Consider the following 72,089-nt stretch of genomic DNA (forward strand, 5'->3'; position numbering starts at 1 on the left):
GATCTCACAGAAACACCTGTAGATCTGATTCTTACTTGCAATAGAATTGTAAGATGCTTTTCCAAGTCATGGTGTCTGCAATTCACAACTACACCCTGTAATTAAGTAAGAGATTCTGATTTTAGCATTGCATCATGGTAAGAGAATATCTGAAGTACATTAGTTCAATCTCCCTAAATGGTTGTTACCATCTAAATATTTACGCTATAATCAATTTTTAGATTATGCAATAATTATACTCCTAGCTTGCTTAAAACCATGTTACAAATAATTGTTTTAAGTCGATGAACATTATTTTGCAAATCAGCAGCTCTTCCTCATTAAAAAATATAAAGTTGCTTTAAAAGCTATTTTCCATAAATGTTCTACAAATGAGAATTCAATTCAATATAATTGCAACTCAAAAATTGAGAACACGTATTTATAGATAAGAGCCCAACTGACCAGACCTACGGGGTTCCCTGTCACCTGGCGTCCACACCAACAGGGCTAAAGTAAGTAGCAGCTGGAGGGCCGGCCAAGAGAAGGGATGAGCTTGTTCAGATCAAAGGTCACATCCCAGGCGGGAGGAAGGAGACGTGTATGTATAGTATTAGCTAAAGTTGATTTTGACCCTGACTTAAATTATTTTACTTTGTAAAACACTCATTATTTTATTTTTCAAATATTTAAAACAGATCGAGGGGTGAGTACAGAAATAGTGGAGTTTTTTTTTTTTCCTCCTTTCACCAAATGGATAATTTAAAGGCATATTTCTTCACACAAGGAAATTGTAAAAGGAAAGAGCTAAGTGGTAAATACGGCCGATGTCCACAGGGTTGTTCATGGTCAATTGTCCACATCAAGCACGTTGCCTTCATGCCATGTAGGATCCCATGGACAGCATGGATTGGTTCTTTAAAGATTTTCAAGGTCATTCATGTATATGATTGTACACACACATATCATGCTTGTAAAAATCATTGAAATGTCTGCATATTGATCCCAGGGGACGGGTCCTGGGATCGCATGAGGAGGGGGCTTGTCTTTCACAAATTGTTGGCATTTCTGGGTGGAAGCTGACACTCACATCACTCGCATAAATGTCCAAAACTGGGGCCTGTGTCTCTGGACCTGTCAGCCTCACCTTCCCCTGATCGGTTCCTGCTGTTTCGCAAAATTTCTCATCTCTTTACGTTCCCTGTTTTGGATCAAACTGTGAGTCATAGTTGAAAGAGTCTTTCCATCTTCTACATTTCTTCAGAGTTGTCATTTCGATAACAGCTCACGGTCGGGCTGTACTAGCAGCTAATGATAGCCAGAATGATTCAGATGTGAGGACGTCTGACACAAAGGCGCGGGGTCAGGGCACAGGAGGAAGGGCGGTGGCTCCTGCACCTGCTCTGAGCCCGGACATGTCTGGCTTCTAAGGCTGCCAGGCCCCTGGAAGGGTCGTAGCAAAGGCGACCTGTTCTGCGCAGAGTCTGCAGTGGAACGGCGTGCCTGTCTCTCTCCCTCTGCACCTCCCCCCATTCATGCTCTCTCTAATGTGCTCTCTCTGTCTCTCAAATAAACAAAATAGTTTTTAAAAAAGTTTGCTGAGCGGCTTGATCTTATGTCAAGATCTTATGATCTTACGATCTTATGATCGATCTTCCTGGGATGGATAGGAACGAGGTGGGAGAAAACTTTTGGTGGTTAATACACTCACAGCAAAGACTGCGGTGATGGTTTAGGCTTATTTTCAGACTTTTCTGCTTTAGGAAGACATGAAATTCCAAATTCCCCTTTTGGAAGACATGACTCAGGGGCTTTGTGAGAATTCATTGAAATAGCGACACCCCGAGCCTCCTACCTCCTCTTCTTCCTTCCTGGAGTGATTCCGTTCAGTGGGTTGTTAGACCTCCAAGCAGTAGCTGGCGTAAAGGGTAAAGGAAAAACAATGTTTCCCTTCAAGAGTGAGAAAATAAGGGTTAGGAAGGGATTTCAGAAGTTAAATCAATCCAAGTGTAACATAACTACTTTTTCAAGTCTCTGCCAGGCATCCAAAGGGCCCACAGATATTTTTCATTAGCTGAAACTTCTGGTCAAGAAAATAAATAAACAACTTACTACCCGGGTCTATCCTTAAACTGGTAAATATCTCTGAAAATCCACTTACGGCTTGCTACTTGAGTGACATATATATTTCTGGGTTTTCCTTGTCATCTTTTTCCCCCCCCCCCCCCTTAACTTTAGTAAGAGCTACAGGAACAAGGTAGGCAACAAGGATTCCTCACATTAAAAAGATACTGCTGGATGCTGTCACCTCATGGCAAAAACATGGCGAATGCATCATATTTGGGGAGTGAACTGACAAGGAATGAAGTCCAAAGGAAGAAGACGTACAAGTGTAAAATCACCCTGGTGCCGGCCCTGAGCTGGCGGCTCTCCTCACTCCCGCTCCCCTAGTCCAAGGTCAGCGGCATGCCGGTGGCCCTGCCCTGAGACATGCCTTTCCAACAGGCAGACCGCTCGCAGCATGTCTTTCCAGCCCTTCCCCATCTCCAAGGATGACTGATTTCCAGGCTTGGGGCGGGGATGAGAAGTGAACCAGAAGTCAAGGTCTGTGTGCCCAGATGTGAAGGTTGAGGGTTATTCAGTGAATCTTCACTTCACATGTCCCTCGTCTGTCCCTTGATAACTTTTAATACAAATCAATAGAATATGCTCATGTGAGAAAATTGTTTAGGCTAAAGAAATAAATGTCTTTCTTGGAGGAAGTCATGTTTTTAAAAGATATGTATCTCTGAGTAGGTTTGCAAGCTCTAACTTTTTTCCCCAAATGTGATACTTTTCCAATAAATCTGAAAAAGAGTGTTTACGCAAAGGTGGAACACTTCGGGGGTCTGTGTGGAAAACAGAACACTCATCCCATGTGGTTTTAAATGTATTTCAATGGTTGCAGGTCCATGTACTCTGTCTAAGCAAACTGTGCCTTTGTCCCTCCGAGACCAAGAAATGAGTGGAATTGTTTGGGGAAGGAGAGTCTCACCGCTGTGGCATTTAAGACGTGTGGATGAAATAGCCTCATCCTTTCCACTAAAATGGTGTTCCCCTTTAAAAACAGTGCTACAACTCAGTTCATTCTGCTCTGCTCTGAGTGTGTCTAGAGCAGACGTGAGTGTATCACAACAGGGATGGAACAACACACAAAGGCCCACACAGTCTTGTTCTAGTGACTCTGGAGATGGGATTGCAGATACAGGCGGACGCACCCTCCGCACAAATACAGGCCAAGGCAGGCCCCTGGCAGCTGGCCTGTGACCTCACTATGCAGGTATGTTTTCTGCTTTTTTGTTTGCTTTTATTAGTGCATGATTATTACAGTTTTTTGAAGACTCATTCTGCCTCCTTTACAAAAGTGTTATATATGATGTTGTTCATTTGTTCCTGAATGGAAAGGAAAAGGAAAAAACAAAAACAAACAAACAAAAACAAATATGTGCCAGTGTCTCACTAATTAGATAAAATCTGTTGCTACATAAAATTGAACAAACACTAGTGAGTGCCTTGGCATGTTGGGGAGAACTTGTAAGTAGCACCACGTGCTTCCCCCAACCCCTTGCTTTACTGTTTTTAAAGGTGCAGTGTGATTGCCTTTTTCTTCTGCGCTGGGTGGGTTCATCTCAACGCCAGTCTCTGCCAGTGTTTCCCCACCGGGCCGTGTGCTCCTCCTTCACCGTACTTTCTCAGTTCCGCGGTGGCTTCCAGCCGTCCAGTCTTGACTGAGAAATCTGCAACTGTCTCTCTTCAGCATCCCGATTTTACCAGCTCTCCTTTATGCCTGTTACTCATTAAATCTACATTTTCTCTAAATTTACTGCGGCCTAAAACATTTGCAAGGAATTCTCTTCTTCACTTGCATATGCTTCTAGAACGTTCTCACCATGGCCACTTCTCCCTTCTCCCTGCAGGGTGTTCGCCCAGAGCCCCATTTTTCCACCCACCACTGGCTCTCACTGTAACCTGGGAAGTTCCCTCAGGATCTTCCTTTGTTCTGGGGTGTTATGAGTTCTCCTTGCTCCCCCTCAACCTTCCCTGAGGTGAGCTTGTGACCTGCGGCCTGAGCAGGGGGCCAGGGGGAGGGCTGTTTGCAGCCTTGTCCTGCACCTTGTCCTGCGCCTTGTCCTGCGCCTTGTCCTGCACCTTGTCCTGCGCCTTGTCCTGCGCCTTGTCCTGTGACTTGTCCCGTGCCTTGTCTCATGCCCACCACAGGCTCCGTCTGCCTGGTCTGCACCTGCCCACTTCCATGTGCCTTAGCCCAGGGCTCCCCACGGGGGCCAGGCCAGCAGCGGGCACTGCCTTCTCCCGGCAGCCTTATTCTCCCCCAGGCTGGGAAAGGACCTTCTGGGTCGGGGAGCCAACTTCACCCAGGGCCCCGGGTTCCTTTTCCGAGGACTCTGGATAAGTTGAGAAGACCTCTTCTGACACTGCCTTACGTTTGGCTGGACCTTTCTTGTTGGCCAGAGAAATGTGGGACCCGTCTCTCTATGTCTTCTTTCCTTTTTTTCCCCTTTCAGCACAGTTGCCAAAGTATCAGTGCCCTTCTTCTGTCACTGGCTGCCCCCACACATGCTTCTGCTCTGTAGGAAATGGATAAATAAATGTGTCCCTACTGCCCCAGGCTTTCTCCTTTTACCTGTCCCTGTTTTGGTGGAAACCAGTGAGATTTTTCTGGTTTGGTGTTTTCCCTTGCACCCCGCCTTACCCAGAATTTGGGGGGATGGATCTCAGGGGGTGTAAGGATCCCAGTCTCAGTCGTGTGGGGAGTACAGACCTCAGACCCCACACGGCCTTGGCAGAGTCATGGAGGCTGGACAGCCGCCCTTCTCCCCCAGCACTGCTAATGTGGATCCCAGAAGAGCCAGCTGTGGCATCTTCCCCACCTCCATCTGACCTTGAGAGTGTGGAGGAGAGCAGGAGAGCAAGGCGCTGAGGGGTGCATCCTGGAAGCCAGGATGCGGGCAGCACACTCTCGGCAGGTTGCAGACAGGTGGCAAAGCTACAGAGTCAGGCTGAGACCTGCAATGTGCACAGCCCCTTGTCTGTCCCCCACTGTCGGGAGCAGCCTTGGCTAAGTCCCCGCTTCTGCACGTGGGGACTGGGATGGTAGGGCCTGTCTTCCCGCATTCGTGAGAATTGCATGAGATAAATGGGCGGCCGGGCAGGACCCAGTGGCCAAGCCTTCCAGGGATGCCGGTCACTCCTGTCCTTGCTTTCCCATGTCTCCTCCTCGTCAGGCCGGATGAGGCGCACTTCCAGAAAGCAAGACTGGGAGGTGTGTGGCAAGTATGTTCTCAGCCCTCCTTAGCAGAGACCTGTTCCCCCAAGATTTCCTGTAAAGCAGAGGGATCAAAGCTGATGGGGGCTCTGAACCACATCCCAGAGAGAGGCAGCGGCCGCTAGGACCCCCACGGCTCGTGCATACCCCCGGAGCAGGGGCTCCTTCCCTCTGATCACAGGTAACCGAGAGCCAGCCTCAAGCCACAGCCATCCTTCCACCATCAACTCTGTAATCCCTAAAACATCCATCGTGTTGAAGCATTGGACTGAAATATAAGCTGTTAGTTCATGGTCTGAAGCTTTGCACTCAGGGGTCTCACCCTGAAACCCACCCCATCCCTGGCGCTTCTAAAGGTAAATGATCTCATTCAGTCTGTCTTCAGGGAGAGAATTACAACACCCCGTGACTGGGGTTGATTCCCAGGAAGTATTACTGTTTAAAAATAAAGGGTTTCACAGTAGGATATAAGTACTACACAATATAAAGAGCATCACTGCCAATGACTTACGTAAGGGAAGACACGGGTTTTGTCTAGGAAAGAGTTTTCTGGTCTACATCTGGGTGGGTTCTTTAAAGAACTAAATCTGCAATCATTTATTGGGAGGTGATGTGTTCATAATTATTAATCAACAGGACACCAAAAAAACCGATCTCCTAAATAAATGTGTGCCTGGGAAGCGTCAGAAAAGTGCTGTCCCACAGAACTCCCTGTGCGCCTGAGAAGAGCTCTATCCCAACCTCTGGCAGCCACCAGCCGGGTGTGGCCAGGGGGCACCTGGAGTGTGTCTCACGTGATTGAACTTGAATCTGTCCAGTGGCTATGGTATTGGATGCTTTGCTGAGTAAAAACTACTTTTTTCTTTTTGTTTTCCTTTTTATTTTTTTTTTCATGTATATAGTTGATTATAAAAGAAGCTGTAAGTATTGTTGCCACCACTTTGTGACTTGGAAAACCTAGTCGCATACAATTTAGATCCTATGACCTGTCCTTAACCAAAATGGGTAATGGCAGAGTGAGTAAAGACAGCTACAAACAACAAAATTTGGAGACAGAGAAGAACTAATTTTCCCATTGAGGGAAAATAAAAGAAAAAAGCCCAGTTGTACTGTTGATTTTTTTTTTTTTTCACAACTGAAGTTTTCCAGTTTGATTTAATGAATACAATCTTAAAGGAATGTCTCTTTCATCTATAATTAAGAAACCATTAGGTCATATATTTTATAAAATTTGAATTATTTAAATCCAAAAATAATATCAGCTGTTTTTCAACTGACCAGACACCTGCTAAATATTGGAAAACCAAGGCTGTTTCTTTTCTTTCATGTCTCCTCACCTTCACTGCAAGCATGGCTTTTCTGGAGGCTCATTTTGGCTTCAATGTACTTTCTTCTAAGCTGTGAATTCAGTAGAACTCTCACAAGGCTCTTAAGCGGATGCCCAATTTACTATTCTTTTCTGAATATTCTACTTACAGTGGACATGTTTTTCACCAAACCCACTCTTCCGTCAGTCAGTCCATAGTGAGCCTCAGAACCTGGGGTCATCTATGTCTTGAGTCACCGTATAAGACAAAGCACTGATTTTTTAAAATCCATACCCCTACCCACAGGCTGCCAAGGTCCGAGGCCATGCCTTGAGCTGTTGATGAACAGAGCATGCCCTGGGGCTCTGAGAGGCTCGAGCAGGGGCCGGTCTCTCATGAGAGGTACAAGTTCTTGGGATTCTCCTACAGAGCTGCTTCACCTGCCTCCTTGTAGGTGCCCAGTTCGCGAGTCCCCAGGTGTCACCCCATATCGGTGTGGCCTGTGAGACTCTGCCCAGTCCCACCGCTCCCATGACCTTCTCTCTCGGTCACTTACCTCTGCCTGGGGTGACCTTTCTTTCCCGCCTTAATGACACCATGCTTGTTCCCGCCTCTGGGCGTTTAGACTTACCCTTCATTCTGGCTTATAAAGCTCTCCCCAGATGCTCCCTGGCTGCCTCCTTTCACTGTTGGGATTTCCACCAAATGACACCTGCTCTGTGTGGCCTTCCCGGATCCCTTAGCTAACTCTCTGTCCCCATCCCCACAGTCATGCCATCACTCCTCACTGCTGTGCTCTCTCCTGTGACCGTGTACTGTATCTGTCTTCATGTCTACTGACCACCCCACCCCCAGCACTGTCTGCTCTCCACTGAACACCAAACCTAGCAGGACAGCTGCCCTGTCGTGGGCATGCAGGAAATACTTAATTAAATTGTAACTGATAGTGCTTTGGTGAGTGCTGTGAAGTGTGTAAACCTGGCGATTCACAGACCTGTACCCCTGGGGATAAAAATATGTTTAAAAAAAAAATTATCAAGGGGGTGGGATTATGGACATTGGGGAGGGTATGTGCTTTGATGAGTGCTGTGAAGTGTGTAAACCTGGTGATTCACAGACCTGTACCCCTGGGGATAAAAACATATGTTTATAAAAAATAAAAAAAATTTAAAAAAAATTATCCAAAATAAATAAATAAATAAATAAATAAAATTAAAAAATTGTAACTGATAATTAGGGCTTATTAAACATAACTGATATTTTCCCAATTAATTTCTCAAATACGTTCTACTTCTCATGTGAAACAACCTCTCACTGGAACTCTGGGTGGTGTGTGTGTGTGTGTGTAGGGCATGGGGGGGTGGATCACAGCACAGAGTTCCTGCTCAGAGGAAAGAAAGAGGTCATGGTCTCCTCCAGCCTGCCCACTGGGGATGACCACGCACCACATCTAAGTACTTAGGATCTGGGGGTTCGAACATGTTTTTCAGGCTCATAGAATTCCTTATTGAAAAATGCAGATGCCTTTTGATGGTAATTCTCCTCAAGCACTGTGCTCAGCTCTGGAAAGTAGATGTTGAAGAAGGTGAGACATGGTGTCTGTTCTTGGGGAGCCTACATTTTAGCCTCGTTGGCTCCTGATTGGGAACAACACACACAGACAGCGTTTTTAAAAACACAGGGAAGAGGAAAAGGGGAAAGGAAGAGAGAAATTGCAAAAGACTAATTTTGCCCACTTTACTATTTTGTCTCAGATTGGTCGTATAGAACATAAAATATGTGTAAAGACTGTGCCAAAGTAAATGGCTCATATACTGAGCATTTCTAAGAGAGTGTTATGGCTCACTCTATCAATTTTATTGTATAACTGCCGGCTTCCGGTACATTTCAGAGACGAATCTGGAGCAAGTAGTGTGATCAGAAGGGCATTTTGATCTATAAGATCTTATCATCCTATAGATCTATAAGATCTACAGTGACATTCCCAAGGTTTCACCATTTCACACTGTTCGTGTTGAGCCTATGAGGCGTCAGATTGATTCAAGGGGGTGTATAATCTCTCTTCTTAGTGCTTCTGCATAAGACTATTTCTCTAAAAAATTGTACAGCTGTGTAAGCAGGAACTCTAAATGAAAACACTGAAATAGCTTTTGCTGTTTTTCAACATTAAATACTCTAAGCAGAGCTGGAGTATTGAAAGATAATTCCTCTGTTGTTCCCTTGTCACCTAAAGAGCTTTTACTCTTCCAAATTTTGAGTTCTGAATTTATCTGAAAAGTCTTAATTATGTTTAAGAAAATGTTTCTTATACACAACCTGAATTAATCTTCAATCAGTCAAAGCCCTGTTTGGAATGCTCATGGAAAGTTATAGGCCATTGACAAGCCTTTCGGCTGTGATTCCTGGCTTCTGGGTAGGATCCATTCCAGGAGTCCTGGGAGCCTGCTCCTGGGGAATCTTATGACTCTTGCACAATCATAGACAAATCCAGGGGCAAAAAGAACCCTCAGACTCTTACCTCCTGTAGCATTCACTGTCTCGTGCGTCCTTCCACGGCCATACCCTGGGCTCTTCCTGCAAAGCCTGGGATGGCTGGGCCAGGAGAACTCCCAGATGGTGAGTTTTTAGGACCTTCTGCCAAATTTTCATTTACTCATATGCTTAAGAAACAGCGCTGGATTCTGTGTGTGGAGAGGTAATTAATAGATTTTATGTTGAAACTTCTAGCTCAGAATTCCTGCCCTGTCACTTGTAAATCTAGAGTGAATTCACTTCCTCTCTTTGAACTTCCATCTCATTGACAATAGAGATAGTGAGGGTTGCTCCAAGTCCTTTACCTAAGAAAACATCTGGGAGTATTCTGTAATTCAACACTCTCAAAGACCAGAAATGATTTCTTCTTCAAATCAATTCAGAATGAGGCAAGGTAGAAAGAAAGATGAACAAGAAGGAAGGAAAATATCTTGCATTATTTTTTGCACTCGAACGGAGGTCCCAGGAGTTTGAAGGTGAAAGGTGCTGGGCGTTTCATGGACAAACCTCCTGTGTGTCCATGGACACCCTCAGCAAAATGGCACCTGCATAAAAGGTCTGTCACCCTTCCCTAATACCAAAAGCAGAACACACCCTTCTCTCCCTGTGGCTTTCTGCACACTAAAAGATGATGTATTTCGAGCTTATGTTGGGCACCATCAAAATGAAAGCGTGTATCTCTCACTCTGAGGAAGGAAAACAAGAATGAGAATGAGGTGATACTGGCAGACAATGGATTTCTTTTTAGTGCCAAATGTAAGGAGTTTAGGAAAGCACGATATTTCCTTAATATCTCTCTAGGTTTCTCTAGATTGTGGAAAGTCACCAGAGAATCTGTTTCCTGGTTATTTGTTCCTGATAGCTCACAATTTCTCTCAATCTTCATCTTTAATTTTATCCCCTATATGAGCCCAGACAGGGTCTTTGATTCACAGGAGTGTTATTTTCCATCAGCTATAGCTTATTGCCATTCAAATTATATTGTGTAAAATGTAATAAAATGAAGACCTTCAACAACAATGCAATTAAGCAAAAGAAAAATATATATTTACAACATATAAAATATGTGTGTACATCCACACACTATACAACTATATGTGTGTGTGTATGTGTATATATATATTTATAGTTGTAATGTGTAAATTATTTGGAAGATACGGTGCAGTGACAGCGACATTTCTATAGTCCCAGATACACAGAATTATGGGAGAAAAGATTGATTTCTAGACAGTGTGGCGCACTTTTTATGGAATTGATTATTCTTGGGAAAATAGAAAACATTAAATAAAACCGTACATGATAGTAAAGGTGTGTGTCTGCTGTATTCTGTAAGATGCCGTCGTCGGGGCCACGGGGACACCGGAGAGCTCGCACCGGGCGCAGAGGGCAGCGCAGGGGCTGGAGCCAGGCTCTCAGGGCTGCGCAGGCTGCGCTGCAGGCGGGAACCAGCACCACCGGATCGGGAGCCCCAGAGCCCGGGGTCCATGGGGAAAGGCAGCAGGTGCGTTCGTCGAAGTCAGGGAGTGCTCCCTGGAGGAGGAGGAGGCGGATGCGGGGTTTTCACCACACGGAGTTTAGACGGAGGCCACCTGCGCAGGGACCACTGGGGCAGGGGACACCTTCAGGGAAGACGCGGAGCCGGAAGGAGGCCGCGGGGGACTGGCAGTCTGCCCCCGGGACACGGGAGGACGTTTAGGACATGGGCTGGCCAGGGGACGGGCCCACAAGCAGGGTCAGGACGCTGCACTTTGAGGGGTCCTGAGTGTCCGAGCCAGGACGGTCCCCAGACAAGGGGCACCCAGGGAGGCTTCAGGGCGCAGACCCACACCTGCTCCTGGGGGACGACCCCACAGGGCCCGGAGTGGGGGAGGGGAATGGGGCTGCTGTGAACGTGGGCCGGGAATCTGTCTCTACAGACTGTACCTGAAATGGAGCTAATTAGTGACCAGGACTGAGTCAAACGGAGGGACACCAGTTCTTGGAAGGTTGCAAGGTGGTTTGCCTCCTGGTGTCCAGCCTGGAGTTCGTTGTTGTCAGGTTTCCCTCCTCCTCCAAGCACCAGCCGTGAAGTCAGCATCCGGCAGAGTTCCAGTGACTAGCCGGGCATGGTGGGGGCCGCAGGAAGCAGGGTCCCCATCTCCTCCTGTGACACGGCTCCCCTAGGGCTCCCAGGGTGGAGGGCCGGCGCCCTGAGAGACTCACGTGGATCCTGAGTCCTTGACCCTCCACAGGCTGAGGTCAGAGAGAGGACTGTCCCTCCTTCCTCTGGAGGGGGTGCCCTGGTGAGGGCCCTGAGAGGGGGTCTCTAGACCTCTCCCTTCTTTGTCAGTGGCCTCCCTGCTGCACTTGTTGGGATCCCTCGGCTGTGAGGATGTGCCCCACAGAAGTGGTCATTTAGTGAGTCCCCAGGATGGCACGGCCTCCCCTGCCCCCGATGACGGTCACATTCAGCTGGCCCTTGGGGAACATCTGATAGGAAACGGGAAGTGCAGGTGCCTGGAAGCAGGCTGGACGAGGGAAGGTCGAAGGGGCTTTGCAGAGCCAGCGACAGAGGCACACAGGACAGCGTCAGAGGTCGGCAGGGACAGGTGAGGAGCCTGTCTGAGTGCTGGTCCCAGCTGGGGTTCCAGCTCTCCGTCAGTGTCACATGCTGCACACAAACCCCCCCTGAAGAGGGAAGGCTGCTTTGGTCACGGGCGTGTTATTACAGTGACTGTCATGGCCTGAGCACCTGTGGGATGGTCCCCGATGGTGTTGTTTCCAGCAGCATCTGGAGAGACGGATACCAGCCCTCAGTGCAGGAAGCACATCTGTGTGCAAGGAGGAGCCTCTCCACTTACATGAGGTCACTTGGTCTCTGTAAAAGTGACCATATCCGTGTGCAGTTTGAAGGTCCTCTTAGGCATTGCACATATCAGGCTGACGGGGTAAAGACCTCTTCTTCCACCAGTGATGGGAACCCACTCACACTGTTTTTAATTTTTAAGATATGAAAAATGCAACAAAACAATACAGAATACTGAAAGGCACCCATTCACCTATTTTGAAGTGAGTTTCTTTTGCAAGAGTGACTTGGAAGATGAAAGAACACGTTTATTACTGTGAAGATCGCCAGTGAAGCCTTGGACTGCCACGTGATGCAGAGAAGAACAGAGTCTCCTGCAGACCTAAGCTGCAGTGCTGACCAGGAGCTCCATCCCAGTCGCCCTGGGGCCGGCTTCCCAGATCCTGCAGCGCATACCAGCTCCTGTTGGTATCAGCCAGTCCGACCCGGAGTCTGCATTCTCACTGGCCTTGCTGCCCTGCCTTCTGGCTCCTTCCCATTCATTAGCTACTAAGATAACATACGGTCCTGATGAGATGTTCCTAGCATCTAGGTCACTCTTGGCTTAGACAGAGGAGGTAGGGCCTTATTTCCAGAAAGCCGCTGTGAGAATATCCCTTATGTTAATAGTGTCCTGATGATTTTCTCTGGTGCTTTCTCATGAGCCCACCAGCCCAGAGCTACCGTCCAGGAGCCGGGCAGCTGGGACCCAGGGTTGGGGTGCAGGAGACAGACAGCCCGCCGCTGACTGCCCACCCCACTCCAGCAGAGCATGCCTTGCTCTTGAGCAGATCCAGCAGGATCTCCCACAGCTGGAAACGCCAGACAATGCCCAAGCAGATACCACAAAGGCACTTAGAAAGAGATAGACACGGAGTCTCTACTCCTCGGTGCAGGTGTTACCTAGAGCATTCCATGCTGGGTCACCTCCACCAGAGGAACTCCCTTTGGGTGAAAATTTTCTTTAAAATATTTTGAATCATAGTTTTAATGGAGAATTTAGCTCAGACGGAAAATAATCCCTTAACACTTGCATCTATAACACCACGTTCTAAAGCAGCTGTAAAGAAGTTCAATGTGTGTGTCCCAAAGCCTAAACCGCAAGAAGTCAGCTCCCCTCAGGGCAGAGGCATCTGGGGTCATGAAAACATAGGGTTTTCACGAAAGCCTAGATGTCACTGTGAGCTTCCTTAAGGAACTGGGGTGCGTGTTCAACGTAAGGATAGGAAGGCTATTGACCCTGTAAGTCATTGATCATTTTGTTCATTATTATTATGGAATGTAAGGATAGAAGAAATGTTGCATAGTAATTCTGCATTGAGTTTGGAGGGTTTTTGTTTTGTTTTGTTTTGTTTTTGACCTCTCTTCTCACAGTTGCTTGTATGAGCCTCTTCCTGTACCTAAATTTTCCCTCTGCAGGAACATTAGTAATCAAAATATTGCTGGAAAGTAGCACGAAAGCTCCCCGAGGATCTCTTCCCGCCACTCAGGATGTTTTTTCCTCTCTAAAAAAAATGATATTGAGTTCGAAGTGCTGAGAGGGAGATAAGTGGGGCAATTTGAGTGGTTACTGGGGGTATTACAGAAGAGAATAGGGAAGACAGAAGTTCAAACCCAAATGAAATTTTCATTTGCACAACACAGATCAAATTAGATTCCTCTGAACTTCTCTTTCTGTTTTACAGACATGAAGCTTTGTCCTGCTATTTTCACGCTATTGTTCTCCTTTTATGCTCACAGCTACTTCTGGGCCATGTCCTGACCCTGGAGTCTTTTCTCAGAATCTAGCCGTTCCATAGTAGCCGGGGGGATTCCCGCACAAACGGCATCTCTGTGTGTTACTGACTACAGGGGACCCACTAAGGAGGACTTAAACCTCTTTGCAAGCTTCTTTTTATTTTCTTCCTTCAAGATATTTAGCAATAACCTTAGCTGTCCATTATTTTATTCTTATTTTCATGGACTATTTGCAGAAGGAAAATATCTTAATATGTGAAATTTTTTAAAATTAACAAAATAAATGAATCTTACTATACATTAGGGAATTAGGGATCGCCAAAAAGGAATATGGTGAACCACAGGAGACTGCCGTTGTACAAGTCAATTTGCTTGGATATCGGTGATCTCACGTGGTTTGACCTAGAGATGACCTTGGATCCCACTTCTTTTATAATCACGAAGAAAAAAAGGAAGTTCATAGACGTGAACTACTGTATTTCACATATGACTTCACGTATGACTTCTTAGGAGTCAACTTGGATTCTTTTTTTTTTCTTTTTAAAGATTTTATTTATTTATTTGACACAGAGAGATATCACAAGTAGGCGGAGAGGCAGGCAGAGAGAGAGAGAGAAGGAAGCAGGCTTTCCACGGAGCAGAGAGCCCGATGTGGGGCTCGATCCCAGGACCCTGGGATCATGACCCGAGCTGAAGGCAGAGGCTTTAGCCCACTGAGCCACCCAGGTGCCCCAGGAGTCAACTTGGGAACAAGGACCAGTAGGCCTTAGACTGTGACTCATCCCAGGAGATGGTCAGAGACACAGGATAAGGACAAGTGTGAGAAACGGTTGAATGAACAGAAGAAGATGGTTATTCATTCTTATATTACCAAGACACTGAACACTGAGAACACGATTTGATGCTCCTACTGATGCAGGTTACACGGGGCTTATCCCTCCAAGTGCTACAAAACTGGAATGACCTACAGCCTGGGGAAGATGCCTGTTCCCTCTTTATATGAAAATGGAAGGGCTGGCCCATGCCCCATCCCTTCCGCTCTAGCAGGCTTGCCTCCCCTCCTCACCTCCCTTTCCCTGGAAACCCAGCAGAGGATGGGGTTAAGATGACTACTGCTTGGTTTCTATAAACTTTTACTGTTTTCAGAGCTCTTATGAATTGATTCATACAGTTTCTGGTGTGTGCATGTATGTGTGTGTGTGTGTATTATATGTAGAAATCAGTCCTTGGGATTTTCTACTTTGCCATTTTGCTGATATCATTACTATATATTTTTTAAAACCTAACAAATGTTTACAGATAAAATATCTCTTTCAATATTTTTTCTGCCCCATTTTAATTACCTTTGATTTGGACTCTAATTGCACACATACTGGGAACTTTGGGTAAGTCCCATGTGTCTCTCCTTTTCTTTTTCTATTATTGGTTTTCTCTGGGTTATACTGTGGACATTTTCTATTGACCAGTTCAGTAACCTTATTCTATCCAATCTATTCTTAAACCCATCCATTCTGTTCTTAATTTCACGTACAGATTTTTCAGTTATAAGCTATGGCTTTTGCTTTTATATAATGTCTAATTCTCTGGTAAAAATTCTCATTAATTTCTATGTCTATCTTTCTCTTTTTTTCTTCAGCATATTAATCACAATTATTATAAGACCTGCTAAGGTTATTTTCTGGATTATCTGTCAGACTTGTTTTTAGAGTTTTATTATCTTGTTTGTTTATTTCTTGTTGGTTTTAGCCATACTGTATTACCTTCTTGCATGTCTTGTAATCTTTAACTGCATGCAACATATTTCAGACAAAAGAATCTTTGAGGGTCCACATGGTGTCTTCCACCACTTGTCCATCTCCCCCATTAGGCAAAAACAGTAAGTGGTTGGTAACATCCATCTAATCACTAAATTTCAGTTTAGGTAAGTTTCAGTTTCCCTCTCCGTCATCCCTCCTTTTCAGGTGGGGCCCTCAATAGCTTCTAACTGAAAGATTCATAGGTCTTCCAACAACATAGCCTTAAAGTGGATATTCTAGAATTAAAAAGTAAAATATCTAAAATTAAAACACAGAAGGTGAGTTTAACAGACCCACTTTTGTCCTCTAAAGATTTTCAGCTCCATCTTTAGTCTACCAGCCAACACCTTCAACATTTGACGAGTGGAGTTCCACCTGAGTTTAGACTAGATATAGAGAGAGCGAGAAAGAGCATCACTCCCATCCTTAAAACAATAAAAAAGTTATAAAGCTGAAAGTTGACTAATTTCTATGCAACCGTGAAAGGACAAAGTCACAGCTACAGAGACAGGTGCCTGCAGGAAGAACAGCCCCAGAGCATTTGCTTCCCTGGGACAGAAGTGGCCAAATGTCATATAAACAGGTAGAAATATCAAATGAGAAAATTTTTTAACAAGTTGTTGAAGCATGGACTTTACTGAGAGTGTGAAGCCCCTGGGGACCACTGCTCTAAAGGAGGGATTTCACCTTCTTGCAGGATTTTCCTCTAGAAACCCCAGCTAACGACCACAGGGAAGATGGGAAGATGCTAAGAAAGGTAATGGCTGAGGAGAAGCAGCCTCGGCCAACACCCCACCCAGACCCATCCCCCCTTACTTTCCCTAAAACACAAAGGCCTTACCTGCAGAAGAGAGACCAATTCAATCATAGTCTGGATCCTGGGAAAAGGAAATGGAGACCACCACTGAGAATGTATCTTCCCCCATATCTTTCCAAGTGGATAAGAGCCCCAACCTGCAGAGGGCACATTGGCAAATCCACAGGCTGGGGGTGCATAATGGAAACCCATTCAATGTGAAGCAGGGAAAAAAGAAACTCTATTTCTGGAAGAAGGGTAGGAACAATAGTGACATCTGTATTCTTAAGACCAAGGTTCAATCTCTTAAAAAAGAAAAAAAAAATCCTTAAAAAAATGTGACTGCCTGTAGCTGAGGTTTAATTAGAAAATCAGAGAATTTAACCATCACCCAAATTTCTCCCCCAGCAGCATGCTAACTAGCCCAGAGTAAAAATATCAATGGATTGTCTCCCTCCCAATCCCATCTTGTTTCATTTATTCTTCTCCTACCCACTTAAGCCCCCATGTTGCATCACCACTTCCTCATATCAGGGAGATCATATGATAGTTGTCTTTCTCTGCTTGACTTATTTCGCTAAGCATGATACGCTCTAGTTCCAAACCATAAGTGACTCTTAATCTCACAAAACAAACTGAGGGTTGCTGGGGGGAGGGGGTTTGGGAGAAGGGGGTGGGATTATGGACATTGGGGAGGGTATGTGCTTTGGTGAGTGCTGTGAAGTGTGTAAACCTGGTGATTCACAGACCTGTACCCCTGGGGATAAAAATATATGTTTATAAAAAATAAAAAATTAATTAAAAAAAATATATCAATGGATGTAGCAGAAAGCACCATAGTATTGGTCTTTCAGGAAGTTCAAATTAAAAACACGATGAGATGCCACGATCAGCGCTGCTAAAATAAAAACAATAAATGTCTTACGTGAACCTTTAGAATTGCCATTCACAGCTGACAAAGAATGTAAACAGCCACGATGTCCTTGAGCAGATGAAGGGACACGCGCTGGACACCTGCGTACTGGGCTGCTGCTCAGAAAAAAGACACGGTGAGCTGCTGAGGCCCAAAACAGCACGGCTGAATTCTACATGCATTTCATTAAGTGTTAAAATCTCTCCCGATTTTTCTGTCCCCCTGCAGACGCTCTCTGGTAAAAGCATGGAATAGTTAGAATAAAACACTCCTGTACTCCTCAGTATCAAATCATCACTCTCTCCAGAACGTCCTCAGGTGTCCTTCCTCTCCTGGTCCTCCTCACCTTCATCGGGCCGGGGGACGTGGGGGAATTCCTGCTTCCTAATGATTATGAGGTTCGTGGACATTTTACTGCCTTTCAGGAGATTTTGGAATATGCCTTTTACTGTCTGGTGTAGAAATCAGCAAACGCTTTCTGGGGTCCCCTATACTCTCCAAATTTATGATTCCAGCTCAAGTGACTACTAAAATTTTTGTTAGTTTTATTTTTTTTCTGCAGCCCAGCCTTTGCTGACAACAGGGGAAATAACAACTGCTTGTTATTCGTTCTTTCCCAAAGTTTGCCGTCCTTGAAGTTTTAGCTTCAGTACTGCTGTTTCTACCTGTATCCCATGCCTTCAAACACGTAACTTTTCATGGTTGATTATACTTTTCCTAGTTGTGATTAGTGAAGTTCTGCCATGAGTAACTCTCTCACCCAGGAATACACATTTCTATCCTAATAATTTTCAAGAAAAGCTAAATTTTAAATCAAAACACAATCTGTGTTTTGATTACAATATTAAGTTTCCACATTTTTCCAGTGATTTGTAGCTATGCTTTCTTTTTACAGATTTATATTGTTAGAGAGAGAGAAAGTGTGTGCACAAGTGGGAGGAGGGGCAGAGGGAGAGGGAGAGACAGAATCATTAAGCAGACTCCATGCTGAGCACGGAGGCCCAGGCGGGGCTCCATGCCAGGACACTGAGACTATGACCTGAGCCAAAATCAAGAGTCAGATGCTCTACCAACTGAGTCACCCAGGTGTCCCTGGAGCTATAATTTTTTTTTTTAATAACTAAGAAAATTCTCCCTCATTATCAAATATTTCTGAGGTTATGCTTAATTTTGACTGTTCCGTATTAAAATGGGTCTCTTGTGCCTTACCTCCTTGGCTTCCCGTGCTTCCCTCACATTTCAGAACTTCTGTCCTGGGCACAGGCAGGAGGAGAGTTTGAGAGTGTCATAGCCAACTCCTCCTGGTCGCGATTTCAATGCCACTGCCCTACCACACCCCTTGGGATCTTTTCAGCCTGAACTTCAGGTTTTATAAGTAAATTATTATTACATTCCCATGACTTGTGAACCACAAAAGCATAGCTGCTTTCATTTTCTTAGAAATACATAGAAATTTTAAAATGTGAAAAGAACTCCCAAATTTATTGAGTTTTCTGTTTGTATTATTTTACTAGAGTAAGTTCAAAGCACCATGGGTAACAGCTTGGAAAAGTTACATATTCAGGGTAGCAAGTTATATACATGTACATGGCTATACATGAAAAAGCAGATTGCACAAAATGCATACTGAAATGTAAAGAAAATTTTTTTTAGTTAATAATAACATTTTTGAAAAGTTGGTTATTCAGCACTACAGTGCCTTAGAATCATCAATCCATTCATTCATACAATTATTCATTGGATGCTTTATTCGGAACCTCACTTGATACCCTACTGTTCAGAAGACCCAACTAATGGAGATTATAGTTGGTGGAAAAAGTGATTGGCAGATATTTATTAATGAATTTTGAAAATAGCATAGAGAGTTCTCTGAACTAGTTAAAGAATCCAAAATTGGGGAGCAGCAGGGCAACTCAGTCGGTTGTATCTGACCCTTGACCTCAGCTCAGGTCTTGATCTCACGGTGGTGAGTTCAAACCCCCTCTTGGGCTCCACCGGGTGTGGAGTCTGCTTAAAAGGAAAAAAAAATTAAAAATTGGACTATCTGAGTCAGGGAAAAAAGAGGATATTAAAAATATAATATGAGCGGCTCACATCTCAAATTATTTCTATTAAAGTCTAATGAAAATAAGCCAAAAACAGTTTATCTACTTAATGTATCATAGACATCGATTAACAAACAACTTCTCGGTGAAAAGTAAATATAAATAACGAGAAGGGGATCAATAATGCCAATACCTTCTCTATAGTCACATATTTTTCTTGCTATGAAGTACAGAAAAAATGTCTGATTTACTGCAAGAAAGACCGTAAACGTTGAGCAAAGCGGCGCACGACGTCTCTCCCGCTCCTCGCCTGCACCTGCGGCAGGTCCCGCTGGCAGGAACGCTCTGGCCGCAGGCGCCGGGGAGCCCAGTGGAGTCTCCGCCGCAGCAAGCGCACAGGAGGCGGCCTGGGTCCCCATGGACTAGTTCCCTGACCCTCTGAGCGCTCCTGTGACACCGGCACCCCCGCCGTGCGCTGTTCCTGGACCTGAACCGCCTGCGGGCCTGGCCCCTGCGCAGGGCGGGTGACGGGGCTGTCCCACCCCCAGCAAGCTCTCCGCACCGACAAGTAAGACATACTCGGGTCAGGACACGAATGTGGACTCGGGAAAACCTATCAAGTGGGATCTGGAATCCGAAGAGGGGGTCCAAGATTCAGCCCTCGGGTGCCCGACGGTGGTTCCTTGGCCACGGTGGAGTCTGGGACCGGTAAACTGTTACACAGAAACACTGAAACGTGCGCCCCGTTCAGTCCCAGGTGGGGACCTGGTCCCATCCATCTGATTCGGCTTTTTGCTAAAAGATCAAGAACTCTGAAGTAATATGGAATTTCCTCATTTATAAGTTTTAAAACTTTGTTTCTGATTTTAAAAGTTCTTCATGATTATAGGAAAATATTTGGGAAGTACGAAATGATTTAGGCAGAAACACATGCCCTTCAAAACACCAACTGCGGTAAATGAGGAGTTAAAGTCTTAGTACCTTAACTTCCAAAATGCTTCAAGTTCATCTCTTTGCCATGTTAGCACAGCTTTCTATGCTTACATACTTGTAATTAACACCACCAAAGTCTGAATGTGACAGCATTGAGAAGTGGGAATGGGGATTCAACTTTGTTCAGGCAAGCCTCTGTGCTAGAAGGAACTAAGGGGGTGCCCAGGGGACCATCTGTCCCCCACCCTCATTTGAGCATCTTGGTCAGGGACAGGCTCTTGAAGCACAGTGAGGACACCTAGCTGTGTCCACAGTGAGCAGGAAAGGGTGTGGTGACACCTCACACCTGCACTCCGGGGTCTCACACTCTGGGTTTCCCTGGGGAGGACGCTTTCTGCCACCCACCTGGAGTTGCTGATTCCCCTGCCTCAGCCGCCTATTGAAGGGAACCCCACTGGGTGGGCCACAGCACATTTTTCTAATTAGATTTCCAGACTGCTCAACAAATGTTGAGTCAACAAGAATAGTATTAAAATTCCTCTTCATAAAAATTGAGGTTGTGACCACTGGTGGTTCTGACCTGTGCATGGCAGAGTCCTTTTTTTTCCTATCTGCTTCCTCACCTCCACCACTGTTCCTGCCACTGACAGGGCTTCCCTCCCCACGGATGCAGCTCCCTGTCCCAGGGATGGCTCCCTCCTCCTAGAAGACCCGCTCTCCATTGTCAACTAACATCCAAGGACACTCAGTGTGGTGTGTCTTAGATGTCTTAAAGGACACATTCAATTTAATATCTTTATCTTAGAAGAAAACATAAAAATATATCTTCATGATTGGGGCAGGCAATGACTTCTTAGGTAGGACACACAAAAGAAGGGAAAAAATAGGTAAATTGGACTTCATCAAAATTAAAAACCTTTGTGCTGCTCTCAAATAATTGGTACTATTAAATAAAGTAGAGACAAGCCACAGAATGGGAGAAAATACTTACAAAGCATATATCTGATAAGAGACTTCTCTCCAGAATATGTAAAGATCTCATACAAGTCAATAATAAGATAACTAAACCAATGGGAAATGGGCAAAGGATGTGTATAGACCTCTCTCCAAGGAAAATATACAAATGGTAACTGGCACACGCACACACACACAAAATGTGCAAAATCGTTAGTCATTAGGGAAATGCAAACCAAAACCATAATGAGATACCACTGGAGACACACTAGGACAGCTAAAATAAAAAGACAAGCAGATGTTGGTGAGGGTATGAAGAGATGGGATCCTTCATACGTTGCAGCAGGAATATAAAGTGACGTATCTGTTTCAGAAAACAGTTTGTTCCTCAGGATGTCAAACATAGATTTATCACAGGATCCAGCAACCCCACTGGTAAACGTGTCCCCAAGAGGAGTGAGAACAGGGGTCTGCAGGAAAACTTGTACACGAATGTTCACATCAGCATTATCTATAAGGGCCTCAAAGTGGAAACAACTCAGTGTCCATCAACTGCTAAAGGCATACAGAAAATACAGTATACTGTCCAGTGAAATATTCGGTGTAAGAAGTACTGATGTATCCTACCACGTGGGCGGGACCTGGAAAATATTATGCCAGGAGAGAGAATCCAGTAAAAAAAAGACCATATGCTCTACAATTCCGCTTGCACTGAGTTTCCAGAAGAGGAAAATGTCTAGAGACAGAAAGTGTGCTAATAATATTACTAATTAGTAATAGTGAGCACGGGATGGGGGAAGGATAGAGGATAGGGCATACCTGCCCATGAGTGTAAATTTCCTTAGGAAAGGAATGAGAAAGTTCTCAAATTAGAGTTTCGTGGCGGTTTTGCACCCTGTAACTGTACTTCAAGAACACCATGTACTTTAAATGGATGAATTTTATGGTATGTGAATTTTATCTATTGCAGTTTTAATCTGGCTTTTAATCTGGGCTTTTTTTCCCACCAGAAACTAATATTTAGAAGAGCTGCCCTTTCCATCTGCTACTTTAGCAAATCAAGTCTCAAGACGTCTGTGGTCCTCAGGGACAATTCATTAAGGAATTACTGCACCCTGCCCCAGCACTGTCGACAGTAAGTTGTCTTCTGGAGAGCCATGCACTTATGGTTAAATCCATAACAATTTAAAGAGATAAAATAAGAAGAATAAAGGGAGATTGGTAGTTCTACAATTATTAGCAGAGCTGCAGCATAATTATATTCCAGACATCTACACCCTCAATGGACTTCTGATACGAAGCTATGGATCAATCGTCCACATTAACTTGGGTTGAGTTGCAGAAGAAAATCTGCATTTATAATTGTGTCACTTTTGCCTGTTTTGCAGAATTCTATTCTAAACTGAAGAGCACCATAAAAAGATACATCTGTAATCAACCACCATTTAGAAGAAACACGAAAGAAATGACCTCATTTACATAACAAGATCAATAACAAAAAAATCAAAAGATATGACAAGAATTTTTTTTAATAAAATTTATTTATTTATTTATTTATTTGACAGATAGAAATCACAAGTGAGCAGAGAGGCAGGCAGAGAGAGAGAGGAGTAAACAGGCTCTCTGCTGAGCAGAGAGCCCGATGTGGGGCTCGATCCCAGGACCTGGGACCATGACCCGAGCCGAAGGCAGAGGCTCAACCCACTGAGCCACCCAGGCGCCCATGAATTTTTTGAAGTAATATACAAACCCTACATGAGGAGAACTTCTATTTGACACAAGGAAAGTCTTCTTCATTCTGTTTATTCAATTTATTTTTAGTAATGATATCTAATGCTTTGACATTTCAAGTGATATTTAATAACTTTGAAAAAAGGATGTACAATTTCCATCTGTAACAAACATGACCTAAGTTAAGATGCACAGCTCTCAAAGTACATTTCAATAAATATATTTCCTTCCTCGACTGTCTTGTAAGGGCCTGCCCCTCCCAGAGGAACTTGCTTGTGGACCCCGGATGTAGGGGTGGGGCAGGCCAGGTGGAGATGTCCAATCAGTGCGGCATGTGTATATCCACTAGGGTGAATTGAGATCCGATCAGCCACCTGTATAGGGGTGGAGCTCAACCAACCGCATAAAGGTTGCTGTGCGAGGCTAGCAGGGGAAGAGGAGAGCTGTGATGGGAGCAGAAGGAAGAGTCGGTGGGAGCGAAAGAGTCCGCGGAGTGGAGGAGCTGTAACAGCTCTTGTAAGAGCTATAACCACTCTGAGCGGTCCCCCGAGCCGCCGCCTGCAGCCTCCAGCGGCCCCGCCTTCAGCAGCCCAGAGCTGTAGCCTCCGGCAGTTGTGCTGATGATGGTCCCGAGACACCGGCGGTCCAGTGGTCAGCAGTCCCAACGCCTGCAGCCCCTAGAGGCCAGCGGTCCTGAGACCCCAGTGGTCCAGCGGCCCAGTGGTCAGCGGTCCCGAGACACCAGCGGTCCAGGGGTCAGTGGTCCCCACGCCTGCAGCCCCTGGACGCCAGCGGTCCCGAGACGCCAGCGGTCCTGAGATGCCAACGGCCCCTAGCCGACAGCAGCCTCACCGCAAAATGCCTCGCCACCCTGAGCCACGAGCGGCCTTGTCCGCAGGGTGGCTTCCTTTGGGTGGCAGCCTTGACAGAGTGGCATCATCTGTGTCATCCGGGTTGTCCTCCTTGTCATCGTCGCTGTCATTGTTGCCTCTTTGTCGTCGGGAGCAGCCTCGTCTGGGAAGCGGTATTGTCCAGAATGGCCTTTTCTTGGGAGCAGCTCTGATCATGGAGCGGCCTCATCTGCGGAGCAGCCTCATCTAGAGCAGCCTCATCTGGGAAGCGGTCTTGTTCAGAATGGCCTCTTCTTGGGAGCGGCCTTGTCTGGGGAGCAACCTTATGGAGCAGCAGCCTCATCTTGGGAGTGGCCTCTTCTTGGGAGCGGCTCCGATCATGGAGCGGCCTCATCTGCGGAGCAGCCTTGTCAGGAGCGGCCTTCTTGGGAGTGACCTTGTTGGGATCATCGTCATCGCCTTTTCGTAAGAGACAGCCTTGACCGGTCAGTTTGATTCTTGATGCTTGGCACGAAATAAAGTTTTGCTTGACCTTCACTTTGTATCAGTCTCATTCCTTTGATCACGGACCCTAACAGTGTACTGTGAGGGACTCACTGAACTTTAGGCCCAAAGTGTATCAGAAGCGACAGTACAATTTAAAAGGCATGCATTACTTAATCGATATTTTATGAAGACTATTTCTTTTCATCTTCATAAGAGCTCTAAAAATAAGACAGTATTTCCACTATGTGAGCAAGAAAGGTACTTCCAAGATTTGGAGGTTCTGCTCCTGGGTGATGAATTCAGATCTACCTGTTCCAAAATCCTTATTCTTCCCACTTTCCACTGTCCATTGGTGCATTAATTTAGTAAATAGTACAGAAAATACAAAAGGGGAGTGCTTTGCTTCTAGGCTTATTAGATCCTGAAGAAGATTTTCTGTTTTCATTGGATTCTTACTACTTAACCTCTCAGATCTGAATTATAAGTGCAGACTTCTTATCTTCACTGTGAAATTACCAATAGTTTTTGAGCAAAGTCAGTAATTCTACATTGTATCTTTTGAAGTACCTAGAACTAGGATGACAAAAGAATAGACTTGACAGATGCACAGAGAGTCTTTCAAGGAATACGGGTAGAAGGGAAAAGGAATCAATAATAATTTGACCAGGAAAATCTGTCTTAAACAACATATTTTGTGTAGATATACTCAGTGTAATTGAAATGCCCGTTATTCCCAAGTAAATATATATATTTAAAGGGATCCTAGTTGAAACACCAACAGGTTTTGATCTCCCGTTTTTGTTTTAGTGAGTGATGAAGTCCTTTAGTCAAGCCAATTTAGAAGTTCCCATGGGGAAATAGACCAAAATTTTTTCTTAAAACAACAGAGAGTGACATTGCTTACCAGGTGGTGAACATTTACTCCCCTGTCCCACCTGCAAAATGCCTTCATACTATCCCAATGTTCCCCAAAGTCCTAACCCATTCCAGCATCACCTGTAAGTTCCATATCTCATCCTCTAAATAATCCATGTCAGGCACGAGTATGACTCTGAGTAGAGGCCACACTCAAAAAGACTCCATCTGTGGACCTGTGAAGAGAGAAAATAGCTATCTTCTTCCAGAATAGCATGGTGAGGCAGGTACGAGATAGACATTCCCACTTCCATAGAGGGAAACTGAAAGCAATAGAGGGGTCACCAAGTGAGTCCAAGCTCAGCAAAGCAAGTTCCATTAAGGCTTGGAAGATCCTCTGAGGCTTGGTGCCCTGTCCCCAGGGCCCTTGGGGTGACCCTGCTGGCCTGGCCCTGAGCCTCTCTGACCTGTCTCCATGTCCACATGTATGTCTTTGGAGTCATTCTTCCTTGTTCCTGAAGGACAGCCCTTGTTTTCCGCAGGTAGCTCTGGAAGCCCACTTCCTGCTTCTAGAATCTCACAGGTTTTGGACAGCCTCCCTTCATTTCTTCCTGTCTCTCTTCTTTCAGGAGAAGCTGGTGGTGTTTCTGCTGATACAACATTCTGTGAAACCGTGATGATCTGTGGTGTACATCATGGGGCACCCATGCCATTAGACCCTTCCGGCCAAACCCCATCTCTGTTCCTGGCTCTGCTGAGATGTTTGAGTGGGTCCATGGGGCCCAGGCTCATGTCTTCAGCATAAGGTTGCCCAGCCTCATTCTTGGCCCTCTCTCCTGAGTGTCCTTCATCAGCCACAGATGGCCTTGTTTTCCCACTCCCAACTGGGATTGGCTTGGGACCTCCCAGTCAAGTGCTAGTCTGTCTTTGCTGAGCAACCCCTCCTCAATTTATCTCCTTCCTCACACATTGTTACGAGCTGAGTGGAGCACTGCTTGGAAATCTCTTCAGTTATGCTCAGGACCTCCTCAGCTAAATCTCAGCTAAACCTCTCCATATTTGCCACTCATAAATTCTGTTTTCCACCGAACAAAAGAACACAGTTCAGTCGAGTTTTCTGCCACTTTGCAACAAAGATGATCTTTTCTCCAATTTCAGATAACATGCTCCTCCTTTCCTTTTAAGACCTCACCAGAAGCACCTTTAACATTTGTATTTCTGCCAAGATTCTGGTCATCAACAACTCGATGCTCAGGATGAGAAACTTTCTCTGCCATGCTTCTTCCTGAGTTGTCACCAGAATCCCTGTTAACATCCATTCTTCCTTCCCGGTTCCGAAGCCACTTTCCTCAGGCGCTGCCATAACAAACGGTCACAAACCTGGTGCCTGAACAGAAGTGTTAAGGTTTTGACAGGGTTAGGGCAGGCTGTTCCTTCTGGAGGCTCTGAGGCAATCATTTTCCCCACACTCTCCTGGTTTCTGAGGGCTGCCAGCAAACCTTGACATTTCTTGAACTGTTGATACATTGCTCCCATCTCTGCCCCTGTCTCCACGTGGCATTCTCTTTTGTGTTTCTGTGTGTCCTTTTCTGCCTCCTACAAGGACAATCTCATCTGATTTAGTGCCCATGCTAATCTAATGGGATCTCATCTTGATTTTTTACTGTACTAATATGTTGCCCAGACCCTACTTCCAATAAAGTCATATTTCAAGGTTCTGAGAGGATAGGAACTTTGAGGGTCACTCTTCAACCCACTAAAGTAAATTAGACTTCAAGCAAACTATTAGTAAAACAATCAAACAACAAACAAACAAACAAAAAACTTGTCCAGAGCTTGCTCATGCAAGATAACACTAGGGCTTGTTTCTCCTGCTGGGATTTTCTGAGCGAGCTCCTCGAGCCTGATTTGGCCCAATGAAAAGTCTTGCTATCCACACAGTGATTTAGACTGATCCTTCCCTTCCGTCAGGTAAATTACAATTTTTGTCTCAGGCTTCCAGCATTGAATTTTCCTTTTGCTTTGGCTGACTTCTGGAGTGATAACACTGCAGAGCTGAACATACAGTTGCTGTTGTGTGCATCAGGCTGTATGGCTCCCCTAAGGGGTTTCTGGGAATCATAGCAGCCAATCTCATTCACGTTTTCACACCATTGTTAGGGTCCATAATCAAAGGAGCGAGACTGATACAAAGCAAAAGTCAAGCAAAGCTTTATTTCAGGCCAACCATCGAGAATCAAACTGACTGGTCAGGGCCATCTCTTGCAAAGAGGCGACCCCTCCTCCCAGCCTCACAGATTAACTTTTATAGAGGTAGTTTAGCCGGGCCATAAACAGGTGGCCAATGAGATTGCAATACACAGAGAACACTGCATAGTCGTGTTAGGTCACACACACAGGCAGCCAATTGACTAACAATTCACCCTAGTAGATATATGCTTGCCCCACTGATTGGGTGTCTCAACCTGGTGTAACCCTGTAGCTGGGCTTTGCAAGTAAGTTCCTCTGGGAGGGGCAGGGTCAATCTAAGTTTAGGCATAGGGTCAATCTAAGTTTACTGCAGAAACAACAAAATGGCTCCCCCTAAGTAGGCCCTTACACCATGTTTACTACTATTGTCTATTTACTACTTCTACTAATTTGCTGCATTTCCATCAACATAGAAAGTCTATTTCTCCCTCTCTTAGTCTCTATGGCATACAGGAAACCTGTATCCTAATCTTCCCTTTTGCAGCACTGATGTGACTGGAAAGTCCCTGAAGCAGACCTCCAGGCCTCCTGCCTCTTCCTCCTCAGATCCACCAGTTATGAAGACGTCCATCTTATGACAGACCTTATAATGAGATCCAGTGCAATACTTGTAGCTTCAGTAAAGCCAGTTTAAAAAGAACTGTAATCTCTCAACATTTTGTGAGATAAGCAGCTGATTGTCTTAAGGATTCTAATACCAAAGGTTGCATCTTACTCCATTGTGCTGTTACTAATGTTAATGTTATTTACAGTGGTGTTTGTTTTCTGATACAAAATCAGTTTTAAGAAACTTATAGTTAGGGGTATAGAAATAATTTTGCGGGCCAACTTCCTTATATCTGTCTTTCCTCAATTCCCTGTACATGTAATATGTATATATCAAAGTGCAGCCACGGGGCGCCCAGGTGGCTCAGTCGGTGAAGTGTCCAACTCTTGATTTCAGGTCAGGTTATGATCTCAGGCTTATGAGAGCGAGCCCTATGCCTAGCCCTGAGCTGGGCATGAAGCCTGCTTAAGATTCTCTCTCCCTTTGCCCCTTCCTCTTTCTCCCTTCCTCTCCTTAAAAAAAAAAAAAATGCAAGCACAAATGTCATATACTGTACTTATCTGCTTCCAGACTCAGAGCTCTGTTCTTTTATCCCAACCAGAGCTGTTTCCATCTTGTCCAGAGCCACATGACTATCAATGCAGCATTTAGGGGGGACTCCCTGAAGATGGTGGGTGCTGCAACCTTCCTTCCGTGAGAGCAGTGTCAGTAGTGTTTGATGCATGAATAAAGTATGTGCGCATTCGGCTTTGATGCAGGTTGAGAGAAGACGTGAGAATGGGTGCTGCACCCATTCAATGGAATGAAACATAACAGTTTAAGGTAACTACTACTACTACTAGAGTCCTGTTCTATAGTAGTTGTGGGTTGAGGACACATATGAGAATTATAGCAAAAATGAGTGGTTTTGGTTTTGAGCTGCTAGAACGATTGTTGGAAAGACTCCTATAATCATATCATGAGCCACCAGTCCCACCGTGTACCGCCCTCCCTTGTCCTTTTATGTGAAAGGGAAAATAAGCTTGTAATAATGAAAAAAAAATAATTGTTTTGGAGCTACTATTTCTTGCAGTAGAATGCAGATCCTAATTAATTCACTGACATTCTTTGCTTCTCTTTCAAGAATAGTTCTTAAGCTTACATAGTAGTTACTGAAAATGTCAATATAATTTCCCTATAATTCTTCCTGAGATGTATATGAATAAAACTAATCAACATTACATTGTATAAGTGTGTGCAATTTCCTTTAAAACAGCCATGCAAAGCCATATATTCTATATTCTCATATAAAACATCAATAAAACAAGTTCCATGTAATTAAAAGACAAAAAAAAATTAAAAACTAAATACATATTCATAAGAGTGTGGGAGGTGGAATAAGTTGGTAAACTGTTCTCATTTTTCAATTTAGATAAATTGAATTTTAAAAAGAAATAAAGGGAAAATTTGCCTTAAAACTGTTTCTACCTATGGGGCGCCTGGGTGGCTCAGATGGTTGGGTGTCTGCCTTTGGATCGGGTCATGGTCCCAGGGTTCTGGGATCGCATCCCACATCAGTCTCCTGGCTCAGTGGGGAGTCTGCTTCTCACTCTCTCTCTGTTCCTGCTGCTTGTGTGCTCGCTCTCTATCTTTCTCTCTCTCAAATAAATAAATAAAAATAAAATCTTAAAAAAAAAAAAAACCTGTTTCTGCCTGTAACTTTTAAATAGCTTTAGTTGGCCTAAATTTGAATAGTAAAAAACTTGGAAATGTCCTGATTAAGTGCTTTTTTGTTTGATTCTAATTAAGTATTCATTTGCTTGTTATTTTCACATATGGGCAGGTGTGTATTTATTAATTGCAAAATCGCTGTTGAACTGGTGCATCTGAAAATGTTCAGGGAAGACCCATGGTTCGAAGAAAGAAGAACTTTTCCAAGCAGTGGGCTTCATTTCATCCTTTCAAGGGACAATCATCCTGCTGTTTTGGGTTTTCTCTCCCTATGTATGTGGTGATGTCACCTCAAGCTAGAAAGATACTACACAATGATGGTGAAAGTATATTCATGTGTGTGTGAATAAAGGGACAGTGCCAGTGGAGCTGGGTCCCACAGCTGAAAGGCTAAGCTGTTTTCTCTCTCTCTCTCTCTCTCTGTGTGGTCGCTGCATGGAGAAGGGCATGTCAGCACATTTGGCCACATATTTCACAATGAAAACACAAACTAAATGCTTTTTAGAATAGTAATATCATTTAAAATATGGACCATAAAAATACAAATAAAAGTAAAATAAAATAAATTTAAAATGGAATACAACAAAGTAAAATGTGGACCAGGACACATGATGACTTGCAGAGGGAACATGCATCAGCTTTAGTGATTACACCCATGAGTGTGAGTGAAGGAGCACAGGGCAGAATTGAGGAGATTAAACCCATATTTATTTTTTTCAGCCTTTCTCACTCCACAACTCCCTCCCCCAGAGAATCCAAAGCAGACTTAATGCACAAAAACCTTCCTATGAATAAAGGTGGTGACTACCTAAAGACAAAATGTCTGATTTACCAGGAAGATCCAACTATGAACATGTCCACACCAAACACAGTCTCAAAATGCATAAAGCAAAAGTTAACAGAGCTAGGCCCAGAAAAGGACAAATAAGGAGACCAACCACCACCACAAAACAGGCAAGAGATAAGCTTCGAATCCTGACAATTTTAACTGAGATATTGTGGAAGAGAAGTGTTCTCAAAAGAGGAAGGGTATGTGAAACAACCCAGAAAGGAGCTTATACACTTATCTGGAGCCCTGATTTTTGAAACTGTCACCAGGGATACCTCCGGATCTCCCAATCTGGAGTCCAACTGGGATTGCAATTGTCACCCCACAAGACTATATATATATTTGCACACTTTAAAAGCTTCTGCCTGAGAGTCTGACTTCCAATCAGCCTAAAACAAAGTGTTAGATTAGATTCCTCTCCTTGGAACACTGACAGGTCTTGAGGATAGATCAGAAATAAATCAGACAGTTTAGACAATCACAAAGTTCCCTTAGGAGACAACTAAGAACCGGGACAAGGGTAAGTGAGAAAGTTCATCTCCCACACATGGCAACTTTTCATCACTGGAAAAAGTAGTTGTTTTGCCAAATATATAAAAACACAGGAAGTCAAGCAAAATGAGGAAATAGAAACATGTTCCAAATAAGAAAATAAGACAAAACTTCAGAAAAACGTTAATGATATGGAGATAGGTAATCTACATGTAATGAACTCAATTTGATAGTCATAAAGATGCCCATGGAACTCGGGGGAAAAATGGAGGAGCACAGGGAGAGCTTCACCAGCAACAGGAAGTGTGTGAAAGAACCAACCAGAAATGACAGGGATGAAGAATACAGTAATTAAACCGAAAACTACACTAAAGGTGTTCAGCTTGAGACCGGATGAAACAGAAGATAGTCTCTGTGGTGGAACACAAAGCTGCCCAAACAGAGCAGCAAAAAGAAAAATGAATTCAAAATGTTAAAGATAAGTTAAAAAACTTAATGTGATATCAAGCAGGATAACACTCAAATTAAAGAGGTCCTAAAGGGAGAGGAGAAACAGAAAGGTGCAGAAAACTTATTTGATAACAAATAGCATGGAGGACAAGGGGATATGGAGAGGAGAAGGGAGTTGAGGGAAATTGGATGGGGAAGTGAACCATGAGAGGCTATGGACTCTGAAAAACAATCTGAGGGTTTTGAAGGGGTGGAGGGTAGGAGGTTGGGGGAACCAGGTGGGAGTAGAGAGATTGCATGGAGCACTGAATGTGGTGCAAAAACAATGAATACTGTTACCTGAAAAAAAAAAAAACTTATTTGAAAAAATCATGGGTGAAAACTTTCCTAACCTGGGGAAGAAGACACCACACTGAGATATTCAAATCAGAAAAACAATAAAAAACACCCCAAATAATAAATAAAATACACCTCAAAGACCCCAATACCAATCCACATTATAATTTGAGTGTCAAAAATTAATGATAAAAAGCAGCAGCAGAACAGCCGTTTATTATGTGCAGGGAAATGTACCTAGTAGGCTACCAGCAGATTATTCAGCACACGTTTCACAGGCCAGAAGAGAGCAGTGTGACATATTCAGAGTGCTGAGGAAGGCACCTCAGTAGCACAATTGGTTAAGTGTCCAACTTTTGGTTTCTGCTCAGGTCATGATCTCAGGGTTGTGGGATCGAGCCCTACCTTGGGCTCCCTGCTTAGTCTGCTTCAGTTTCTCTCTCTTTCATCCCTATTCCAAACAAATTGTTAGGGTCCATGATCAAAGGAATGAGACTGATGCAAAGCCAAAGTCAAGCAAAGCTTTATTTCACGCCAAGCATCGAAAACCAAACCGACCGGTAGGAGCCATCTCTTATGAAGAGGCGACGACAACAACCCCAAGAAGGCCGCTCCTCAGACGAGGCCATTCCCTGGATGACGCTGCTCCCTGGACGACGACCCCGATGAGGTCAACGACTACCCCATCAACTACCCCAACGACTACTACTATTCCCCCCCATCAGGCCTCACAGACTAACCTTTATAGAGGTGGTTGAGACTGGCCCACACACAGGTGGCTAATGAGATTGCCACACACGGGAAAAACAGCACAGTCCTGCTCAGTGGGCAAAAAAGGTGACCAATTGAATTTCAATTCACCACAGTAAGTATATGCGTGCCCCACTGATTGGATGTCTCCATCTGGCCTGGCCCGGCCCTATATCCGGGGTTTGCAAGTAAGTTCCTCTGGCTAATGAGGCCCTCATACAGGCCCTCACATTCCCCCCTTTTCCTTGGAACTTAGTCAAATCCTTGACTTTTCAGCCAGTTCTATGTTCTCCTGTTGTAAGGGGTTATATTGAGCATGTAAGACTAACATTTTTATTGCTCTAATTTTCTTTTGTACAATTAGGGCATTTATGATGCAGGGGCTAAAAAGTAACAGTAGTGCACAGTGGGCTGGTGAGTTAGCCATTCACCGCTTTGTATAACCTTTTCCATTTTTCCTAATTCCGTTCATCTAATTTCCTTCTTATACTTTACATAATCAGGTAACAATAGGAGCAACAATAAACTCACAGTTTTTTTAGTCTTAGCTTTAGTCCACCCACAGTCAGGGGGGGTCCGTCAGCTGTAGCTTCCATCTCTGGGGGGCGTCTTTGTCCTCAACTCATTTGACATGACCAGCGTGAATCCAGGCCCTAATGCCTTCTACTTTTACTGCCATGGGGGTGGTCAGGATGACAGTAAATGGTCCCTTTCAGCGAGTCTCCAAGTTTCCCATTTGACAGCAACATATCCAAATCAAGTCCCCAGGTTGGTGAGGATGTGGTTCCACCTCTGTCTCTGTCCCAGTGTGTGCAGTCTAGATCTCTGCATGGGCTTTTTTTTTTTAAAGACAGACTGTAATGCCTGCAGTGACTGGAGTATAGACGGATCAGTCATTTCTGCTAGGGCAGCCTCTTGAAGCCAAGGACAGAGTGGGGGGCGGGGTGTGTCTTCCGAACATTATTTCAAATGGGGTCACCTTGTTTAAATGGGGGTGTACATTGTGCCCTAAGGAGGGCGAAAGGAAGGAGATCCCCTCATCCACCACCAGTCTCCAGAATTAGTTTTGTCAAGGTCTCTTTAAGAGTCCAGTTTATTCTCTCTACTTGCCTGGAACTCTGGGGCCAGTAGGCACAATGCAGTTTCCAATTAGTGCCCATGGCTTTGGCCAATGCCTGTGAGACTGAACTCACAAATACAGGGCCATTGTTTGACCCAATCACAAGAGGCTGCCCAAATCTAGAAATTATTTCTTCTAGAAGCTTTTTGGCTACCACTCCTGCTGTCTCATGTTTGGCGGAAAAACCCTCTACCCTGCCTGAAAAGGTATCTACAAAATCTAACATATACTTTTCCGGGTTTCATTTCTGTAAAATCTATTTCCCAATAAATTCCTGGTTCCTTACCTCTTTCTCTTTTCCCTCTTCCTATTTTAGTTCTTCCCACATTAACTGCCTGGCATTGAGCACATCTATCAACTACATCCTGAACCATACACCCTAATTTAGAAACCTGGAACTGCGTGTCTATAAGTTCCTTGAGTTTGCGTATCCCCAAATGAGTACCCTGATGTATATGGTCTACTAACTTCTTATCTAGTCTTCGAGAAAGAATTATTTTTCCTGCTTTAGTCTTAGCCCAGTCCCTTTCATAGTCCAATTAAACACATTTTTTTAAATACTTTAAACCTTCTTCTGAATAGTTTAGTTTCTCTGGTAGTACTGGAGACGGGAGTGTAACCAGTTCTTGTACTATTTCTTGGGCTGCTTGCTTTGTGGCTTGATCTGCTAATTGGTTTCCTTTTGACATCAGATCAGTCCCCTTTTGGTGTCCTAGGCAATGCATAACAGCCACCTCTTTTGGGTCCCAAATAGCCTGGAGGAGAGCCAATATTTCTCCTCTGTTTTTAATTCCTTTTTCTTCTGCTGTTAATAGGCTGCTTTCTTTATAAATAGCCCCATGTATATGGAGAGTAGCAAAGGTGTACCTGCTGTCCATATAGATGTTGGTGGTTTTACCTTTGGCCATCTACAGTGCCTTGGTGAGTGCAATCAGCTCTGCTTTTTGTGCTGATGTTCTGTGTGGCAGGGCTGCTGTCCAGAGTTCCTGCTCAGGAGAAACCACCGCAGCCCCCGCCTACCTCTTTCCATCGGCCATGTAGCTACTCCCATCTGTGAACAAAGTCATCTCAGCTTCCAGGAGGGGAATGTCTCTGAGATCTGGCCTTATTCCTGTGACTTGGGTTAGGACCTCCCTGCAGTCGTGTGGGTGGTCAGCCAGCTCCTCTGGCAGCAGCGTGGCTGGATTTAGCACCACTGGGATCCAGAAGGTCACTCTTGGTTCATTGAGGAGGAGGGCCAGATACCCTGTCACTTGGGCGTTCATCATCCATTGGCCTGGTGGAGTCCGGAGAAGGCCCTTGATAGTGTGTGTGGTCATTATGATGAGATTTTGACCCAAAGTCAATTTACTTGCATCGTTGACCAGGGCCGAGGCAGCAATTATGTGGAGGCAAGGGGGGGGGGGAATCCAGCTGCTACTGGATCTAGTTTCTTGCTAATATAGGCCCCTGGCCTTTGCCAAGGCCCCAGAGTCTGAGTCAAAACTCCTTTGGCCACCCCTGCTTTTTCATCCACATACAAGTAGAAGGGCTTGGTAACATCCGGGATGACCAATGCTGGGGCACTCAGTAAGGCTGTTTGTAATTCCCAAAATGCTCCTTCGGCCTCAGCTGTCCACTCTATCATAGTGAGCCTCCCTTTTGCCAGTTCGTAGAGAAGTTGGGCAATCTCTACAAACAGCGGTATCCACAACCTACAGTAACCCACTCTCCCAAGAAACTCCCTCACTTGTCAGGATGTGGTGGAGCGGGGGTATCGGGAGATCACCTGTTTCCTGGACTCAGACAGTGAATGCACTCCTTCATGGAAATCAAAGCCTAGATAAGTGGCATGGCTCTGACAGAGCTGCACTTTCTTTGTTGACACCCAATACCCTTTTTCCTGCAGAGTCTGTAAGAGAGCTCTCGTCCTCCACAAACATGACTCATAGTCCTCAGCGGCTATTAGCAAGTCATCAACACACTGTAACAGAGTGACTCCCGGGTTGGTGGTTCTGTACTCACACAAATCCTCATGTAGGGCCTCATCAAAAATGGTGGGTAAATTCTTGAATCCTTGGGGAAGTCTTGTCCAGGTGAGCTGGCCTTGGAACCCTTCCTGTGGGTTGGACCACTCAAAAGCAAAAAGGGGCTGAAATTCCCTTGCTAAAAATATGCAGAAAAATGCATTCTTGAGATCTAAGATGGCATACTCAGATCTTTCCAGGCCCAGGAGGGAGAGTAGAATATAGGTACCATCGGGTGGATATCTTCAACCCGTTTGTTAAATTCCCGCAAGTCCTGCATGGGTCGGTACTCCCCAGTCTCAGCCTTTTTGATGGGCAGCAAAGGTGTGTTCCATGGAGATTTGCAAGGGACTAGGATCCCATCTCCTCGGAGGCAGTTAATGTGTTTTCTGATCCTTCCTTTCTTCCCTGGGGGAGGGGGTATTACCAAACGTGAACAGCCATAGCCATCACCTTTAATTGCACCACCACTGGAGGTTGTCCCCTGGCCAAACCAGGGGGCTTCCCTTCTGCCCAGACCCCGGGAATCTAGACCTGTAGGGTTTGGAGTAGGCTCCTCCCCGCTTTGTCTCCCCTGGTTTTGAGACTGGCTTGTAAAGGAGGTATTCATCTACTGTTGCCATAAGCACCTGTACAGTGGATTGTCTCAGGGTTACACCCATGTCTCCTTCCAAGAACTGAATGCCAGCTCATAACTTGTGGAGGAGATCTCTTCCCATCAAGTTATATGGGGCATTAGGGAGGACCAAAAATTGATGTTTAATACTCCTGAGGTCAAATTTAAAGTCATTTCTGTTGTCCATTTATGTCTCTCTGTGCCATTTGCTCCTTGTACCCAGACTTCCTCTCCAGATATTTTCCCCATGAGGTTTAAGTAATTATGAAAATTGGGCTTCTGTGTCCACCAAAAAATCAATTGATTTCCCCTCCACTTCAATTTTTACCTGAGGTTCGGAGAGGGTCTCCAAACCATGGCCCCTTCAGTATCTAATGGCGAGCACTGCTGTCTTCCTTTTAGGGGCACTCCCTGGCCCAATGTCCTTTTTCCTTACAGTAAGTGCACTGATTTGAATCTAAGTCTTCCTGCCTGCCTTCTCTGTGCTTAGGCTTTCCTTCCATTTACTATCCCCTACCTGTCTCCCCCCCACCTCATGTAATACAAAAACCTTAACCAGTTTTTTCGTCTGTTTTTCATCCTTTTGTGCATCCCTGTTAAACACCTTTTCTTCTATTCCCACTAATTCAGTCAGATTCTTCCCTTCAAATCCCTCAATTTTCTGAAGTTTCCTCCATATATCTGGGGATGACTGACTGGTAAATGCAAGATTCATTGTCCTCTGATTTTCAGGTGCCTCAGGGTCGATTGGGCTATACATGTTATAGGTTTTGATAAGCCTTTCTAGGAAAGCTCCTGGAGACTCATTCTTACCTTGTCCCACTGTACTAATTTTAGATAAATTTATGGGTCTCCTTGCAGCTGCACAGAGGCCTCCCATTAAAGTCTGGGGGAAGGTGGGACTTGAGCCATGACAGTGGCTCTTCTATCAGATATCGCCAGGCCACAATGTATGGTATTTGGCCTCAATGTAGATTGAAGACCTCACTCAGGGTAGAATAGATCTGAGCCTAGGAAAACGTTCCTTCCAGCAGCCACCTTGTGGAGAAAGTGGGCCACTCTAATTGGCAGAGTGTTTTTAGTTTTCCCAGGTAAACCATGTCACCTGACTGGGTGGCTTTACCTTGAAAATCCTTGAAATGTTCGAGAACAAGACCTAGGGGTGTCACAGGTCCCTTACTCCCCACTTGTCCCATTTCTCCAAATACAACAAACAACACAACAGACAACAAAAAAACAAGGCAAAGACAACCACAGGCCCAGCGATCCCCATCCAGATCCTGCTACTGGTGGGGACTTTCTTGGTCCCCTACAAACCAGACAATGGACAACAGAAAAACAAGGCAAAAACCACTGCAGGCCCAGTGATCCTTACCCAGAACCTGGCACTGGTGGGGACTTTATCTCCTGACTGCCTAGGGGGAACTCAAACCCCCTGACCAACTAGGATAACTTGAACCCCCTGGTGACCACCTAGGGGGACCAGAACCTCCTGACCATCCAGGGTAACTCGAACCCCCTGACCTCCTAGGGGGACACAAACCCTCTGACCATCCAGGGGGACTCAAACCCCCCAGTGAACGCCCAGGGAAATGAACCCCCTGACCATCCAGGGGGACTCAAACCCCCCCGGTGACCATCCAGGAGAACTCAAACCCCCTGGCTGCCCAGGGGACTTGAACCCCCCCCCCCCCCCGCATCGATCTACCAGCAGAGGGATGGGGCATCCCCACATCCACTCCAGCCCTGGGGAGCATGGCTGCATCCAGCTTCCTCCCGGTGTGCTGTACCCTGAGCTCCGCAACCAGTCAGACATACAGGATCCCAAGATCTTACCTCCAGAGGCTTTTCCCAGAAATTCTGTTGCTGGATCAGTTCTTATCATTTGATCCCAGATGAGCCCCCAATGTTAGGGTCCGTGATCAAAGATATGAGACTGATGCAAAGAGAAAATCAAGCAAAGCTTTATTTCGTGCCAAGCATCAAAAACCAAACCGACTGGTAGGGGCCATCTCTTATGAAGAGGCAATGATGACGACCCTGACGAGGCCACTCCCTGGACAAGGGCACTCCCTGGACAACGACCCCGACAAGGCCGATGATTACCCCAACAGCTACCCCAATGACCACTACTACTCCCCACATCAGCCTCACAAACCAACCTTTATAGAGGTGGTTGAGCCTGGCCTACACACAGGGGGCCAATGAGATTCCAACACACAGGGAAAACTGCACAGTCATGCTTGGTGGGCATTACAGGTGACCAATTGAATTTCAATTCACCACAGTAAATATATGCGCACCCCACTGATTGGTTGTCTCCATCTGGTCTGACTGCCCCTATATCTGGGGTTTGCAAGTATGTTCCTCTGGCTAATGAGGCCCTCATACAGGCCCTCACAAAATATTTTTTTAAAAACAAGAAAAAAAATGCTTGCTGACTGCAACCTGCCTTTTTTCCAGAGTGCAAAAAGAAAAACATGCAACCAAGAATTCTCTACCCAGCAAGGTTGTCATTCAGAGTTAATAGGGAGATTAAGAATTATCTAAATAAACAACTAAAGGATTTTATTAACACTAAACCTGCCTTATAAGAAATGTTGAAGGGACTTATTTAAACTAAAAGGAAATGACATAATTAACAAGAAAATACATAAAAATAAAATCTCAAAGGCAAACAACATACAGTGTATGTACAACAGAGGTAGTGGGTAAATCACTTATAAAGCTAAAGTGAAGACTAAAATAGTATGTTTAACTAAAACTACAACAATTAGTTAAAAGATTTATATTTAAAAAAGGTTGTGACATCAAAAACATTAAACATTTGGTTCCCCACAGTATAGAACTTTAACAGTTTACATCAATGAAAAAGTCATCCACACAGAAAGTCAATAAGAAAATATCAGTCTTAAATCAATCATGTATACTGGGGTTAATGGATAAAGATATCACACACATCAATACTATTCAGCCATAAAAAATAATGTAATGGTCATGGTCATGGTAACATGGACAACCTTGAGAATACTATGTTAAATAAAATAAGAGAAAGACAAATACCATATCGTTTTACTTATATGTAGAATTGAAAGAAAAAAAGAAACTCAGATTCATAGATACAGAGAAGAGACTGGTGTCTGTTGAGGGGAGGAACTTGGAGGCCTGGGAGTGTGGAGGGATGGAGCCGCAGGGTGGGGGGAGGAGCTGCTTCTCTTCTGTCCCCCCCCCCAGGAGCCCTTTGTGACCAGACAATAACTCTGTGATGTGGGCATGGGGCTTGTGTCTGCACCTCCACACCCAGGGCTCAGTTGCTTGAGGGCAGCAGTGCGATTGGTCACTAATGTCTGATGAGGAAAGAGATGGAGAATTATCTCTTCCCTCAGGAATTCTTTATTGATGGTTGGCTGAGCTCCAGTCCTACTATCTGGGCAGTTAATTTCATCCTTGCCCTCGTATGTGGAATGGGGCTCTTCATATTCTTACTTTCCTATTTCCATCCTGATCCATCCTCACCACCAGGAAAGAAACACAGGAAGAGCAGGAAGGTAAGGAACCCTCGGCCCAGACCCAGCAAAGTGTGATTCTATCTTCTTTTCTATTATTACTTCCACTTTTCTGAGTCAGTGGAGAGACTCCTGAAATAGGAAAGAATAGAATGGGTATTCTCAGGAGAGAGTAGTAGTCCATCCAGGACAAGCCAGACTCAGCAGGGGTTAGAGGGACACGAGGATTTCTCCCAGAAGATCTCGGGCTGGAGTCCAGGTGTGGTGGAGGGGTCCAGGACAGCATCCCAAACACTGACTGGTGGCCGAGGACCAGAGGCTAAAAGCTGCCTCTCTAGCGGAGGTCAGGCCCCTGAGCACCAGGTCACCAGTTGCTGTCCCAGGACAGGTGTTTCAGGTGAATGTTCCCCTTCTGGGCTGATTGAGGGCAGTACTGAGCCCAGGAGGTCCCAAGCCGCAGCTAGAATGGGGCTCTGGCCTTGGAAAGTGGGGTCCTATGTGAAAAAGTCCAGCTGCACCACCTGGTCTGGGATAGTGTGTGTTTCTTGAGCAGAGGAACAGTGGCAAACTTCTCACATAGAATATCCTTCTGTAAATTCTTCAAAGAAGGAAAACTGGAAATATTTGTATCCATTTTGAAAAGGAAATGAGTAAAACTAAAGAAAATCACAGTTCACCCCCCCCCTTAGTTAAATGTAGGAAGTCACACTACTCATGAACAGTGAGCACCTGCTGCTGGGGCGGGGGTCACAGCCTCCCCGTGTTCTCTTATCTCAGTACCAAGCAGGGACACAGAGAAGGAGCAACAGAAGCCAGAAAAGCCAGACTCTGAAAGGTGAGCATCCACCACGCACCCCTGCATGCTCCAGTTACACTGTGCCCCCTGCTCTGAGGCCAAGCCCCACCGTCTCCAGGACACCAGGACCTAAGCCCATCTCAGGAAACAGAGCCCTGGGGTGGCGGGTTGGTAGCTCCTGGGAGGGAGAGCACAACCCAGAGGCTTCCCAAATTCTGCACCAGAACAAAGCCCTGAGGGACTGGAAACGGGTGTCACCCAGCAGTGTCCCCAGGGCCTGGACTGGGGGCAGGACCTCCTGCTCCCACTGTGGACAAGATGTTCAACTCAGCTCAGATTCCTCTGTGATGCCATGCAGTCCTTCCTCCCCCAGCAAGGTCATGAGTGAGAAAACACTTTGGAAAAGACAAAACAATCCCCAAAATGAACCCTGTAATCACCGTGTGGGCATGTGGCCTTGGACAGTGCTGTTTGGGGCTTCCAAGTCCAATCCCCCAAAGGTCTCCCCTAAAGGGACATTGTACCCAGACTTCTGTAAGACCCCTGGGCCCTGATTTCCTCTGTGACCTGGTCTCCTGTTTCCAGTTTTCAGAGATTGCCTACAGGATCTGGAAGAGGTTCAGGACCTGTTCTCCCTTCTGCAAAGGTAAAGAATCTGCTCCCTTCTCCCCTGGGTGTGCCTCCCCGAGTCTATGGTGTGACCCCCGGGGCTGCAGGGAATGGCCTCTGGGGCTGTTTGGGGGGCTGGAAGGAGCTGTGGGACAGATTGTGACCAAAGCCCCGGGCTAAGGGACAGCAGGAGCATTGTGATGTGGGTGTGGGGCATGAAGGGACATGGGGTACCCTCCCAGCCCCAGGCTGCTGCAGAGACAGCTCACACCTCCTGTCTCCCACAGCCACCTGGCAAGGCTCTCTGACCAGGGGGCCTTTCACCAGTCCTTACAGCAAGAAGTCCCTGGGCAGGTGTGCCGAGGGGCGCCAGCTGGAGCCCGTCAGCCATGCATGGAGTCTGTGGAAGACGCTGCTCCTGCCATGGCCTCATCACCTGCTCATGCTCCGCTGACAGGGCCCCCTCAGCCTCTGGCCTCCACCCTGCCAGCGAGACCTCAAGAAGAGCAAACTAACTTAAAAAAAATCCTATCAGATACAGTGAGAAAGAACTTTCTTCCAGGTAATTCCTACTGGGACTCTCTCATTCCAGTCATCTCAGGCCTTGGCCATGCCAACTACCCCATTTTATCCTTTTCCTGGTGGTGGGAAAGTACCAAGTCCTTGTTCTTGCCGAGCACATTACAGCACAAGTGCCAGCAAGAACATGTGTCCTGCCACCCACAAGATGCCTCGTTCTGGGGTGGCCTTACTAACAGGCAGATAGATACTCATAACCCTTTGTTTGTCAATCCAGATGTCCAGAAGCTCCTTGAACTACTAATCAGCAAAAGGGTAGAACTGAAGAGTTGGAAGGAGAAAGAAAAGGTTGGGTCAGTTTTCAAACAGTGGTGCCCAGACAACCATGTCAGCTTCTGGGGGACTCTGTGGAAACTGCTGGGTGTTGAGCAGAAAACCACCACCCCACCATCCTTCTGGAACGTGAAAAACAAAGCAGAGCCACTGGCCCAACCTCAGCCGTTCTCATCTCCCAAAGTCTTGGAAGACCACTTGCAATGGAAATGCAGCCAGCTCTTCTGGGGTCTCCCCTCTCTGCACAGTGAGTCCCTGGTGGCCACTGCCTTGTTCTCTACTCACTCTCCTCCACTACAGTCTCCATCTGTTTTGTTCAATGGAACCTCTAATTGCTTGTCAGTTCTAAACCAGGATCAAATATCTTCCCAGTTTTCCCATGCTCCACCATTGTTCCACCATAGGATCCAACCCCAACACTCAACACTAACCTTGCCCCAGCCCCAGGTCCCCCTTGCACCCTCTGTCCCAATACGGCCACCTTCTCTCCCATCCCAGGGGAGGACCAGTGGGGTATCTTGTGCTACATCCCAGAATAAGACGCGATCTTTCATCCCAACTAAAATGCAACATCTGGAGTGGCAACAAAGAACAAGGAAGGGGGAAGTGCCAAAGCAACAAGGAAGGGGGAAGACTTTACCCACTATGGATAAAAGATCTCCAAAATTCTTTAGCCAAGTCCCTCCTAAGCTTCTGGAGGACCACCAGGCCTCCTGTGCCCACAGATCAGGTTCCACTTTTCAAGGGGACTTTGTCATCTTTAATATCCAGAAGCCACAGCTTCAGAGGAAGTTCAGCAGGGATAAACAGCAAAGAAGCTTGCCCCACAAGGTTCAGCTGTCTCTGGATCTGAGGTGGCCTCAGGATGAATCCCCGGGGATGAGTCAGGCACAGAGAGAGCAGGGGCTCTCAAGGCCCTTTGTGTTTAAGGGCAAAAGCAGCCAAGCTACATGGAGGACCAGGTCCAGATACCACAGGAAGTATCAAGCAAGATTCCAACTAGAGAATAATTTTGGTAAGGGTCAATGGCAGTGTCTGAAGAGGACACCAACAGGTCTCTCCAGGATCTCAGCTAGGTTCCCAGTCAAGGTTCTGGGAACCAACTCTGAGAAGGAGTTTGGAAGACCTTTGATAAGGGCCTTGGAGGGTGATCCAGGAAAATACTTAGCCAGGGGCCCAGGTAAGAAACATCTAGAAAAAAGTTTAAATGTTCATTTGCACAGGAAATTGGGACAGATCAGTGAGGGTCTGATCCCTGTGACTGTGCGTCGATCCTGGTTTGTGGCCAGCCATGCTTTTCCCAAGTCCCAACTTCACATGGCTATCAGAAATCTAGCACCCTTGAAGGATCGGAAGCCCTGCATAAACACCTCTCATGAGCTGTCCTTCCTTTGCCCTAACACACAGCAGAAGCTGGAAACACACATCGTAAGTTTTCGAGTGAGGTGTAAGTGGGACCTACCTCTCCAAACTTTTGAGCCCATAGATCTCAAACTACGTGAAGGTCAACACTTGCCCTTTCCCCAGTCCCCCTTTCCATGCTCATCCACCTTTGTACCTGGGGCCCCCTCAAAAGCCAAATTTTACAAGTTCTTGGGGAAACCACCTCAGCCTCATCCAGGAGAGAAGGGTATAACTGAAAAGTCTGATCTCACTTCAGGGAGTCCCCTGCCTGTTCCCTCACTCATATGTGAGGAAATTCAGCAGGCCCTGGGAGGGACTTCACCTGGTGATGGCCATCAGTCCTCAGAGATGTCTTTATCAAGACAGGAGGGCAGATCACCTTCTCAGGCCTCCATTCTCAGTCTCCCAAACAGAACCCTGCACAGCAAGACTGTTATGGGGGCCAAGAAACATAACCTGGAACCAAGTCCAAGTTTAGCAATGGCCAGGAATGAGCTAAAAGAGGAGAGTGGGGGTCAGGCCTCACCAGACATGGTAGCAACACTGAAGATGAAGCTCAGGTCCCAAACTCCAAGGTCTGAAAGGGCCACAGAGGTGATGGAGGCCAAGAAGGCCCATTCTTGGAAAGTTGTCTTAAGACCCAGTGGGCTAGCCAACAAACCAGCCATTTATGTGGATCTGAGGAGATCAGGATATCCAGATGCTAGGAAAAGCCCCTCACCATCTACAGTGTTGGTTGCTCAAGATCCAGAGGAGGTAAGCCTTAAAACAAAGGTTAGTAAGGTTGAGCTCCAAGAGAAGATAGAGTCGGAGAACCAGCCTGAAGACCCTACCACTGGTATGCTTCCTCAAGATTCTCCCAGTGACATCCTCCTTCCAGACTTTGCCACTTGTGTGCTTGTTGAAGACAGTGGCACCAATGTGCTTCTGCCAGACTCTCACATGAATGCTGTCCTTGCTGCAGACAGCTTGACCACTCAAGAGTCATCCTCCTGTTCCCAAACGGAACGTGCCAGTGGAGAGACACCAGCTTCCTTGGTGTCACATAATCTTAGTTCAAGTGGATCGAGCAGTGAGGGGCAGCAAGAGCCCCGTGGACCAAAGGTTGAGGAACCAAGTGACAGCCAGAGCAACAGTGAGACCACTGATGAGGGAAAAGACCAGAAGACACCCAAATCAGAAAAGAATGAAGACAGGTGTGTAGAACCGTTGGCAATCAGGGCTTACCAAGCTAGCGAGATAGGCCACCCTCCCCAGGTAGGAGGATCAGGAGAGAGCCTCGGGAGCAAATACCTCTGGCTCATGCCACCAGAAAAGGGACATGTTTTTCCGGAAAGCCACTTTAGACAAAAGATGAATAATTTCCTGCAGTGCCTTAATCCCAGCAAAAAAAGCAAAGGACTGGAAAACCCCCTTCAAAAAGGCACGCCAGCATCGTCTCCTGCCCAGAGCTGGGTGCCAGTCCGAAGCAGATCGGTTATGGACAACAGGGCTGCCGAAACTCAGACGATCGTGACTTCTGTGGGACAAGTCTTGGTGGAAAAATTGGGACTCCACCAAGGAATTCGGGCCTCAGAGATATATCAGCACAAGGAATTGCAGGCCCCAGTACACAGGCATTCTTGCCCGCACAGGGCTTTTGCCTCCACAGACCAGAAGAGAATGATGGGAGGGATAGCCTCCAATCAGCAAGGTACCCCCAAGGGTCATAGCTGCCTTAACAAGAGCCAGCTGACCAGAGACAGGAATGGCGAATGGGAAAGCCTCCCCAGGGACCTGGGGCTCCCAGGCAGACCCAGCCAGCACCAGCTGATGGTGGCAGGTGTCTCAGGTCGAGTTCACCATCATCCTACATGCAGTCTTCGAAAATATGTCTCAACCTATCAGGCACAGAACGCTTCACACATCTTTCCTGGTCAGAAAGATTTCCTTCAAGAAAAAATTGAGTATATGCAAAGAAAACCCATTTTTTCTCACATTAGCACATCCTCTGTGTGCTAATGACTTCCCCATGCCACAATTTTTATTGTTTCTCAAAAATATATGTTTGTTTTTTTTGTCATGAGTGGTGCTGGACTTTGTGTATGCCCTGCTTGGGGGGGTAGGGTCAGGGTTTTCTCTCCCCGAGGGCCTGCTTTGGCTTCCAGAAGGAATGGGTCCTTGGAGGGCCAGTGACCTTGGGGTTCACCCCCACCCCCTTCCTCACACACCTTCCATTTCCATGACAAGTTGAACAAGACCCAGAGTGGGACCTCGCTCTGCCCATCTTCTCCTGCTTTCCCTCCACCTGAAATTTGTGTGGCTGTACGGAGGGTCTGCTGAGGCAGAAACCCTGCTCAGGCTCCAGGAAGACGGAGTCCTAGATCAGAGTGGGGCTCTCAGTTGGGAGACGCAAGGCTGGATTTGAGAGCAGAGGTGAGAAATCCTGCCCCCACCCCCGTCTCCTGTGGGAAGTAGAGGATGGCTACCCCAGGAGCCTTCTCTTCCCAGAGAATCCCATCTTAGCTCCATGCAGCCCCTCTTACACTCGGAGCAGCAAGGGATGAGCTCGTTCCCAACGCTAAGGGTATGTGGGGTGCCACAGAGACCCCCAGGCACCAGCCTGCCTAGCCCCAGGGCACTGAAGGGGCCTCCATCTGGGAGATGGAGGGGGTGTGGCTGTGGGGGGATCCTGTGCTGGGAGTCAGGACCACATCCTGAGGCCAGGAAGGGGGCCAAGTGACAGGGTAAGCCCATGCCTGGTGTGACAACTGAGGGTCCTTGGTGTCCCACTGCCACCTATGGGCCCAGAGGGGAGAAGTTCAAGGCCCTGGGACTGTCCCTACAGGATTTCCACCCCACTCCAGCTGCCAAGTCCAGGGGTAGGGTGGTGGAAGGGGTGGGGTGGGGGTTGTACAGAAGCCACCTGAGCTCCCACATGGAGGGCCAGGTTCCCAGAGGCAGCAAGGCCTTCAGGCAGAGACATTTACTTCTGCACAATTTGATAAGCTTGTAGGACTGCAGGCCCCAGGACAGACTTGTCGTCTGTGACCTTTATGTACACGTGTGGCCCAAGGATAGCTCCCAGGGGACTGATGGGGACTCAGAGGCCAAGAGACTGGCCTGGCTCTTGGTCATGGTTATCCCAGAGCCCAGAAGGGCAGGAGGACAAGATGCAGATTTTCCCACCCCCAGCTGGAAGGGATGTGTCCAGAATGAGGGTGCAGTCCAGGAGGGTCTCCCCCCTACGTGCCCCACTTCCAGCCAAACATCATCCTCCAGGGCTCCTCACACATCACTCACATGGTGGAGAGTCCCACTCCAGGGGGAATCTCCCATCCAGATGGCAGCAAGCATGGCCCTGCCCTCATGTTGCCAGGCTACCCCATGTGGGAATGTATCTGGGGTGGGGGACAAAGCGGGTGCAGTCCTGCTCTGCCGCAGCTTCTCTCTGGAGCCAGGTCCTGCCTCCCAGTCCCCAGGGTGGGCCAGCAGTGGCAGTGTAGTCAGGACCCGGGGGAGGTGGTACAGGGACAGACAGCGCCCCAGGCCCTTGGAAGCTCAGGAGAGGGCGGCCCAGAGCAGAGTCCTGAACCTGGCTGCTGCTAGGTCCTCCCAGTGGCATCAGTTCTGGGAGTTGAGGAGTCGGACGTGCACCCCATGCTTCTGTTGGTAGAAGTGCTGCAGACAGGAGGCTGGTGGAACAGCCAGAAACAGGAAGGAGCAAGTCCCCTTGCCCTTCTCCTGCCAGATGGTACAAGAAGGCCAGAGGGGGAAAGCCCCATGCCGAGAGACCTTGTGCAGAGACCTCTGACAGAGACCCACCAAGACCTCCCACAGAGACTCATACAGAGACCCACACTGAGACTCCCACAGAGACCCACACAAAGCCCACACAGATCCTACACAGAGACCTCTGACAGGGGCCAACATCAAGAGCCCTCATGAACACCATGTCCAGGGATGATCTTCAAGGCCCTCCCACACATACCTTATGCAGAAACTCTCACAGTGGACAATACCAAGAGACTTCACAGAGACCTGTGATAGAGATCCACACAAAGTTCTCTCAGACACACCTCAGAAACTGATCTGAATACCCACATACAGCTCTGCAGAGCCCACACAGGGGCCTCCCAGTGCCCTGCAGACACCAAAGACATACCTTGAACAGAGGCCTCACATCCATCCTTAGGAACCCAAGTAGCCACCCAGTGACAGGCCCCGCATGAATCTGAAGCCACTTAACAAACTGGCAGTGCCGTTGTGCTCTACAGAGAAAAGGCTTGTGTATTTTTTTAATTACTTATGAAAAAGACTTAGGTTCCCCCACGTAAACCTGAAAAATCCTTTCCTTTAAAGATTTTCATTAGCTTGAGCTCTCACACAGTTTAAAGAATCAGAAACTGAAAAAAACTTTGCCATCATCTAATGAGGGAAGAACTCTTATTTGTCCAGTTTTAGCTATGGTTTAGTGAAATGGCCTCAGGGGTCACGTTCTTTACTTTGTTAGTGACAAGTCCCTTTACCCAAAGTGACTTCTTCACATTCGAAATGCTATAGGGAGGCCTACAGCCATTGGAATGTGGGATGGAGTGAACCAGCAGAGAGGCCACTGACTCAGCTGTACAGACAGCATGTTCTTTGGCCCAGAGCAGCTTATGGTAGGTTTGTGAGGCTTGCTTTATTTTTAAATCAAAGAACTCAGTGTCAAACACATGAAGCTGTTTCAGAAATTAGACAGTTCAGCAATATTTCTGTTATTGCCTTTGGTTTGTTTATATTTACTGTTAACAACATAAAACAATTGTATCTTTTTTTTGTTCCTTTTAAAATATGATAGTATCCTTAGATGATATCATGTATACATCCAGAATATGAAAAAAAAAAATTCGCAAGCTAATGCTCACCTATGGTAGCTTAAACTTCTGGAATATTCAGAAAGTTTCAATTTTTACAGAATCTTAAGGCATGTTCAGTTTCTACGACTCAGAAAGTCAGGCTCTGCTTTATATTATCAGCTAAAAAAGGACACAGTGCTTAAATAATTTTGAAACCTTAGAAAATATTCCACTTAGTTGCTGCTTGAAATATATATTACCTCAATTAAATTACTTGGAAATTGGCATTTTAACATCTGTTAAATTTAAAAAGTATACATTTAATCAGCATTTCATTATAATAACAAAGATCTCACCATCTACCTAATATTTTCCAAACTGGACACGTAGTTGAGACTCCATATTTCTCACTGGTCTTAAGGACAGGGACAGACAGCGCCCCAGGCCCTTGGAAGCTCAGGAGAGGGCGGCCCAGAGCAGAGTCCTGAACCTGGCTGCTGCTAGGTCCTCCCAGTGGCATCAGTTGGGAGGCACACACACATAAGAGGCTACATACTCTGAAAGATTTTTATGGGCTCAAAGAATTGTAGAAATGTAGAGACCACTGACATGAACAAGATTCCTGGTCTTTTCTAAGAAGCTGATCCAGAATCCAAAACAACCATGGGTTCTGGGCTCCATCAGCCAAACCATGTATATGGCTGGTCCAGAAAGAATGAGGACCATGGAACTCCAGAAGAGCTGTTTCACCAAACTTGGCAACCTTGATCATCCCCTCCTAGGCAGTGCCTGGGTGACACAGAGGTGAGTGAACCATTCTGCCCCATCTCACCTGCAAACACAGCACAGCTGTGCGCAAATAGGACCCCAAGCCTGTGGTGAGGGTTGTGTTGAGGGGAAATGAAAGGGAGCTGAGATCCAGTTAGAGTGCAGTGAAGGAAACTCATGCCCTTCCTGGACCATCAGACCTACGGGAGATGTGGGGAGGGTGCAGAAGCCGTGGGGACCCCGGACAGCATTTAGCAGAGATTGCACACACCATACTCAGGAGAATGGCTTATTGTTAAGAATGCAATGATTTGCATTTCCATTACATTTTTGCAAGTATCCTATTGCTTTCCAGGTAAAATTTTGAATGTAGTAGTTTTATTTCCCAACGTAAAAAAATGGAAAATCCACTGGGAGATGTTATTTGCTTTGAATCATGTGAATAGTTCTGTGGACAGAAAAGAATGGATTCCTGCAGTCAAGCATATGGACACAGTGATTTGACTAGGAAGCAAGGGGACTAAATACATTGGACCAAATTAAACAGATTGGCTATTCCTCGGGTGCACAACCACTGATGGTGCTCACAAGCTGGTGTATTAAGACAGACCTCTAGGGCGCCTGGGTGGCTCAGTGGGTTAAAGCCTCTGCCTTCGGCTCAGGTCATGATCCCAGGGTCCTGGGATCGAGGCCCGCATCGAGCTCTCTGCTCAGCTGGGAGCCTGCTTCCTCCTCTCTCTCTGCCTGCTTCTCTGCCTACTTGTGATCTCTGTCTGTTAAATAAATAAATAAAAATCTTAAAAAAAAAAAAAAAAAAGGCAGACCTCTAGCTAACAGGCCAAGCAGCTGCTGTGAGTATACTTAAGCACAGACAGCCCGGGAAACACCATAGGTAAGGGCTGCAAGTGAGGATGCAGCAAGTTCTGGTGAAGGCAGCATCTGTGCCGGTCAGCCCTCACCATAGAGGATGATGTGAGAAGCACAGGGCAGAAAAAGAAATATATCAACTTCGATGCCAAAATCAATAACCTGAATGTATCACTCGATGTAGAAAATGGACTGAACTGAGAATCTAACCGGTTCATCCACGACGCGCTATGTTACCTGCTTGTCTTCTACAGAAAGGACGTCATTATTTCTCAGACTCTCTGATCCCCACCACACTGGGAGAGTCCGATATACTTGTCAAGGTGAAGCCAGACTCGCAGGAAGTATGAATGTCGTGCAACTCCCCGAGCGACAGGCACCAATGAAACATTTCATGGCATGACATGGTAAGATATGATATATGATGGATGTATTGACAAATAAAGGGATGGTGAAAAATACTATAAATTATAGATGTGAAAAAAAAATGACCTCTGCCATCTCAGGAGAGGTACTCTACTTTTAATTTCATTCTGCGACTCTCAAGGGCTATCATGTCTGTGTTCTTTTTATTGGGGTGACATTTTTGCCTGTACTCAGCATATGGATAATTTATCAGTGAAAAAGTTCTTATTAAAACACTTTGTAGGGGTGACTGGATGGCTCAGTGGGTTAAGCCTCTGCCTTCAGCTCAGGTCATGATCTCAGGGTCTTGGGATCGAGCCCTGCATCAGGCTCTCTGCTCAGCGGGGAGCCTGCTTCCCCCTCTCCCTCTGTCTGCCTCTCTGCCTACTTGTGATATCTCTCTCTGTCAAATAAATAAATAAAATATTTTAAAAAAAACCCTTCATATTCAAATTATAAGCAGACTTTATATAATAAATGTCTTTTTATTAGATAAATGTCATTTATTTTTATGATAATTTATACATTTGTATACATCCTATAAATTTTTATAATAAATGTTGTTATATAATAAATGTTTTGTGAATGTCCTCTTTGTTTTATATCTTTCCACTCAGATACCAGTCTACTAGTTTTCTAGGGAATAACAGTGGATGGTGAAAAGTCAGAGGCTGAAATCTTAAGCAAAGGGAATCAGAGGGCCCAGGCTGAGACAGTGCTTGAGAGAGAGTACAAGAACTGAAATCATCTTGGTGGTTTTAACACTTATGAATTTTTACTATGTCAAAATAAATATAAAATTTGGGAGTGGAAGAGTTAAGCCAGTATTAGAGAATATACCCAAGCCAGTGATGTACTTACCCATTAATCTCCTTCTCCCTATATATTAAACAGGTTTGGCTAGAAGACCTGTACATTTCACTGATTTCTAGAATTCAAGAATTATGTCTCCCAATAAAAAATAAAAGCTTACCCGTGTTCCCTTTACTGATGGGATGGTGGTGGGGGGGTATCCAGCCCTGCTAATATCCAGAAGTGGCCCTGATTCACACCAGGGCTGTGTTACTCTCTTCTTGGACATAAATGCCAGTGGTATCATGGAATACCAAAACCAGACAAAGTTACTCTGAGATCATGATAAAGGGGGACAAAATGAAGGTAACTCATAATTGTTTTCTAAGTATAGAAACAGAAATCACCCCCAAAGTACCCCCCAAAATACGAGGCACCCCATTCTCTTTGTTAATATGAGTGACATCTACCTCATTGCCAGTAATGGTTTCTTCCGACTATAATCTTCCCTCCTATAGATAAGATTTTTTGATATCGCAGAATTGCCTCTGCCTTCAGCATCCAATTAAATGTGATTAGATTCAGCATCCAATCTAAATCCAATCTAAAGTGACCCCCCACTTTTTGTCCTTCCCTCAAATCACCCAACCAAAACCCAATCCAACAGTAGATTTTTTTCTAACACCTCCTCCCCAGACACCTCCTGGTTCCCCATGGTGTATGTCTTCCCTCGCTGCAATGTATAATAAGTGCAGCTTGTTCTGGATAAAACTTGTTCACAGGAGTGTTCCTGGTGGTCTCTGGCTAGAGGATGTGGACTTTGGAATGATCTCAGGGCAACCAGCTGACTCTCCCTCCCCAAGGAGAGCACCCCCCATTCTTCAGCCCTTCCTCCAAACACCACTCACTCCACAGCACTTCCCTCCTCCCCCACCTGAGTCAGGTCCTACATGCTGCATTCTCCAGACCCCTTGCACTCCCTCCTGTGACAGCCACTGCCTATCACGGCAGGCTTCTCACAAGCACATTGAAAGCTCCTTGCAGGCCTAGGGAGGAATGTCTGACCACATTGCCTGTACTTAGTCTGGTGTCTGTTGAAACGGATCAGAAAAAGTTGGCTTATTCATGGACACATGTCGTAGAGCTTTCCAAGCTACCTGAAGACTGAATCACAACAGTGTAATAACATCTTTAAAACGGTTTCCAAGTAGCTAATATTTTGATAAGAATCTGTAAGATAAAATAGGATTAACAGTTGAAATTTAATGATGCAAAGAAAACTCCAAATTATTGAATCTAAGTCTTTTATTTTCTATGTCAAATACAAATATCTTTGTCACTTTTGAAATTAATCACAAAACTTAAGTGTTTATAGAATACAGTTTAAAAAGCAATTTTACCTTAAGGTATTATTTCTATCATGACAAAAAAATCATTTAAAAAACTATTACCAAAAAATATATTTAAGATAATTTAAATATGCAACTTGCAACAGCTACATATATTGTAAACCTACTATTCTAAAAACAAGAAAAAATTACCTCTTGTTTACTTTAACATTTAATGTGCTGAGAAGTCCAGAGAGAACCATTGGTTTATTAATAAATTCATGTAAAAAAGGGTAGCAAACAATCACAATGCATGCATTTTCTCTCTTTGAAAATTACTTTTGAATTATTGAAAGTGTTTAAAGACATTGTTTGAAAAGTGTGCGAGAGAGAGGAAAATATGCCTGCGTGATTATTGCCTACAATTTAAATTACAAATATACAGAGGTACCAACTTTCAGTTATTAGATGAATAAATTTTAGAGGTTTAATGCACAAAATGGTGGTTATAGTTAATAATAATGCATTATATATTGAAATTTGCTAGGAGAGTAGACCTCAAGTGTTCTCACCACAAAAAAAGGGCAAAGACTTAAGGTGGGGTGTATTAATTAGCTTAACTGTGGTATGATTTCCTTGTTTCACTTGTGAAATGATTGTGAAATCATTTGACAATATGTAGGTAAGTGAAAACATCACATTGTACAACCTTAATCCATACAATCTTTATTTTCCCATCATACCTCAATAAAGCTAGAAGAAAAAATGCACAGATATATACACACTCGTATATCCGTATATGTTACACATGTATATATATTTATGCATTTTAGCATCCTTGAATTTGTATTACCTATTCCAGTTTTTGCTGGAAAATACTATTATTTTATATAATACATATTATTCTACATAATATGGAACACTAAGGTTGATAAGCAGATATGATGCCCTAGTAACTTTTTATCTTTCTCCAGGGGATTCTGCCAGGTCGACCTGAACTTGAGTTTGGAGAATCGCCTCCTTGCTCCACACCAGCAATTGCCAGCATCCCCAGCTCATTCCCAATCTTCTGGTTCTCCAAAACTTTCACGAGTATAAAGAGAGGTTTTTTTCTTGGGAAAACACTGGATAGCTCTACTATTGAGCACCTGTGCTTTTATAATGAAGGATCAATCTGTGTGATTAGTCTATAAACTTGGAAGGGTAAAATGAATGCTTTCCTTTTTACTCAGAATAACTAAAGGTATGAGTGAATATACTATTAAAGGTAAAATTTCATTAAAGGTGTTCACAAAAAAGAACTAAGAGTTCTTTGTGTGTCCCTACATCTAAGAGGTTTTCTCCTAGGATTTGTTTTGATCATTTTATAATGTTATGTTTTATAGCTAGGTTTGTGATCCATTTTGAGTTAATTAGTGTGAATGGTCTGAAGTTTGGGTTGATATTTTTTGAGCCTATGGATGTCCATTTTCTCCAGTATTATTTTTTTAAAGACCTCTTTCAGAAAAAAAATGGTCAGAGACCATAGTGAGTGAAGAAAAAAAAAATAAAAAAGGTAAAACTGAAAGTGAAAAGTTTTATTGCCTTTATAAAAATGCTTTAAGAATTGCCATTTCTAAACAAATAACAATTTATAGAGACAGTTACATTAAGCAATAAATAATTGTGAAATTGAATCATGTTCAAAGTTAACCTAGCATGTTTGAGGAGAAGATCTCATTAATCGTATCCATTGCTATGAGATCATCACAACTTTGTGGGTATATTGGTGAATCAGAGACACAACTTGATATCACAGGGCCCAGCTGTCATCCTGGGCCCTCATTCAGGATTGTAAGGCCACCCCCACATTTTCTGTTGTGTCTCCCTCTATCTTCAAGCCAACAATGATATGTCGAATCCCCCTGTGCTTCAAATCTCTCTGACCTTTTCTTCTTTTACCAGACAAAGCCTGTGTAAAGAGCTCACCTGATTGGGTCTGGCCCACCTGGATAACCTCTATGTCTTAAGGTCAAGTGACTCAGAGTTTTAATTGTATCTGCAAAAATTTCTTCACAGTGTTACCTAGATTAGTGTTTGATTGAATAATAAGAGGACCTGAATCTTGAAAGACTGTGTTTAGAATTATTCCTACAATGGGGCACCTGCGTGGCTCAGCCAGTTAAGCATCCAACTCTTGGTTTTGGCACAGGTCAGGATCTTAGGGATGTAGGATTGAACCTATTTAAGATTCTTTCTCTCCCTCTCCCTTTCCCCTCCCCTTCCTCTCTAAAATAATAATAATAGAATTATTCCAACCATTGCTTACATCCATACTGTTCTCCATACTGGATTCACTAATTTACAGTCCCACCAACAATGAATGAGTATTCCCTTTTCTCCACATCCTCACCAACAATTGCTATTTCTTCTGTTTTTGATGGTAGCCATTATAACAGGTGTGCGGAGATATCTCACTGCCATTTTGATTTGCATTTTCCTAATGGTTACTGCTGGTATGCTTTTTTTTTTTTTTTTTACTTGCTGGCCATCTATATGTATCTAGTGGACTGTTGCAAGTTTGTTTGCATCTGCATGTATCTGTTGGCCATTCTCTTCCAGTTCTACCTAGAATTCACTCAAGCAGGCTACCTCACTACCAAAATACCTGCCTTAGAAATCATTCCTCCTCTCTCTCTGCCTGCTTCTCTGTGATCTCAGTCTGTCAAATAAATAAATAAAATCTTAAAAAAAAATGGGGCACCTGGGTGGCTCAGTAGGTTAAAGCCTCTGCCTTTGGCTCAGGTCATAATCCCAGGGTCCTGGGATCGAGCCCCACCTTGGGCTCTCTGCTCAGCAGGCAGCCTGCTTCCTCCTCTCTCTCTCTCTGCCTGGTTCTCTGTGATCTCTGTCTGTCAAATGAATAAATAAAATTTTTAAAAAATTTAATAATTTAAAAAGAAATCACTGACCACTTTCTACATCCAAAGTTTAATTGAAAATCTTTATCTTAACAAACACTAGAGCAACAATTGACATTGATGGAAACCAAAACATCCTCATTGGAAGGATGTCTTCATTTGCCTTCTAGGCACTCTATTCTCTAGTAACTCTCCTACCTCAGGAGCCACTGTATCTATGTCTTCTTTGTTAATTTATCCCTATCATCTCATTCTGCTATTCTCTAACTCCTTGGAGTTAATATTGTCTCAAGACTTTAGATCCCATTGGTATGCTGGTTACTCACAGCAGACCAGCCTGGACCTATTCCCCTGAACTCCTCATATGTCTAACTCCATATGGGTTGGCTCACACCAAGTGTCTAGAAGTCATCTGACCATTCCTTGTCTCCTATCCTTGCTCTTTGAATCTTTTCCCACCTCTAGTCTTTCTTCTCCCAGCTCATGGCAACTCCATTCCCCTAGTAGCTTAAGCAAAAATTCTTGGTGTCATCCTTAATTTCCAACTCACATCCCATATCTCTCATAGCAACCAATCCCACTGGCTCTATTTCAGAATTTTAACTGGTGTCTAGCAATGTCTAACTCCCTCTCCTGCTCTTACCCCAAACTTATCACCTTTTCCTTGGGTTTTTTCATTTTCTAGCTTAGATGACCTCTGCTGCTTATACCTTGAGCTTCTACAGTTTATTCTCACTCCAGAAGGAGTGAGACTTCTAAAACAAGGCAGACAGTGCCACTCCTCTGCTCAAAATACCAGAAGAGCTTCCCAATTCATGCAGTCAAGTCTAAAGTGTTTGCCATGACTAACCAGGCTCTCCACTCTTCCCAGCAATCCCCCTTCCTTGATCTCTACCTTCTCTGTGTTGTCTAGTTTGTCTTGGAGTTCTTCTTTAAACCTGTCACAGCTTTTCACTTTATTTGTTTTGGCTCTGTCCTCACGTGCTTCTCCCAGACATTTACATGGCCCTGCCCTCACTTCCAGCTCCTCTGCTAAAAAAGGCACCATGATAGTAAAAACTTCTCTGATTATCCTCTTTTTTTTTTTTTAAAGACATTGGTCCCCACCTCCCCATTTTGCAATCTTTGCCCCCCTTTTGTTTCATTTTATTTAAAAAAATATTTTTAGAACTGGTGTAGAAAGATCATGAACTCACCTCCTTCCACAAACATGACAAACCTATGGCTGCATATGCAATAATTCCCTCCTCTGAAAGAATCCTGAAAACTGTAAGGACCTATTTATCCAGAGTGACTCCATCTCAGTTAAATAGCCATTTTGTTGTTTGTGCAGTGAACATAAATTGACCCTGTCCCCCAGAGAAACTTACTTAAAAGCAAATCCAGAAACCAGCAAAATGTAGTCAGCTAAGGGGAAACCCTCTTAAACTGTTGGTGAGAATACAAGTTGGTGCAGCCACTTTGGAGGACAGTGTGGAGATTCCTTAAGAAATTAAAAATAGAGCTTCCCTATGACCCTGCAATTACACTCCTAGGTATTTACCCCAAAGATACAGATGTGGTGAAAAGAAGGGCCATCTGTACCCTAATGTTTATAGCAGCAATGGCCATGGTCGCCAAACTGCGGAAAGAACCAAGATGCCCTTCAATGGATGAATGGATAAGGAACATGTGGTCCATATACACTATGGAGTATTATTCCTCTGTCAGAAAGGATGAATACGCAACTTTTGTAGCAACATGGACGGGACTGGAAGAGATTATGCTGAATGAAATAAGTCAAGCAGAGAGAGTCAATTATCATATGGTTTCACTTATTTGCAGAGCATAACAAATAACATGGAGGACATGGGGAGATGGAGAGGAGAAGGGAGTTGAGGGAAATTGGAAGAGGAGATGAACCATGAGATACTATGGATTCTGAAAAACAACCTGAGGGTTTTGAAGGGGCAGGGGGTGGGAGGTTGGGGGAACCAGATCATGGGTATTATGGAGGCCACGCATTGCATGGAGCACTGGGTGTGGTGCAAAACCAATGAATTCTGTTACACTGAAAAGAAATTAAAAAAAAAAAATGTAATCGGCTAGTTCCTGATAACAGAACCCAGAATACAAGGATGAGTCAGGCCAGATGGAGACATCTAATCAGTACGAAGTACTGTTTGTAACAGTGAGAAGGTCTTGCCCAAACCAAAATGACTCCATCTTGGGAAGGATGACCATCTTATTGTTCACGTTGAATATTTTAACTGAGTAAGCCTTCCTGGAAAGTACTGTTTGTAACAGTTCCTAGCATGGGGTAATCTTAAATAACAAGTCACCAGACCAGATGAAACTAGCCAATCAGCAAGAGACACACACACCCTGTGGGTTGAGATACCAAGATATGGGTTTCAGTTATACCCAATAAAAGGTAGACTGCAAGATTGGGAGGGTCAGAGACAGCCCTGGCTGGTCAGTATGAATTCTAATACTTGGCATAAAATAAAGCTTTACATAACTTTCACCTTGTCTCAGTCTCCTTCCTTTGATAATGGACCCTAACAAAAACTAGGTGAACAATGCCTCCACCACAAATGATAAAAGAGCTATACTGAGATAGGTAGGAGCAGCAGAGACGTGCTTTCACCAAAACACCACTCCAGGCAGGGAAACACACAATCAGAAGGATCTCAAAGATATTGAACTTTTCCTGAGGGGCAAGGAACTTGTCTTCTATATCAGGGACCCCAATCCCTGGGCCCTGCACCAGAGAAATAAGCCTCCAAAACACTTGGCTTTCAGAGCGATAGGTACTAAAAAGGGCATGTGTTGTGATGAGCACTGGGTAGTTTTTTGTGGGTTTTTTGTCTGATTTTTTTCAACTTTTTAATTATGTTAATTACCATACAGTATTGCATAAGTTATTGATGTAGTGTTCCATGAAGTGCTCGGTCTTATTCATAACTAACGAATCATTGAACACTACATCAAAAACTAATGGTGTACTATACAGCCATTAACTGAACATACATACATAAGAAAGACACTTGGCTTTCAAAACCAATGGGGAGTATGTCCAGGACAACCACAGAACTGTAGGGAATAGACTATCCATTCTTAAAGGACTCACGCAGATTCACTCAGCCTGGGACTGAGCATAAAAGCAGCATTTTAAAAGAACCTGGACCATATGTGGAAGAGACTCACCTACTAATCTTAAAGTGACTTCCAGCAAGATAGAGGCCTGTTGTGACTCTTTCCAGGAACAAAAGTGCTGGGGGGCACCACTGTTGTAGTCCCACTATACGTATTAATGCTGGTGTTGGCAGGTACCATGTTGGCACTCTGACCTACTAGTGCCACTAGGCACACCCTGCCACCCACATAACACAGCACACAGCAGCCAGCCAGGAGAACCCCAGCTCTACCTTATATGGCAGCTACACCAGAGCCATCCAGGAAACCACCCTATCACCCTGTGCTGCAGCCATGCCAAGGTCAGATGCCTCATCTATGTGTGGCCTACAAGAGACCAACTTCAAAATGAGGGTGCATGCACTCATGGAAAGACATTTAATGTAAGTGAAAACCAAGACAAGCTGTTGTAGTTAGACTCAGACAAAATAGACTTTAAAATAAAGGCTGTAATGATAGTCAAAGAGGGGCATTACATAATGATAAAGTGGTCAATCCAGCAAGAAGATGCAACATTTATAAATACATGTGCACAAAATATGAGAGCACTACAAGACAGAAAGCAAATATTAACAGACCTGAAGGGAGAGGTTGACACAAGAAAATACAATATACTACAATACAAGTAGGCAACTTGAATGCCTTACATCAATGGATAGATCATCCACTTAGGAAATACATAGAGAAGCATCAGTCTTAAACAACATGTTAGACCACATGGACTTAAAAAACATGCACAGGACTTTCCATCTGAAAGTAGCAGAACACATACTCTTCTCAGGTGCATATGGGAGATTCTTCAAGATACATCACATGCTACGCCACAAAACAAGTCTCAGTATATTCAAGAAGACTGAAATCATATCAAGCATCATTTCCAACCACAGCGGTATGAAATTAGAACTCAATTACAGAAAGAAAACTGGAAAAATTATTAATATGTGGAAACTAAACATGCTATTGGACAACCAATTGGTAATTGGAGAAGTCAAAAGAGAAATGAAGAAATGCCTAGAGATAAATGAAAATAGAAATGAGACCTATCAGGGGCACTTGGTGGGTCAGTCAGTTAAGCATCTGCCTCTGGCTCAAGTCATGATCTGGGGCCCCACATCTCACTCTCCTTCTGCCCCTTCCCCACTTGTGCACTCACATGCATTCTATTTCTCAAATAAATAAATAAATAAACAATTAAAGTCTTCAAAAACAAACTTTAGAAAAAAACAAAATGAGACATATCAAAATCTATGAGATGCCAGAAAAGCAGTTATAAGAGGGAATTTTCTAACAACCCAAGCCTCTTCGATATCAGCCACAGCAATTTCTTTCAGGATATATCTCCAAAGGCAAAGGAAACAAAAGCAAAAATGAACTTTTTGGACTTCATCAAGATCAAAAGCTTCTGCTTAGCAAAGGAAACAGTCAACAAAACAAAGAGGCAACCCACGGAATGGGAGAAGATATTTGCAAATGACAGTACAGACAAAAGGTTGATATCCAGGATCTATAAAGAACTTCTCAAACTCAACACACACAAAACATAATCATATCAAAAAATGGGCAGAAGATATGAACAGACACTTCTCCAGTCAAGACATATAAATGGCTATCAGACACATGAAAAAATGTTCATAATCACTAGCCCTCAGGGAGATTCAAATTCAAACCACATTGAGATACCACCTTACACCAGTTAGAATGGCCAAAATTAGCAAGACAGGAAACAACGTGTGTTGCAGAGGATGTGGAGAAAGGGGAATCCTCTTACACTGTTGGTGGGAATGCAAGTTGGTGCAGCCTCTTTGGAGAACAGTGTGGAGATTCCTCAAGAAATTAAAAATAGAGCTTCCCTATGATCCTGCAATTGCACTATTGGGTATTTACCCCAAAGATACAGATGTAGTGAAAAGAAGGGCCATCTGTACCCCAATGTTTATAGCAGCAATTGTCACGGTCGCCAAACTGGAAAGAACCAAGATGCCCTTCAACGGACGAATGGATAAGGAACATGTGGTCCATATACACTATGGAGTATTATGCCTCTGTCAGAAAGGATGAATACGCAACTTTTGTAGCAACATGGACGGGCCTGGAAGAGATTATGCTGAGTGAAATAAGTCAAGCAGAGAGAGTCAATTATCATATGGTTTCACTTATTTGTGGAGCATAACAAAAAATAATAAATACTGTTATGCCAAAATAAATAAAAAATAAATTTCAATAAATAAATAAACAAATAAATAAATAAGCACTATCATAAAAAAAAGAAAAAGAAAAAGAAATCTTGGAGGCCAGAATTAGGTGGTTTGCTTTACCCCATATGCTTAAAGGAAGAAAAAAGAAAGACAAAACTGTCAAAGACAACTTTGTATCGAGCATAACATGAGGAGTTAGAGAGAGGAGAAGGGAGTTGGCGGAAATTGGAAGGGGAGGTGAACCATGAGAGACTATGGACTCTAAAATACAATCTGAGGGGTTTGAATTGGCGGGTGGGTGGGAGGTTGGGGTACCAGGTGGTGGGTATGATAGAGGGCACGGATTGCATGGAGCACTGGGTGTGGTGAAAAAATAATGAATACTGTTATGCCAAAATAAATAAAAAATAAATTTCAATAAATAAATAAACAAATAAATAAATAAGCACTATCATAAAAAAAAGAAAAAGAAAAAGAAATCTTGGAGGCCAGAATTAGGTGGTTTGCTTTACCCCATATGCTTAAAGGAAGAAAAAACAAAGACAAAACTGTCAAAGACAACTTTGTATTGAGCAAAATTGTTTTTCAAAAATTATGAAGAAATGGCACTCTCAGATTTTAAAACGCTAAGGGAGTTCATTACCACTACACCTTCCCTGCAAGACATGCTAAAAATAGTCCCTGAAGTTGAAAAAAAAAGGAAAATAGTAACTGGAAGCCATATAAAAGAAAAGAGTAAAGATAAGACATGGGCATTGGAAAAGTGATTATTATTATAATGTTGGATTATAATATAAGCCTACTTTCTATTTTCTTCAGCATAAAAAAGACAATTGTACATAAAATAATCACTAATTTATATTTTGCAGCACGCAATGTATAAAGATGTAATCTATGACAATAGTAACAGAAAGTGAGGGTGGAGCTGTATAGGGGAGGAGTTTTGTATTCTATGGAAGGAAGTTGGCATCAATTCAAATTATATTATTAAAACTTTTAGGATGTTAAATGTAACACTCTGAGTAACTAAAAAGAAATTATGTATACATATAAGGAATTGGGAAGAGAATCAAAGTATTTCACCACACACACACACACTTAACTAAAAAGAAGACAGTAATGGAGAAAAATGAGGAATAAAAAGACTACAAGTGTGTAGAAAATATTTGTTGGTCAGAAAATGGCAGAGATAATTCTTTCCTTATTAGTGATTAAGTGTAAATAGATTACATTCTTCAATCAAAAAATAAGAGAATGGCAGAATGTATAAAAACACATGATCCAACCATATGCTGTCTACCAGAGACTCACATCATTTATAAGACAAAAATAGATGGAGAGGAGAAGGGAGTTGAGGGAAATTGGAAGAGGAGGTGAACCATGAGAGAGTATGGACTCTGAAAAACAATCCAAGGGTTTTGAAGGGGCGGGGGATGGGAGGTTGTGGGAACCATGTGGTGGGTATTATAGAGGGCATGGATTGCATGGAGAATTGTGTGTGGTGCAAAAAAAAAATGAATTCAGTTACACTAAAAATAAATTAAAAATTTAAAAAAATAGATTGAAAATAAAAGGATGGAAAAATATAGTCCACACAAATAGTGACTCAAATAAAGGTTCAGTGGATCTATTAATTTTAAACAAAATAGATGTCCATTCTTCAAAGTTTAAAAGAGGCAAAGAAGGTGCACCTGGGTGGCTCAGTGGGTTAAGGCCTCTGCCTTCTGCTCAGGTCATGATCCCAGGGTCCTGGGATCGAGCCCTGCATCGGGCTCTCTGCTCAGCAGGGAGCCTGCTTTCCTTCCTCTCTCTCTGCCTGCCTCTCTGCCTACCTGTGATCTCTGTCTGTCAAATAAATTAAAAAAAAGAGGCAAAGGAGTAAATTATACATTTATGAAAGGTAGACTAGTTCAAGGAAAATAAAAGTTATAAACATCTATGCACCTGATATCAAAACCTCACCTATGAAAAACTCAAAAATGAAGCAAAACACACACACACACAAACACACACACACACAACAATAATAACATAAAAGGGAGGAATATCAGAAGTTTTACAATAATGATTTCAATAATGGACTCATAAGTCAGACATAAGAAAAATTAAGAAAGTAAAAGACATAAGCAACACAATAAATCAACTAGATTAAAAATATATATACAGAATAGTCTACCCAACAGCAGCAGAAGAGAGGTTCCCTTTTAAGTGTACATGGGGCATCCCATGGGACAGATCACATGTTAAGCCATAAAACAAGTCTCAATAGATTTTAAAAGGCAGCTATCATACAAAGTATCTCCTCCAACCACAACAAGATAAAGGTTAAAATACAGAAAACAGGAAAAGCCATCAATATGTGGAAATTCAGGAACACACTCCTAGAGAAGCATTCACAAGGATAGTTAGAAAACATTTATAGATCAGTGAAAATGAAAACAAAACTTACCAAAAGTTAAGGGCTGTGACGGAAGAAGTGCTCAGAAGGAAATCTATAGGTGTAAATGCCTGTATTAAAAAAGAAATAAGGTCTCCAATCAATAACACAACTTCACAACATAAGGAATTAGATACGGGAAAGCAAGCTAAACTCAGAGCTAGCAGGTGGAGGGGGAAGAGCAAGATGGTGGAGGAGTAGGGGACCCAAGTTTGTTTTGCTCCCAAGAACTCAGCTAGATAGTTATCAAATCATTCTGAACACCTACAAAGTCAACAGGTGATTGAAGAGAAGAAGAGCAGCAACTCTAGGAACTGAAAAGTGACCACTTACTGGAAGGTAGGACGTGTCGAGAAGGGACTCTGAGGTGATATATGAGAAGAAAGACTATGGGGGGGGGGGTCTCTGTCAGCTCAGTACTGGCAAGCAGTGGAGCAGTGGAGCATGAAATCAGAAATTTTAGAAGTTTGCTCTGCAGAGGGACGTCACTCCAATGACAAAGCAGGTGGTGGAATTCTCATGGGTCTCAGGATACATGGGGGTCACAGAAGACTGGGGGTATCTGAGTGTGACAGAGCTCCCAGGTTTGGAGCAGGGAAGCTGGCAGCAGAGATGGAGCCATGCATTGGGCTCTCAGCTAGGGTTGCCATAAACCATGATCCTGGCACAGTCAGGCCACTGCTCTTTGAGCAGGAACCCCGCAAGTTGCAGATCCAGAAAAACCTCTTCCTTCTTTCTCTGGGATGAGCAGTGCAGGAATGGTGCAACAGAAATCTCCCAGGTTTGGAGACTCCAAACAGGCCATGCACCAGAGAGAAACACTTGGTCACAGGCTTTAGCTCAGAGTGTGGCCAGAGACCAGGGAGATGGGAGGGATTGATGGCTTTTCTCTGAGGGTGCACTGAGGCATTGGGCCTCAAGCTCTCAGCTCCTCCAGCCAGAGACTGGGTGGCCATCATTTTCATTCCCATCCTCCAAGCGGTACAGAAAGCACTCAGGGAAAAAAAGCTCCCCAGAGTGAACCGGAGCAGATTACATAGCCCGACCCCTGGCAAGGGTGGTGCAATTCCACCTCAGGCAAAGACATTTGAGAATCACAGCAATAGTCCCCTACCCCAGAAGATCAGCAAGAACATCCAGCCAAGAACAAGTTCACTGACCAAAATGAGAATTGCAGAAATTCAGACCAAGGGGAAGGTAATACATAGAATTCATGTCTTTTTCCCCATGATCCTTTAGTCTTTAAAGTTAATTTTTTTCCTCTTTCTTATTTTAACCAACATCTTATCAATAATACCATTTAAAAAATCTCTTTCATTTTTCAGTTTTGCAGTCATATTCTATCCCTTCATTGTATTTAACCTTATTTTTTGTATTTTTGTAGATAGATAGGTAGGTATATAGATAGATAGATGATAGATGATAGATAGATAGATGATGATAGATAGATAGATAGATAGATAGATAGATAGATAGATATGTTTTTATTTCTTTTGGGATAAGGTTTCTTCTAACAGGCCAAAATATACCCTAACTCTAGTGTTTCACTTTGTTCTAGTACCATGCATGATCACTTTCTTTCCCTATTTAAAATTCTTTTTTTCTTTCTTTTTTCAACCAACTTCTTATCAATTCATTTTTTAAATCTTTTAAAATTTTATATTTACAGTCATATTCCATCCCTTCATTGTATTTACCCTTTTTTTTGGGTGTGTGTGTGTGTGTGTGTGTATATATATATGTGTATATATATATATATGTGTGTGTGTGTATATATATATGTATATGTATATGTATATATATACATATACATATATATATATGTTTTTCTTTCTTTAAAATTTTGGGAGGCAGTTACATCTAACAGACCAAAATACACCCAAAATCTAGTGTGTGGCTTTGTTCTATTCACCACCCTGATCATATTTTTCCCCCTATTTTCCAACAGTTGCAGGTCTCTTCTGATTCATTTAGTCTATATTTTTCCTGGATTGTTTTTACCTTTTTAGAATTTCATTCTCTCATTCTCTCATTCATTTATTCTTCTCTGGACAAAATGAAAAAACAGAAAAACTCACCTTAAAAAAAAAAAAAACAGGAGACAATGCCAACTGCCAACTGCAGTAAGATGTTGGAACGAGAGTTCACAATGGTGACTATAAAGATACTAGCTGGGCTTGAAAAAAACACTGAAGATACTAGAGAATTCCTTTCTGAAGAAATTTAAAAAACTGAAATCAAGACAAGTTGAAATTTAAAAAAAGTTATTATGAGGGGAGAATTCAAGAGATAAATGATGCCATAAGATGAAATAAAAGCAGAATAGTTGGGATCCCAGAAGAAGAAGAAAGAGAGAGGGAGGCAGAAGGTATACTCTAGCAAATTATAGTGGAGAACTTCCTTATTTAAGGGAAGGAATCAGGCAACAAAATCCAAGAGGCACATAGAACCCCCCTCAAAATCAATAAAAGTAGATCAATACCCTCTCATCTAATAGAAAAACTTACAAGTCTCAAAGACAAAAAGAAAATCTTGAAAGCAGCTACATACGTGAAGTCTGTAACCAAAATGGTAGACATATTAGATTGGCAGCAGACCTATTCACAGAGAACTGGCAGGCCTGAAAGACCGGCATGATATATTCAGAGCACTACATGAGAAAAATATGCAGCCAAGAATGCGATACTGAGTTAGGATTTCACTGAAAACAGGAGAAGAGAGAAAGAGCTTCCAGGACAAATAAAAACTAAAAGAATTTGCAAACATCAAACCAGCCCTACAGGAAATATTCAAAGGGATCCTCAAAACAAAGAGAGCCTAAAAGAAACATAGACCAGAAAGGAACAGAGACCATACACAGTAACAGTCACTTTACAGGCAATACAATGGCACTAAATTCATATTTTTCAATAGTTACCCTGAATGTTATTGGCTAAATGCCTAATCAAAAGACAAAAGGTATCAGAATGGATAAAAAACAAGACCCATCAATATGTTGTCTGCAAGAAACTCATTCTTTACCCAAAGACACTTCCAGGTTTAAAGTGAAGGGGTCAAAAACCATTTCCCATGCCAGTGGACATCAAAAGAAACCTGGGGTGGCAATCTTTCATGTCCGACAAATTAGATTTTAAACCAAAGACTATAAGAGATGAGGAAGGACACTATATCATGCTTAAAGGGTCTGTCCAAGAAGAAGTTCTAACAATTCTAAATATCTATGTCCCTAACATTGGAGCAGCCAATTATATAAGCCAATTAAAAGCAAAGAAATACATTCACAGATAATCAAATAAAGAAACACATTCACAATAATAATACAATACTAGTAGGGTATGTTAACACCCCCCACACTGCAATGGACAGATCATCTACACAACAGATCAAGAAGGAAATAAAGGCTTTAAATGACACACTGGACCAGATGGACATCCCAGATATATCCAGAACATTCCATCCCAAAGCAACAGAATGCACGTTTCTCTAGTGTACATGGAACATTCTCCAGAATAGATCACATCTTGGGTCACAAATCAGGTCTTAACCAGTACCAAAACATTGAGATCATTCCCTGCATAATTTCAAACCACAATTCTTTGAAACTTGAACTCAATCACAAGAGAGAAATTAGAAAGAACCCAAATACATGGAGGCCAAAGAGCCTCCTACTAAAGAATGAATGGGTCAACCAGTAAATTAAAGAAGTATTAGGGGCACCTGGGTGGCTCAGTGTGTTATGCCTCTGCTTTGGGCTTAGGTCATGATCCCAGGGTCCTGGGATCAAGCCCCGCATCGGGCTCTCTGCTCGGCAGGGAGCCTGCTTTCCCACCCCACCCCCTGCCTGCTTCTCTGCCTACTTGTGATCTATCTCTCTCTGTCAAATAAATAAATAAAATCTTAAATAAAAAAGTATTTTAAAAAATTTTGGAAACAAATGAAAATGAAAACACGACTGTTCAAAATCTGTGGGACACAGCAAAGGTGGTCCTAAGAGGAAAGTATATAGCAATACAAGGCTTTCTCAAGAAACAAGAAAGGTCTCAAATACACAACCTAACCCTACACCTGAAAGAGCTGGAGAAAGAACAGCAAATAAAGCCTAAATCCAGCAGGAGAAGAGACATAATAAAGATCAGAGCAGAAACCAATGAAATAGAAACCAAAATAATAGTAGAACAAACCAATGAAACTAGGAGATGGTTCTTTGGAAGAATTAATAAGATTGATAAAACCCTGGCCAGACCTATCAAAAAGAAGAGAGAAAGAACCCAAATTAATAAAGTCATGAATGAAAGAGGAGAGATCGCAATAAATACCAAAGAAATACAAACAATTATAAGAACAGAGTATGAGCAACTACATGCCAGCAAATTAGACATCTGGAAGAAATGGATGCATTCTAGAGACATATAAACTACCCAGACTGATCCAGGAAGAAATAGAAAACATGAACAGACCTATAATCAATAAGTAGATTGAAGCAGTAATCAAAACAAAACAAAAGCCCAGAGCCAGACGTTTTCCCAGGGGAATTCTACCAAACATGTAAAGGAGAATTAATGTCTATTCTCCTGAAACTGTTCCAAAAAAAAAAAAAAAATTGAAATGGAAGGAGAACGTCCAAACTCATTTTATGAGGCCAGAATTACCTTGATCTTTTTTTTTTTTTAAGGATTTTATTTATTTATTTGACAGAGAGAAATTACAAGTAGGCAGAGAGGCAGGCAGAGAGAGAGAGAAGGAAGCAGGCTCCCTGCTGAGCAGAGAGCCCGATGCGGGACTCGATCCCAGGACCCTGAGATCATGACCCGAGCCGAAGGCAGCGGCTTAACCCACTGAGCCACCCAGGCGCCCCCAGAATTACCTTGATCTTAAAACCAGACAAAGACCCCATCAAAAAAGAGAATTACAGACCAATATCCCTAATGAACATGAATGCAAAATTCTCACCAAAATACTAGTCAGTAGGTTCCAACAGTACACTAAAAAGATTATTTACCACAACCAAGTGGTATTTATTCCTGGGCTGCAAGGCTGGTTCAACATCCACAAATCAATCAATGTGATACAATATATTAATGAAAGAACAAGAACCATATGATACTCTCAATAGATGCAGAAAAAGCATTTGACAAAGTACAGTGTCCTTTCTTAATCAAAGCTCTTCACATTATAAGGACAGAAGGTACATACCTCAATCTCACAAAAGCCATCTATGAAAAACCCACAACAAATATCCTCCTCAATGGGGAAAAACTGAGAGCTTTTCGCCTAAGGTCAGGAACATGGCAGGGATGTCTACTATCACCACTGCTATTCAACATAGTACTAGAAGTCCTAGCCTCAGCAATCAGACAACAAAAAGAAATAAATGACATCTGAATCTGCAAAGAGGTTAACCGCTCACTCTTCACAGACATAATACTTTCTATGGAAAACCCAAAAAACTCCACCCCAAAACTATTAGAACTCATACAGGAATTCAGCGAGGTGTCAGGATATAAAATCAATGCACAGAAATCAGTTGCATTTCTAAACAACAACAAGACAGAAAAAGAGAAATTAAGGAGTTTATCTCATTTACAATTACACCCAAAACCATAAGAATACCTGGGAATAAATCTTAACAAAGAGGCAAAGAATCTATATGAAGAAAAGTATAAAATACTCATGAAATAAATTGAGGAGGAGGCAAAGAAATAGAAAACATTCCACGTTCATGCGTTGGAAGAACGAATATTGTGAAAATGTCTATGGTACCTAGAGAAATCTACACATTTAATGCAGTCCCTACCAAAATACCATCAACCCTTTTCAAAGAAATGGGAACAAATAATCCTAAAATTTATAGGGAACCAGAAAAGACCACGAATAGCCAGAGGGATATTGAAAAAGAAAAGCAAAGCTAGTGGCATCACAATTCTGCACTTCAAGCTCTATTGCAAATCTGTAATCCTCAAGACAGTATGGTACTGGCACAAAAACAGACACATCGATCAATGGAGCAGAATAGAAAGCTCAGAAATGGACCTTCAACTCTAAGGTCAACTAATCTTTGACAAAGCAGGAAAGAATGTCCAATGGAAAAAAGACAGTGTCTTCAACAATTGGTATTGGGAAAATTGGACACCCACATGCAAAAGAATGAAACTGGACCATTTCCTTACACTACCCACAAAAATAGACTCAAAATGTATGAAAGACCTCAATGTGAGAAGGAATTTATCAAAATTCTTGAGGAGAACACAGACAGCAACCTCTCTGACCTCAGCCACAGCAACTTCTTCCTAGAAACATTGCCAAAGGCAAGGGAGGCAAGGGCAAAAATTAAATATTGGGCCTTCATCAAGATCAAAATCTTTTGCACAGCAAAGTAAACAGTAAGCAAAACCAAAAGATAACTGACAGAATAGGAGAAGATATTTGCAAATAGTATATTAGATAAAGGGCTAGTATCCAAAATCTATAGAGAACTTAACAAACTCAACACTCACAGAACAAGTAATCCAATTAAGAAATGGGCAGAAGACATGAACCTACATTTCGGCAAAGAAGACATCCAGATGGCCAACGGAAACATGAAAAAGTGCTCAACATCACTCAGCATCAGGGAAACACACCACACAGTTGCTAAAATTAACAAGTCAGGAAATGGCAGGTGTTGGCAAGGACAGAGAGAAAGGGAAACCCTCCTACACCATTGATGCAAATGCAAGCTGGTGAAGCCACTCTGGAAAACAGCATGGAAGTTCCTCAAAAAAAAAAAAATGAAAATAGAGCTACCTTATGACCCAGAAATTGCACTACTGGGTATTTACTCTAAAGATACAAATGTAGTGATCCAAAGGGGCATGTGCACCTGAGTGTTTATAGCAACAATGTCCACAATAGCCAAACTATGGAAATAGCCTAGATGTCCATCAACAGATGAATGGGTAAGGAAGATGTTATATATGTTATGTACACACACACACACACACACACACATACACACACACAATGGGATATTATACAGCCACTACAAATGAAATATTACTATTTGCAATGATGTGGATGGAACTAGAGAAAGTGCTAAGCAAAATAAGTCAGTGAGACAGGGACAATTATCATATGCTCTCATTGATTTGAGGAATTTGAGAAATAAGACAGAGGATCATAGGGGAAGGTAGGGAAAAATGAAACAAAATGAAACCAGAGAGGGAGACAAACCTTAAGAGACTTTTGGTCTCAGGAAACAAACTAAGAGTTCCTGGAGTGAAGGGGGAGTGGGAGTAATGGGTGGCTGGGGGATGGACATTGGGGAGGGTATGTGCTATGGTGAGTGCTGTGAATTGCATAAGACTGATGAATCACAGACCTGTACCCCTGAAACAAATAACACTTTATATGTTAATTTTTGTAAAATGCTAGCAGATGGAAATAAATAATAAAGTTTAGAGAAGAAATAAGTAAAATAGAGAAATAAAATAATAGGAAAAATAACCAATAAAGCAAAAATTGGTTCTTAGAAAACACTAACAAGTTTTACAAACCCTTAGGAGACTGACAGAATAAAAAAAAAAAAAAGAAAGAAAGAAAGAAAGAAAGAAGAAGAAATAAAAAAAGAAGAATAAATAAAATCCATCACAATGACAGTCGTGGGGTACCTGGGTGGCCCAGTTTGTTTAGTGTATGCCGTTGGCTTGGGTCATGATCTCAGGGTCCTGAGATCCAGCCCCACATCAGGCTCCATGCTCAGTGGGGAGTAACCCTGCTTGTGTGCTCTCTTTCTCTGTTAAAAACATAAACAAATATATATAATTAAGTAAATAAATACTTCCCTTCCCAGTTGGAATGATGGTAAGCTTTGGCAGTAGAACGCTCTGGAGTGCTCTAAAGAGACATTGCAAGAGGAAGGGGTTTCCCCTCCCAGTTATTGTACGCTCTTTCACCAGCCTATCTCTAACAGTGCCTACAGTTGTGCCCCATCTCCCTGGTTATGTCTGCCTATAAGCTTCACCTCACCGGGACTCCAGAATTATTGCTGCTTTCCCCATGATTAGAGGCCAGCTCTAGCTGAGGTGATCCTGCAAACCCCTCTGCCATCTAGGGGTCTGGAACTACACCCCTTTTTTTTTTTTTGCATTTTTTTTTCAGTGTTCCAAGATTCATTGTTTATGCACCACACCCAGTGCTCCATGCAATACGTGCCCTCCTTAATACCCATCACCAGGCTCATTCAACCACCCATCCCTCTCCCTCCAACACCCTCAGCTTGTTTCTCAGAGTCCACAGTCTCTCATGGTTTTTCTCACCCTTTGATTTCCCCCAACTCACTTCTCTTCTCCATCTCCCAATGTCCTCCATGTTATTTCTTATGCTCCACAAATAAACAAAACCATATGATAATTGACGCTCTGCTTGACTTATTTCACTCAGCATAATCGCCTCCAGTCCCATGCATGTTGATACAAAGTTGGGTATTCATCCTTTCTGATGGAGGCATAATACTCCATTTGCATATATGGACCACATCTTCCTTATCCATTCATCTTTTGAAGGGCAGCTTGGCTCTTTCCACAGTCTGGTGAACGTGACCATTGCTGCTATGAACATTAGGGTACATATGGTCCTTCTTTTTACTCTGTCTGTATCTTTGGGGTAAATACCCAATAGTGCAATTGCAGGGTCATAGGGAAGCTCTATTTTTAATATCTTAAGGGATCTCCACACTCTTTTACAAAGTGGCTGCACCAACTTGCATTCCCACCAGCAGTGTAAGAGGGTTCCCCTTTCTCCACATCCTCTCCAACACACGTTGTTTCCTGTCTTGCTAATTTTGGCAATTTTAACTGCTGTAAGGTGGTATCTCGGTGTGGTTCTGATTGGAATCTCCCTGATGCCTAATGATGATGAACATTTTTTCATGTGTCTGTTAGCCATTTGTATGTCTTCTTTGGAGAATGGCACCTTATTCAACAAATGCCAGATTCCCCTTCAAAGTTTGTACTTCCTTGGGTCCTCTCCCATAAGCTCTAAAGTACCATTTAAGGTTCTTCTTCCATCTCTAGAATCACTCTCCTATA

General features: G+C 43.8%; 1 protein-coding gene and 1 long non-coding RNA gene across 2 annotated transcripts; both read left to right on the forward strand.

Annotated features, from left to right (window-relative positions):
- Window positions 1–27,363: 27,363 nt before the first annotated feature.
- Window positions 27,364–38,416, forward strand: LOC116571117. The gene is made up of 4 exons (XR_004277715.1): window positions 27,364–27,375; window positions 28,560–28,561; window positions 30,011–30,018; window positions 38,341–38,416. It is a non-coding gene; the product is annotated as an uncharacterized LOC116571117 (long non-coding RNA).
- A 1,085-nt stretch (window positions 38,417–39,501) lies between these two features.
- LOC116570646 (spermatogenesis-associated protein 31E1-like) lies at window positions 39,502–45,367 on the forward strand. Its single transcript, XM_032308004.1, has 5 exons — window positions 39,502–39,716; window positions 40,452–40,509; window positions 41,056–41,116; window positions 41,367–41,641; window positions 41,876–45,367. Exons 1-5 carry the CDS (start codon window positions 39,519–39,521, stop codon window positions 45,334–45,336), a joined length of 4,053 nt encoding a protein of 1,350 aa, XP_032163895.1. The 5' UTR covers window positions 39,502–39,518; the 3' UTR covers window positions 45,337–45,367.
- Window positions 45,368–72,089: the final 26,722 nt, after the last annotated feature.

The sequence above is a fragment of the Mustela erminea genome, chromosome 12 (assembly GCF_009829155.1).
Source record: "Mustela erminea isolate mMusErm1 chromosome 12, mMusErm1.Pri, whole genome shotgun sequence".
NCBI classification, from domain to species: Eukaryota; Metazoa; Chordata; class Mammalia; order Carnivora; family Mustelidae; genus Mustela; species Mustela erminea.

Coding starts and splice junctions, on each gene's coding strand:
- LOC116570646 (XM_032308004.1), top strand. CDS start 39,519: ATGAGGAAAGAGATGGAGAATTATCTCTTCCCTCAGGAATTCTTTATT. Junction 40,510..41,055: donor GAAAAGCCAGACTCTGAAAG/GTGAGCATCCAC, acceptor TCCTGTTTCCAG/TTTTCAGAGATTGCCTACAG. Junction 41,642..41,875: donor GAGAAAGAACTTTCTTCCAG/GTAATTCCTACT, acceptor TTGTCAATCCAG/ATGTCCAGAAGCTCCTTGAA.